Raw genomic sequence first — 72,089 nt, 5'->3', positions numbered from 1 at the left:
GTTCGTGGAGTCAAACCACGCGTTGTCGAGCTCCTTCACGGCTCGGCAGAGCCGCATGAAATGCTCCTCGGAACTTCGGTCCCCAGCAGGGTCTGGCAACGGCTGCCTGTCCTTGCCCACGCCGTGGGTCGCCCGGGTCATATCCGCGGCATTCCACTGCTGGGCATAGGGCAGCAGATGCCCTAGCTCCCGGCCCCCGCGCCGGAACTCAGTGATGCGGCCGAGCAGGCCGGTGGCCTTCTCGCTGGCAGCACTGGCAGCCTTGGAGACATGCAGCACCAAGGGCTGCTGTCCACCGGAAGGGGCCTTGGAGGCCGTCGCCTTCCCCTTGACTAGCTTGGAGAGCTTGGGCGGCGGCGCAGTTGGAGCAGCCCCGGCAGGTTTGGGGCGAGGCGCATCCGGTGGCGGCGTTGGAGTAGTTCTTGGAGAAGGGGGTGCGCTAGGGGCACCACCCAAGTTGGAACTTTCCAGCACGGAAGTTTCCGGCGCGGAAGTTGTCTTCTTTTCAAGGACGGGAGGAGCCGAAGGCTCCGCCCGCCCGGCAGCTTCTTCCTCGGCGCCGATGTTGCTGGCGCCGGTATCCTGGTTCTCTGGAGGGAAGGAAAGATCCTCCTCCGTGCGGTGTTCTGGCGGTGTAGGGGCCGCACGCCCCAAACTTGTTGTGCCCCCCAGAGGGGAGGCAGAGGTGTTGCCGGCACCAGATGGTGCCGGGCTTGAGCGAGGAGGAGGGGTTGAGGTCCTTGCGGAACCTTCAGAGCCCGCTGGCCTTGAGCCAAGCTTGAGCGCATGGCTGAGAAAAAGAAAGAAAAACAGTTGGAGAAAAGCAACCGGAAAAAGAACTTGGCAAAAAGAGGCAAGCAAGAAAACAAGAAACTTACCCGGAGGCAGTCGGCATCTGCTTGCGCCCGTAGCGACGCATGCCCACTTCCTTCTCCCCCAAGGGCTCGATCCGGAAGTGCTTGGAGGGAGGGGCCTGACTGGAACCGGCATCAGATGCCGGCATCTTGTTCTTTTGGCCCTGGGCCATGAGTTTGTCCACAAACTCGGAGCCGGCCTCGGCGCGCAAGGGCGGCGCGTGCTCATGGACCTATGAGTTAAAAATGGCTAAGAAGCGATTCGCGAAAAAGCAACAATGAAAGAAGAAGAAGAAACCGGAAAAGAAAAATACCTCAAGCATGGTCAGATCATCCGAAGAACCGGTTGGCTTCGGCGGAGACCTGCCAAGGCGCGAGGCTGGGGTCTTTCCCATCTTCAGATCCTTCCAAAAAATGTAAGGATCTAGGTCGACGGAGTCAAGGGCGCGCTTCACGCAGATCCCACGCCGCTCTGCTTGAATGAGGGGGAAGCGGTCCTTGGCCTGAAACACGAAAAAAGAGGGTTAACAAGAGCAAAAAGTTACCGGCAAAACCGACCCTAATTGCGTAATCTCTTACTTCTTGGGTCGGAGGGTTAGTAGTGCTAAGGGGAAGGAGGCCCCATTCCCAGTCAAACGGCATGGCAGTTTGGCAGATCTGCCTAGCCTTGCGGACGACGTCCTTCTTGCTAAGGGGACGGCCTGTGATCTTGGTGGGATCGCCAGGACCGTACATCTCGCTCATCCTATGCACCCGGCGCTTGAGAGGAAGCACCCGGCGCGAAATAAAAGTGCGGATGATATCATCCGAGCAGATGTTGGTCTCCTTCTTCAAAGTGGCCATGAAGCGTACCACCCAGTTGGTTTCGGTGTGATCCGTCTTTGGGTTATAGCTCCAGTTGGCTCTACTGGGAGGCCCCACTTTGAACGGCGGAAGATCAATGAGATTCGCGCGGCCGTTGTTCTTCACGTAGAAGAAAGTTCCTTGCCAGGCGCGACAGGACTCGAGGCCGGTGAACTTAAAGAAAGGGCTCCCCTGGCGGGAGCCAACGATGCAGGACCCGCACTCCACAGGCGGCTTGGGCTTAGGAATTTCCTTGCCCTGAACGGAATTAATCCGCAGAGAAAAGAAGCGGGCAAACGTCTCACGAGTGGGACGAATGCCGATGTAGGCCTCCATGAAGGTGTGGCATTGCCAGGAAGGTGATGAGGTTGGAGTTCATAGAAATCTAAGAACTCCCGGAAAAAAGGCGAGGCAGGAAGGCCGAAGCCACGCTAAAAATGAGCAAGAAAAACAACGTGTTCACCGGGCTGGAGCTCCGGTTCAATTTCGTCACCGGGAAGCTGGCAGGTTACTCCTTCCGGAATCCTGCGGGACCGGTATAGCCAATCGATCTCGTATTCGGTAACATTGGAGCCCATCCAGGCTCCACGAGTGATGGGGGAAGGCTCTACGCCGGAAGCTTGGCTAGAGCTACCGGATTCTAGGTGGCTACCGGATTCTTGGCGGCTACCGGATTCCTGCTGGCTGCCGGAATCGGTATCTGATGGCGTGTAACTCACACGTTCGTTGGGAACCCCAAGAGGAAGGTATGATGCGCACAGCAGCAAGTTTTCCCTCAGAAAGAAACCAAGGTTTATCGAACCAGGAGGAGCCAAGAAGCACGTTGAAGGTTGATGGTGGCAGGATGTAGTGCGGCGCAACACCAGAGATTCTGGCGCCAACGTGGAACCTGCACAACACAACCAAAGTACTTTGCCCCAACGAAACAGTGAGGTTGTCAATCTCACCGGCTTGCTGTAACAAAGGACTAACCGTATTGTGTGGAAGATGATTGTTTGCAGAAAACAGTAGAAACGATGTGCAGTAGATTGTATTTCAGTATAGAGAATTGGACCGGGGTCCACAGTTCACTAGAGGTGTCTCTCCCATAAGATAAACAGCATGTTGGGTGAACAAATTACAGTTGGGCAATTGACAAATAAAGAGGGCATGACCATGCACATACATATTATGATGAGTATAGTGAGATTTAATTGGGCATTACGACAAAGTACATAGACCGCTATCCAGCATGCATCTATGCCTAAAAAGTCCACCTTCAGGTTATCATCCGAACCCCCTCCAGTATTAAGTTGCTAACAACAGACAATTGCACTAAGTATTGCGCGTAATGTAACTAGTGACTACATCCTTGAACATAGCACCAATGTTTTATCCCTAGTGGCAACAGCACATCCATAACCTTAGAGGTTCTTGTCACCCCTCCAGATTCACGGAGACATGAACCCACTATCGAGCATAAATACTCCCTCTTGGAGTTATTAGCATCAACTTGGCCAGAGCATCTACTAATAACGGAGAGCATGCAAGATCATAAACAACACATAGACATAACTTTGATAATCAACATAACAAGTATTCTCTATTCATCGGATCCCAACAAACGCAACATATAGAATTATAGATAGATGATCTTGATCATGTTAGGCAGCTCACAAGATCCGACAATGAAGCACAATGGGGAGAAGACAACCATCTAGCTACTGCTATGGACCCATAGTCCAGGGGTAGACTACTCACACATCACTCCGGAGGCGACCATGGCGGCGTAGAGTCCTCCGGGAGATGATTCCCCTCTCCGGCAGGGTGCCGGAGGCGATCTCCTGAATCCCCCGAGATGGGATTGGCGGCGGCGGCGTCTCTGGAAGGTTTTCCGTATCGTGGCTCTCGGTACTGGGGGTTTCGCGACGGAGGCTTTAAGTAGGCGGAAGGGTAGGTCAGGAGGCGGCACGAGGGGCCCAAACCACAGGGCCGCGCGGCCAAGGGGGTGCCGCGCCGCCCTAGGGTGTGGCCACCTCGTGGCCCCACTTCGTCTCCTCTTCGGACTTCTGGAAGCTTCGTGGCAAAAAAGGACCCTGGGCGTTGATTTCGTCCAATTCCGAGAATATTTCCTTACTAGGATTTCTGAAACCAAAAACAGCAGAAAACAACAACTGGCACTTCGGCATCTTGTTAATAGGTTAGTTCCAGAAAATGCACGAATATGACATAAAGTGTGCATAAAACATGTAGATAACATCAATAATGTGGTATGGAACATAAGAAATTATCGATACGTTGGAGACGTATCAGCATCCCCAAGCTTAGTTCTGCTCGTCCCGAGCAGGTAAAACGATAACAAAGATAATTTCTGAAGTGACATGCCATCATAACCTTGATCATACTATTTGTAAAGTATATGTAGTGAATGCAGCGATCAAAACAATGTATATGACATGAGTAAACAAGTGAATCATATAGCAAAGACTTTTCATGAATAGTACTTCAAGACAAACATCAATAAGTCTTGCATAAGAGTTAACTCATAAAGCAATAATTCATAGTAAAAACATTGAAGCAACACAAAGGATAATTAAGTTTCAGCGGTTGCTTTCAACTTATAACATGTATATCTCATGGATATTGTCAACATAGAGTAATATAATAAGTGCAATAAGCAAGTATGTAGGAATCAATGCACAGTTCACACAAGTGTTTGCTTCTTGAGATGGAGAGAAATAGGTGAACTGACTCAACAATGAAAGTAAAAGAATGGTCCTCCATAGAGGAAAAGCATCGATTGCTATATTTGTGCTAGAGCTTTGATTTTGAAAACATGAAACAATTTTGTCAATGGTAGTAATAAAGCATATGTATCATGTAAATTATATCTTACAAGTTGCAAGCCTCATGCATAGTATACTAATAGTGCCCGCACCTTGTCCTAATTAGCTTGGACTACCGGATCATCACAATGCACATGTTTTAACCAAGTGTCACAAAGGGGTACCTCTATGCCGCCTGTACAAAGGTCTAAGGAGAAAGCTCGCATTGGATTTCTCGCTATTGATTATTCTCAACTTAGACATCCATACCGGGACAACATAGACAATAGATAATGGACTCCTCTTTTATGCATAAGCATGTAACAACAATTAATAATTTTCTCATATGAGATTGAGGATATATGTCCATAACTGAAACTTCCACCATGGGTCATGGCTTTAGTTAGCGGCCAATGTTCTTCTCTAACAATATGCATGCTTAACCATAAGGTGGTAGATCGCTCTTACTTCAGACAAGACGAACATGCATAGCAACTCACATGAAATTCAACAAAGAGTAGTTGATGGCGTCCCCAGTGAACATGGTTATCGCACAACAAGCAACTTAATCTATACCTACTAATAAAGGAAGGAAGGTTTCTCCCCAATTTTTCGTCCGTTTTAAAATTGCCCTCAAAGTTCACTTAAATTACCCACCATGCCACTAGCAAGTTGTAACGGTTGGGCCTTCTTTTCCCCCGAGCGGACTTTTTTTCCGTTCATCGCCTCCACTCTGCATCACGGCTGCCGAAAAAACTGGAAGAAGTCCGCATGCGGTGCTCATCAGCCCAGGTTCTCTGTTCCGGCCCTGAGGCGCCACCTTATTTTCCACGACGCGGCGGCCGTCGAGAGCCACCCTCTACGCTGCACCACCGCCCTTCAGGCTGTCGACGCCGACGCGAGAGCCACTTGCGCTCGAATTCAAGAGTAGCAACTTCACCTCACGGGAGAATAAATTGGCTCATGTAGCTAGCTACCCTGCAGAGTACACAAAGCCGCCCATCTATTTTGCTTCTCGCCGAATCGATCCGGTTCTAGCTAGAAATCCAACTTACGGTATATGATCAGTGGTGGATTTGGCCCGGGAGTGCCGCCTGATTGCGCTGCCAAGCCAAATACGGGCATCAATACAAAGCAAGTTACAATCTAGGAAGGCGATCTCTACCTCATGACACATGGTCGGCCACAATCATTCGTGTTGGGCAACCTCGACGCAAAGAGAAATAGCTCTCGGACAAGTCTAGCACGACCAAGAAAAGCTTCCAGCAGGCGCCCGCGCTCAGTTATTAGCGATTTGATCCAGGCGTGCCTCGCAGCCGGATGAAATCAATCATTAGCGATTTCCTCCAGGAGATTTGCGCCGCCGGGTGAATAGAGGTACTGCGAATCCAGGCCGTCCTGGATGGAGAGGGACCGTCGCCTGCAGGATACCCGCACCGCCGCTGGCAGGGGAAAAGTGATTAGGCGCATGAAGTGGGAGGGAGGGTCTGGAACGAGGTGCCTGGATGGGAACGAAAGAGAGCATTTCATGGATGCGAGATCTGCCAAAAAAAAAAGTGAGATGCAGAACCAAGCTAGCTGCTCGCTACTTTTTTTTTTGAAGTGCGCGCTGCAAATAGCCATCCGCTGGTTTCTCTTCTGATCTTTCTTTTTGCGGATGAACAAATCAGTTTGGTTGTATTCTTCGTGCTTATTTTTGGATGGTGTTCTAGAATGTGAAGAAATGGGCATGAACATTTTGTATATTCAAATTGTTTGTTTCCTACAAAGAAAAAACTAAGTCTGATGTAGCTAGATTTTTTATGTCCAGAATATATTAATGCTAAATTTGGTTACAATTCTTTTGTATGTCCCGATCTCCGAATAAAATTGAGAATTTTTTTTGTACTATAGGTCATCCATTGATCTGAACGTGAATATTGGGAGAGAGAAATATTTATACTAAGTAAATTGACAATAAATGTGACAGTATATACAAAAATATCGAAGAGACAGTGCCGGAAAAAAATCTCGATGACGGAGATGAGGTTGAGAAGTAGAAGGATCTTGCAATGAACATGTTATAGAGAGCGGGGTGATCCTCCTCCAAGACGCCAGTGTCTCCAAGTAGTGCCCTTCCTGTTGGCGCATGGCGAATATGGATGTTGGTGAGTGCAATGATTTATATTTGTATTTTTAATTGATATCATATTATAAATATTATTTGGAGAAGACGAACCCGTAGCAACGCACGGGCAAATTTACTAGTAAGAGATAAAGTGCATAAGTACATATTCAATACCACAATAGTTTTTAAGCTATCTGTCCCATGAGCTATATATTGCAAAGGTGAATGATGGAATTTTAAAGGTAGCATGTAACATCCCAAGAGTAATACCTAGATCCCTTTTACCTTTCTTGCATTGTCATCATCTCATCATGTTGCATTCATGCATATCACCACCTTTTGGCTTTGATAAAATTGCATTTGGTTTTGGCTTTGCTTTGTTTGCTTGTTATTCTTCCTCTCTTCCTCTCTCTTGGTTCATCCCCTCCCTCTTGTGATGTTCCAAGAAAAGCTAACAAGCCTAAACCCTTATCCCTCCACTTGATCTATATTTCAAATAGGTCATGCCAAAATTTTCTTTTATATGGTTGCTATAAACCTATCTCCCCTCTCTTTCTATTTTGCAATGCTAATAATAAGATGATGTTGAGTTGGGTTTCTTCCTTCTCCAATTATTTTGGTTTCTACTAAAATTCTCTTTATCTCCCTTTTATTATTTTTCCTCTTTTATTTCTCAAGCCTACCATGTTGGTATACAAAGCTTGAGTTCTTCTCTGAATTCTTTTTCAAATTGTCTCTTCTCAAATTTCCAGAAACAATTCAAAAATGAAAGAGTTTTATAAAAACAGAAAACTGAAAAGAAATAAAAAGAAAGCCTAAAGCTAAGCTAACGTAAAAGCCTATACTAACCTGCCCAGCAAACCCAGCTAGCACTCCAACCCGGTGGCCCAACCCACGTTTTGACCAAGCTAAGGAGCAACCTGGGCCAACCTTTCCTGGCCGATCCCCTGTACGTCGTATTCCTTGTGTACGACAACCTCCATCACCACATGATCTGCTCCTCGTTCCCGATGCTTGACACCTGCCTCCTTTCCCCTTAAGACACCAGCAGAGCTCCACAGAACCCTAGCTCGCTCCTCCCTCGCCCACGCCGCGCCGCGCCGCACCATCTCCTACCCTTTTTCTCCACCTCACTGTGAGCAGCTTGAGGGACAACGCTGCCGCTGCCGTCGACCGCCGTCGCCATGACCGTCCTCGAGCTCACCTGAGTAGCAGAAAAGAACCGCCGTGGTCTCCTCTTCGTCCTCGTCTACTTCACGGAGCAGGAGCCGCCAAGAACTGCTCGGTCTCTTCCCGACGCCGCCGTCTTCTTCACGGAGTCCGTCGTCGTCGCCTCGTCTCCGTCCGTCCCCGAGCCGCCTCGTTCTTCCGGCAGCCTCACGGTGAGCAGTCGCCACGCTCCAGCTTTTCCTTGCCTTCTTCATCATCTCAAACGTGCACCAGAACGACGCAGCCATCGCAATTCTCCTCCGTCGCGATACTGCTGATGCGTTATCCTCCAAGTGTCGAAATTCAGATAGCAAGTGTCGTTTTTCAGCAAGTTCAGTAACGGAGTCTACTCTGTTATTTTTCGCTGGAGTCTGAATTCTTTCACACTTGAACACATAGCACACTGGTATCGGCCACGATTTATGTCTGGGCGACCTAAGTTCAAATCCTTGATCGGGCGAATAGAACGCCCATTCTTTTCGTTTTGCATGTCTGTTTCATATCTGGTCGCAGTTTTTGCTGTTACACTGCCATGCCGCGGCCCCGACTTCCGACGGATCTCACAGCCGGTACAAGCCACTCCAGCAAGAGATCTTTGCACCGTTGTAAAGCCACGAGTTTGGGCTACAATTTTGGCTTTGGAATCACTCGATTTCATTGAGTATTCGCGACGCCATCTTCGTCACAAGTTGGTGCTGCGAGCTGTTCAGCCGAGCGCCGCCGTTCCTCGGTCCGTTTTCCGGCGAGCCTCGCCGTCGCCACGGTGCACCTAAACGTCCCAAATCTGTCCCATTCGAATCCTGGCATATCCAGCATGCTCAAACTGTCAAGAGCTTCGTCTAGAACTGCCCAGATCTCTCTCTTTCAACGCCTTAATATCCGTGCAGATTCGATGTCTACAGGAACACCTGCTGTCACGTTTTCAGTTCGTAGTGTTTAACATTCAGTTTTGTTCCCTGGTTCAAATCCAAATGATTTAAAACTACACCTAAACAATTCCATTTTTGACAAACTTGATATCTATGTTGCTCAGTTTTTCATGTACTTTCCAACTATGAAGTTTGTTTTAGTTTTTGGATAAATAAAATTTGGACATATTTAAAATCTGAAGTTAATTGGAGTAATATGGCATAATTCATATCTTCAATTCTACTTTTCCAAATTGTGCAAATGATATATCCTTTTTCATCAGAAAAGTGAGAGGATTTCAAATCTTGCATTCTCATGCATCATTGGCATCATCTCTGAATTGTCCAAATTAAAACTTGCAAAACCAATTAAGATATATGTGAGGGTGTTTATCATTTCATGCGAAATATGAGCACCCCACTTAATTTTGCCTTGCACCAACCATCTTGCCATGCCATCATGCATTATATTGCGCATTGCATTTACTTGTATTGATTTGTGCTATTATTTTCTTGTATGTGCTATTTGGTTCTTTTCGAGTAGACGCCGACGCAGAGCAGTACGACCAGGAGTACGAGTTCCCTCTGGAGGATCGTGTCGGTGCTTCTACCTCTGATCTGACAGGCGAGCCCACCCCTTCACCTATTTTACATTTACATGCTCTTTTGATCTACTGCTATCCTTATGTTGCGATTCTGTTGTGTCACGTGTCCTATCCACCTGTTACCTATATGTCCGAGATACACCTCCTCGCCCTACCTTTTGTTTGTTGTTTTCCAGCTTTGCGAGTCGTAGGCGAGTTTAGGGTTTTTGTTGATATCTCGAAATGTTCGGGATATCTTGTTGGGATGTTGACACATGTACTACCTTTTCAAAAATGAAGTGGATAACTTTTGCTACAACTAAAATTGCTAAGGGATAATAATATGCAGAGGCATCTGTGAGCCCCTTTGCGAAAGCATCGGAACTTTGACTTGCTAATGTCCCCTAGGACCCGAGTTCTTGTTATCTGTTTCTAAGACTGAGCGCGCTAACCACACGTGGGAGGATTTATCGGGACCCCCCATCACCCATTACCTTTTCTCAAGTCTGTTGAAAAGGGGGCCACAACCTTGGTTTTATTTGGTGCACGCATATTTATTACTGTTGCCTTCGGGTGTTTACTTCTTGTTGCCTTCGGGTGGTTTATTTCTGTACTGCACTGCATAATTGCTAGACGACTTATCTAGTGCTTGGCCGTTAGTGCCCGCCTAGACGCCTACGCAACCTCTGGGTCCGTCTCGGAGTACGGCCGAACTTCGTCACGGGTAGCTTAGTTGGGTGGCCCCCCTAGGCATTCTTGCAGATCTGGGAACGGTCTTGTTGTGAGACTCCGCACTTGACTATGCGGGTTCGAGCATGCGTGTATGGTAACATTGGTGCACCCCTGCAGGGTAAATCTTATCGATAAGCCGTGTCCGCGGTTATGGACGACTTGGAGCTGTTTAACTCGATCATAGAACAACTTACACCTAATGTTGTCGCTAATAAATTTGCTAATTACTTGTGTAGTAAATTAGCCCTATTATAATGGAATGATATAAAATTGTCAACTGTGTGAGTGCCTTGTTAGTACCTCTTGGCTAAGGGGGACCGCACTGGCTGGGTTGTTGTTTGCAGAGTATAGAACTGCTAGAATATGCGCTCTCTCACCTTCTCTATTAGACGGATGTTGTAGCGTGTCTCTATTGGTTAGTGCTTTGCTGCCGCTAAACTCCACATATAGCCGGGCGAAGTTTACACCGCCCACCAGCAAGCATAGCTGGTCTTGTCTCGCAAGTACGTGCCAACGGTACTTACCCTCGTTTTTCTCCCTCTTTTTCCGGAACACGCTTTTCGACAAACAGGTACGACAGATGATGAGCAGTACGCAGGTGGCTACTTTGTCGAGTTCACGGACGACGACTTCGTTGCGTAGCAGGATCGTTCCTAAGGCAGCAGCCTGTGGCTTGTTGGTTATGGGAACACCGCTTGATTATCTTCAGGACTCTTAGTCCAATTTGGATCTTGTCTGTACCCAGACTATTTGGCTATCTTATGTATGATGTACTGATGGGATATGTTTCCCTCCTGAGTGTCATTTGGATCTTGCTCATTAGAGCGTTGCTATATATATGAACCTTATTTCCATCTTTTGTGTCATACATAGTCATGTTGTGATATTCAAGTTGTATTCTACCCTTGTATCCTGTGCACAGTGTGTGTATGTGTGAAGTGCACAGGAAGGTGAAGCACTCAGGCCTGGAAAGCCTACCGTGAGCCTTTGATGTGGGTGTTGTGTGCATGGGCGTGTCGAGCTGTTGCTTGGCCTACCCATATGCTTGGGAATGCGAGGCGACCTCACGGTCCTTTGTAGTGACCTCATGCACATAAACCCCTCTTACATGCGCGCTCTGGGTTTTCCTACTCCTGGGGCTTACAGACTTGGTATCAGAGCAGGACTGCCTTTAGGAGCCCCTTGCAGCGGACGAAGTTGAGTCTAGAAACTAATATTTTAGTAGCTACATAGGAAAAATTGTGCGTGAGACTAGGAATTCTGCTTTTATTTCTTACCCCACCCACCCTCCCTCTGGTAAGGACGTGCAACGGTTTTACTCTATTCTTATCTTGTTTCATCTAGGCTTGGACGTGTTTGTGAGAAACCATAGTGCCATAGGGAAAAGTATTTTGAAAATTTTCTGTACTATGGTTGCTTCGTTATCATCCTTTGACATTCTCCACATATAATCTGTTCCTTTGACATGTTGGTATTTTCATACTAACATGTTATTCTCCTTTGATCCGATGCTATCTCGACCACTTCCTTGTTCCGGAGCCGGCTTCCTTATCGTTATTCTTATGGAACTACCGTATACTCCACTGTCCTGCATGTCAAGTGGATGTTTTAGTTTTTCTATCCTTGTTTGCGGTCGTATGGATCTCTTGTGTACTTGAACCTTGTATGGTGTACCTTGATGAATTCAATGGATCGATGTGTTATGTGATCTTAAACCCTTGTTCTAAGCTTTGTTCTTATCTGTTGTTTCAACCATCTTAATGTTTTCCCTCAACAGGATGGTTAGACCTCCGCCACCTCCTCCGCTGGGACCAGCCCTGTTGCAAATGACTCAATTGTTGAGCCAGATGCAGCAAACCCAGCACAACTTCGTTCAAGCTCGTCATGACAATGGTCGAGTGATGATCCGGGACTTCTTGCAGTTGAACCCGCGATCGTTCGACTCTACTCCTGAACCGCTGGATGCAGATGATTGGGTGCGCGATGTCAACCGCATGCTCAACACAGCGGGAGTCGCTCCAGAAGACAAAGTGCGTTTTGCGACTCACCTACTGAAAGGAGGGTCTGCAGCATGGTGGGAGAACTTTCTCGAGATGCGTCCCGCCAATGCTCCTGATGTCACTTGGGAAGAATTCAGGGAAGCTTTCAGAAGCCACCACATTCCTGAAGGGCTAATGGACAGGATGAAGGAGAGATTCCTCAGTCTTGTTCAGGGCAACAAAGACGTGATGGCATACAGCATCGAGTTCTCAAGGCTAGCTCGCTATGGTGGTGAAGAAGTGTCTACTGATGCCAAGAAGCAGAAGAGGTTCCGTAATGGCCTCAAGCCGGCACTCAAGTACGCGCTCACTCATGTCATGGCAGAAACCTTCGACAAGCTTGTCAACACTGCTATCAAGGAAGAGTCGGGTAGGATTGCGTTCGAGGAGTCACGCAAGCATACTCGAGAGGTTGGTGCTCCTTCATCAGCGCTGCCTCAGAAGCGCAGGCTGTGGGTTCCTTATCCCGCACCGACAGGACAAGCTACACAAGCTGGGTATGCTCCCCGCACAGCAAACGCTGGGTATGCTCCCCGCCCTCCCACCCCACAGCTTCAGCAGAGGACCTACCAACCTCCGCCAAGGCCTGCATATGGTGGATCAAGGCCGATGGGTCCACGTGCCGACCCCACATGCTACAAGTGTGGTCAGGTTGGGCACATCTCTACCTTCTGCCCTCAGAAGCTACCTCCACCACCACCTCGCTCTACTGCAACAAATGCGATGGTTCGTGCACCAGCTCAGGGCCGTGCCTTCAACAACAACAATAGGCAAGGTCCGAGGGCTGCTCGCGTCAACAACCTCAACGTTGAGCAAGCTGAACAAGCTACCGACGTCGTGCTTGGTACTTTGCTTGTTAACTCTATCCCTGCAAAAGTTCTGTTTGATACGGGAGCTTCACTTTCCTTTGTGTCGCTTCCGTTCTCTCAAAAGCATGAGTTACCGGTTGAGTACTTGTCCAAATCTTTCACGGTTGTTTCTCCCGGAGGAATGTTGGAAGCGCTAAGAATAAGTCATGGCAACCAAATTCAGATTGGAAACCATGTGTTCCTTGCGTCCCTCATCGAGCTAAGATCTTCCGGTATCGATGTCATCCTTGGCATGGATTGGTTGAAAGCCAACAAAGTTGTCATTGATTGCGCCAAGCATTCAGTTTCTCTTCCTACGGCGACAGGATCCTTGACCTATACACCTTCTCAAACACCTTCCGTTCAGCTCTTTTCTTTGAATCCTAGTTCTCTTCCGGAGCTTGAGTCTATACCGGTGGTTTGCGACTTTCCTGATGTCTTTCCTGAAGAACTTCCAGGTATGCCACCTGACAGGGCTGTTGAGTTCGTCATTGAACTAGAGCCTGGAACAGCTCCTATCTCAAAGAGGCCATACAAAATGGGTCCCAATGAGTTGGCTGAACTCAAGAAGCAGCTTGACGAGTTGCAAAAACTTGGTTTCATTCAGCCAAGCACTTCTCCATGGGGATGTCCTACCATCTTCGTGAAGAAAAAGGATAAAACTGATCGATTGGTGGTTGACTACCGTCCTCTCAATGAGAAAACGATCAAGAATACATATCCTCTTCCTCGCATCAATGAGCTCTTTGATCAGCTTGCGGGTGCAACTGTGTTCTCTAAGATGGATTTGAGAAGTGGTTATCACCAAATCAAAATCCGCAAGGAGGATGTACCCAAAACAGCCTTCAAAACTCGTTATGGTCTCTACGAATACACCGTCATGTCTTTTGGCCTCACTAATGCTCCTGCCACTTTCTCTCGGTTGATGAACTACATTTTCATGGAGTACCTCGACAAGTTTGTGGTAGTCTATCTTGATGATATCCTTGTCTACTCCAAGTCCAATGAGGAGCATGAAGAGCATCTTCGCCTCATCCTCATGAAGCTTCGTGAACACCGTCTCTATGCCAAGTTCTCCAAATGTGAATTTTGGCTTCCTCAAGTCGTCTATCTTGGTCATGTCATTTCGGGAAAAGGCATTGCTGTCAATCCTGAAACCGTCAAGGCGATCGTTGAATGGCTTCCTCCGAAGAATGTCAAGCAAGTGAGAAGTTTCCTCGGTTTGGCAAGTTACTGCCGCCGCTTCGTTGAGAATTTCTCCAAGATCGCCAAGCCTCTTACCGATCTCCTGAAGAAAGACAAGAAGTTCCTTTGGTCTCCTCAATGCCAAGAAAGCTTTGATCTCCTCAAGCAGAAGCTCACTTCCACACCTGTCCTTGTTCTTCCAGATACTTCTAAACCTTTCCAGATATTCTGTGATGCCTCTCTTCATGGTCTAGGTGTTGTCCTCATGCAAGAACGTCAAGTTGTGGCGTATGCTTCTCGTCAGTTGAAAAAGCATGAGCTCAACTATCCCACACATGATCTTGAGCTTGCAGCCGTGTTACATGCTTTAATAACATGGCGCCAATACTTGTTGGGCAACAAATGTGAGATCTTCACCGACCACAAGAGTCTCAAATACATCTTCACACAACCCAACTTGAACCTCCGTCAAACGAGATGGATGGAAACCATCAAGGACTTTGATCTGTCTATCAACTACACTCCAGGCAAAGCTAATGTCATGGCTGACGCCCTTAGTCGCAAGTCCTATTGCAACAACCTCATGATTCAAGAAAGTCAACCTGCTCTCTATGAAGAATTCAGGAAATTGAATCTTGAGCTTGTTCCCCAAGGTTACCTTGCAAACTTGGTGATCACGCAGACTCTTGAAGATAAGATCCGAAAAGGACAGTTGCGAGATATTTGCAGCAAGAACATCAAAGAGAATATGCACAAGCCCAAGTACAAGTCCTTCTCTCTCGATGATCAAGGAACTCTCTTCTTCCAAGGTCGTTTTGTCGTTCCGAATGATCCAGACCTGAGAAACCTCATTCTCAAAGAAGCTCACGACACTCCTCTTTCTATCCATCCTGGCAGCACAAAGATGTATCTCGACATCAAGTCTACCTATTGGTGGACTAGGATGAAAAGGGATGTTGCTCGCTATGTCTCAGAATGTGATGTCTGTCGCCGTGTCAAAGCAGAACATCAGAGACCTGCCGGTGTCCTCCAACCCCTGAAGATTCCTGAGTGGAAATGGGATAAGATTGAGATGGACTTTGTGACTGGTTTTCCAAAGTCTCGCAAAGGCAATGATGCTATCTTCGTGGTGATCGACCGTCTTTCTAAGGTTGCTCACTTCCTTCCTGTCAAAGAAACAATATCTGCTAGTCAGTTGGCTGAGCTCTACACTGCAAAGATTGTTTCTCTTCATGGTGTTCCCTTGGAAATAAGCTCTGATCGCGGAAGCATCTTCACTTCCAAGTTTTGGGCAAGCTTTCAGAAAGCTATGGGAACTAATCTGCTCTTCAGCACAGCTTATCATCCGCAGACGAGTGGGCAAGTCGAAAGAGTCAATCAGATTCTCGAGGACATGCTCCGTGCCTGTGTTATCTCCTTCGGCATGAAATGGGAAGAATGCCTTCCATTCGCTGAGTTCTCTTACAACAACAGCTACCAAGCCAGTTTGGGTATGGCACCCTTCGAAGCTCTCTATGGTCGCAAATGCAGAACACCTCTAAACTGGTCTGAAACTGGTGAAAGGCAAATCTTTGGCCCCGATGTCATCAACGAGGCTGAAGAAAAGGTGCGAATCATTCGTGACAATCTCAAGATAGCACAATCTCGGCAGAAGAGCTATTATGATAGCAAGCACCGTGATATGTTATATCATCCTGGTGATCAAGCCTACCTTCGTGTTACTCCTATGAGGGGCACTCATCGCTTCGGTATCAAAGGCAAGCTGGCGCCAAGATACATTGGTCCTTTCAAAGTTCTAGCAAAGCGTGGTGAAGTCGCTTACCTCCTTGAACTTCCTGAGAAGCTCTCCAAAGTGCACGATGTCTTCCACGTGTCACAGCTCAAGAAGTGCTTCAAAGATCCGGGCCGTGCAGTTGATCACGAGTCCATTGACCTCCAAGAAGACCTCTCATACAAAGAGCATCCCGTTCGGATTCTTGATGAAGCTGAACGCCGTACTCGCAACAACTCTGTCAAGTTCCTCAAGGTGCAGTGGTCGCACCATTCCGATAAAGAAGCAACTTGGGAGCGGGAAGATCAACTCCGTTCCGAGTACCCGGCCTTTTTCTCTTCTTCCTGAGAATCTCGGGGCGCGATTCCTTCAAGGGGGGGCGTTTGTAACATCCCAAGAGTAATACCTAGATCTCTTTTACCTTTCTTGCATTGTCATCATCTCATCATGTTGCATTCATGCATATCACCACCTTTTGGCTTTGATAAAATTGCATTTGGTTTTGGCTTTGCTTTGTTTGCTTGTTATTCTTCCTCTCTTCCTCTCTCTTGGTTCATCCCCTCCCTCTTGTGATGTTCCAAGAAAAGCTAACAAGCCTAAACCCTTATCCCTCCACTTGATCTATATTTCAAATAGGTCATGCCAAAATTTTCTTTTATATGGTTGCTATAAACCTATCTCCCCTCTCTTTCTATTTTGCAATGCTAATAATAAGATGATGTTGAGTTGGGTTTCTTCCTTCTCCAATTATTTTGGTTTCTACTAAAATTCTCTTTATCTCCCTTTTATTATTTTTCCTCTTTTATTTCTCAAGCCTACCATGTTGGTATACAAAGCTTGAGTTCTTCTCTGAATTCTTTTTCAAATTGTCTCTTCTCAAATTTCCAGAAACAATTCAAAAATGAAAGAGTTTTATAAAAACAGAAAACTGAAAAGAAATAAAAAGAAAGCCTAAAGCTAAGCTAACGTAAAAGCCTATACTAACCTGCCCAGCAAACCCAGCTAGCACTCCAACCCGGTGGCCCAACCCACGTTTTGACCAAGCTAAGGAGCAACCTGGGCCAACCTTTCCTGGCCGATCCCCTGTACGTCGTATTCCTTGTGTACGACAACCTCCATCACCACATGATCTGCTCCTCGTTCCCGATGCTTGACACCTGCCTCCTTTCCCCTTAAGACACCAGCAGAGCTCCACAGAACCCTAGCTCGCTCCTCCCTCGCCCACGCCGCGCCGCGCCGCACCATCTCCTACCCTTTTTCTCCACCTCACTGTGAGCAGCTTGAGGGACAACGCTGCCGCTGCCGTCGACCGCCGTCGCCATGACCGTCCTCGAGCTCACCTGAGTAGCAGAAAAGAACCGCCGTGGTCTCCTCTTCGTCCTCGTCTACTTCACGGAGCAGGAGCCGCCAAGAACTGCTCGGTCTCTTCCCGACGCCGCCGTCTTCTTCACGGAGTCCGTCGTCGTCGCCTCGTCTCCGTCCGTCCCCGAGCCGCCTCGTTCTTCCGGCAGCCTCACGGTGAGCAGTCGCCACGCTCCAGCTTTTCCTTGCCTTCTTCATCATCTCAAACGTGCACCAGAACGACGCAGCCATCGCAATTCTCCTCCGTCGCGATACTGCTGATGCGTTATCCTCCAAGTGTCGAAATTCAGATAGCAAGTGTCGTTTTTCAGCAAGTTCAGTAACGGAGTCTACTCTGTTATTTTTCGCTGGAGTCTGAATTCTTTCACACTTGAACACATAGCACACTGGTATCGGCCACGATTTATGTCTGGGCGACCTAAGTTCAAATCCTTGATCGGGCGAATAGAACGCCCATTCTTTTCGTTTTGCATGTCTGTTTCATATCTGGTCGCAGTTTTTGCTGTTACACTGCCATGCCGCGGCCCCGACTTCCGACGGATCTCACAGCCGGTACAAGCCACTCCAGCAAGAGATCTTTGCACCGTTGTAAAGCCACGAGTTTGGGCTACAATTTTGGCTTTGGAATCACTCGATTTCATTGAGTATTCGCGACGCCATCTTCGTCACAAGTTGGTGCTGCGAGCTGTTCAGCCGAGCGCCGCCGTTCCTCGGTCCGTTTTCCGGCGAGCCTCGCCGTCGCCACGGTGCACCTAAACGTCCCAAATCTGTCCCATTCGAATCCTGGCATATCCAGCATGCTCAAACTGTCAAGAGCTTCGTCTAGAACTGCCCAGATCTCTCTCTTTCAACGCCTTAATATCCGTGCAGATTCGATGTCTACAGGAACACCTGCTGTCACGTTTTCAGTTCGTAGTGTTTAACATTCAGTTTTGTTCCCTGGTTCAAATCCAAATGATTTAAAACTACACCTAAACAATTCCATTTTTGACAAACTTGATATCTATGTTGCTCAGTTTTTCATGTACTTTCCAACTATGAAGTTTGTTTTAGTTTTTGGATAAATAAAATTTGGACATATTTAAAATCTGAAGTTAATTGGAGTAATATGGCATAATTCATATCTTCAATTCTACTTTTCCAAATTGTGCAAATGATATATCCTTTTTCATCAGAAAAGTGAGAGGATTTCAAATCTTGCATTCTCATGCATCATTGGCATCATCTCTGAATTGTCCAAATTAAAACTTGCAAAACCAATTAAGATATATGTGAGGGTGTTTATCATTTCATGCGAAATATGAGCACCCCACTTAATTTTGCCTTGCACCAACCATCTTGCCATGCCATCATGCATTATATTGCGCATTGCATTTACTTGTATTGATTTGTGCTATTATTTTCTTGTATGTGCTATTTGGTTCTTTTCGAGTAGACGCCAAGCCTTGAGCGATACGACCCGGGAGTACGAGTTCCCTCTGGAGGATCGTGTCGGTGCTTCTACCTCTGATCTGACAGGCGAGCCCACCCCTTCACCTATTTTACATTTACATGCTCTTTTGATCTACTGCTATCCTTATGTTGCGATTCTGTTGTGTCACGTGTCCTATCCACCTGTTACCTATATGTCCGAGATACACCTCCTCGCCCTACCTTTTGTTTGTTGTTTTCCAGCTTTGCGAGTCGTAGGCGAGTTTAGGGTTTTTGTTGATATCTCGAAATGTTCGGGATATCTTGTTGGGATGTTGACACATGTACTACCTTTTCAAAAATGAAGTGGATAACTTTTGCTACAACTAAAATTGCTAAGGGATAATAATATGCAGAGGCATCTGTGAGCCCCTTTGCGAAAGCATCGGAACTTTGACTTGCTAATGTCCCCTAGGACCCGAGTTCTTGTTATCTGTTTCTAAGACTGAGCGCGCTAACCACACGTGGGAGGATTTATCGGGACCCCCCATCACCCATTACCTTTTCTCAAGTCTGTTGAAAAGGGGGCCACAACCTTGGTTTTATTTGGTGCACGCATATTTATTACTGTTGCCTTCGGGTGTTTACTTCTTGTTGCCTTCGGGTGGTTTATTTCTGTACTGCACTGCATAATTGCTAGACGACTTATCTAGTGCTTGGCCGTTAGTGCCCGCCTAGACGCCTACGCAACCTCTGGGTCCGTCTCGGAGTACGGCCGAACTTCGTCACGGGTAGCTTAGTTGGGTGGCCCCCCTAGGCATTCTTGCAGATCTGGGAACGGTCTTGTTGTGAGACTCCGCACTTGACTATGCGGGTTCGAGCATGCGTGTATGGTAACATTGGTGCACCCCTGCAGGGTAAATCTTATCGATAAGCCGTGTCCGCGGTTATGGACGACTTGGAGCTGTTTAACTCGATCATAGAACAACTTACACCTAATGTTGTCGCTAATAAATTTGCTAATTACTTGTGTAGTAAATTAGCCCTATTATAATGGAATGATATAAAATTGTCAACTGTGTGAGTGCCTTGTTAGTACCTCTTGGCTAAGGGGGACCGCACTGGCTGGGTTGTTGTTTGCAGAGTATAGAACTGCTAGAATATGCGCTCTCTCACCTTCTCTATTAGACGGATGTTGTAGCGTGTCTCTATTGGTTAGTGCTTTGCTGCCGCTAAACTCCACATATAGCCGGGCGAAGTTTACACCGCCCACCAGCAAGCATAGCTGGTCTTGTCTCGCAAGTACGTGCCAACGGTACTTACCCTCGTTTTTCTCCCTCTTTTTCCGGAACACGCTTTTCGACAAACAGGTACGACAGATGATGAGCAGTACGCAGGTGGCTACTTTGTCGAGTTCACGGACGACGACTTCGTTGCGTAGCAGGATCGTTCCTAAGGCAGCAGCCTGTGGCTTGTTGGTTATGGGAACACCGCTTGATTATCTTCAGGACTCTTAGTCCAATTTGGATCTTGTCTGTACCCAGACTATTTGGCTATCTTATGTATGATGTACTGATGGGATATGTTTCCCTCCTGAGTGTCATTTGGATCTTGCTCATTAGAGCGTTGCTATATATATGAACCTTATTTCCATCTTTTGTGTCATACATAGTCATGTTGTGATATTCAAGTTGTATTCTACCCTTGTATCCTGTGCACAGTGTGTGTATGTGTGAAGTGCACAGGAAGGTGAAGCACTCAGGCCTGGAAAGCCTACCGTGAGCCTTTGATGTGGGTGTTGTGTGCATGGGCGTGTCGAGCTGTTGCTTGGCCTACCCATATGCTTGGGAATGCGAGGCGACCTCACGGTCCTTTGTAGTGACCTCATGCACATAAACCCCTCTTACATGCGCGCTCTGGGTTTTCCTACTCCTGGGGCTTACATAGCACTCAAGCAATTTACTTTGGAATGGCGGAAAATACCATGTAGTAGGTAGGTATGGTGGACACAAATGGCATAATGGTTGGCTCAAGTATTTTGGATGCATGAGAGGTAATCCCTCTCGATACAAGGTTTAGGCTAGCAAGGCTTATTTGAAACAAACACAAGGATGAACCGGTGCAGCAAAACTCACATAAAAGACATATTGTAAACATTATAAGACTCTACACCGTCTTCCTTGTTGTTCAAACTCAATACTAGAAATTATCTAGACCTTAGAGAGACCAAATATGCAAACCAAATTTTAGCATGCTCTATGTATTTCTTCATTAATGGGTGCAAAGTATATGATGCAAGAGCTTAAACATGAGCACAACAATTGCCAAGTATCACATTACCCAAGACATTTATAGCAATTACTACATGTATCATTTTCCAATTCCAACCATATAACAATTTAACGAAGAAGAAACTTCGCCATGAATACTATGAGTAGAAACTAAGGACATACTTGTCCATATGCTACAGCGGAGCGTGTCTCTCTCCCATAAAGTGAATGCTAGGATCCATTTTATTCAAACAAAACAAAAAACAAAAACAAACCGATGCTCCAAGCAAAGCACATAAGATGTGATGGAATAAAAATATAGTTTCAGGGGAGGAACCTGATAATGTTGTCGATGAAGAAGGGGATGCCTTGGGCATCCCCAAGCTTAGACGCTTGAGTCTTCTTAGAATATGCAGGGGTGAACCACCGGGGCATCCCCAAGCTTAGAGCTTTCACTCTCCTTGATCATGTTGCATCATACTCCTCTCTTGATCCTTGAAAATTTCCTCCACACCAAACTTAGAACAACTCATTAGAGGGTTAGCGACAATAAAAATTAACATGTTCAGAGGTGACACAATCATTCTTAACACTTCTGGACATTGCATAAAGCTACTGGACATTAATGGATCAAAGAAATTCATCCAACATAGCAAAAGAGGCAATGCGAAATAAAATGCAGAATCTGTCAAAACAGAACAGTTCGTATTGACGAATTTTATCGAGGCACCAGACTTGCTCAAATGAAAATTCTCAAATTGAATGAAAGTTGCGTACATATCTGAGGATCACTCACGTAAATTGGCATAATTTTCTGAGTTACCTACAGAGAAAACAGCCCAGATTCGTGACAGCAAAGAAATCTGTTTCTGCGCAGTAATCCAAATCTAGTATGAACTTTTCTATCAACGACTTTACTTGGCACAACAAAACACTAAACTAAGATAAGGAGAGGTTGCTACAGTAGTAAACAACTTCCAAGACACAAAATAAAAACTAAGTACTGTAGGTAAAAACCATGGGTTGTCTCCCATAAGCGCTTTTCTTTAACGCCTTTCAGCTAGGCGCAGAAAGTGTGTATCAAGTATTATCGAAGGGTGGTACTTCTACAGCGGGATGTGGAGTTTTCTCAACCAGGCATAGTATATTAGATACATAAGTTTTAGCATCTCCCTTTTCATTAGTCTTAGGCGTGCTACTCTCATCAAACAAATTTTCAGGAACAAGCCAAGCATAGTTATTTTCTAGTGCATCATTCATAGCTAGGAGTTTACATGGTATTGGTGCTTTGATCTCCCCACCATCATCAATATTATTAGTGTATCTTATTCTATCCATGTCCATCTTTTCAAGGAGACTAACAAAATTGGTATAAGAACCAAGCATATTAAATTTAGCAAAGACCTTTCTAGCCTCTCTTGCTATACCACCAAATTCTCTAAGAAGGGTTTCTAAAACAAAATCTTTCTTTTCCCCTTCTTCCATATCACCAAGTGTGAGAAACATGTGTTGGATTATAGGATTGAGATTAACAAATTTAGTTTCCAACATGCGAACTAAAGCAGCAGCAGCAATTTCATAGGTAGGGGCAAGGTCTACCAAGTGTCTATCCTCAAAATCATCAACGGTACTGACATGATTGAAAAATTCTTCTATATTATTTCTCCCAATTATAGACCCACGTCCTACCGGTATGTTTTTCGTGGTAAAATTAAAAGGAAACATGATGAATCAAGTAAAGTGAATGCAAGTAACTAATTTTTTTTTGTATTTTTTTTTGATATAGCAAACAAGATAGCAAATAAAGTAAAACTAGCAACTAATTTTTTTGTATTTTGATTTAGTGCAGCAAACAAAGTAGTAAATAAAACTAAGCAAGACAAAAACAAAGTAAAGAGATTGGGAAGTGGAGACTCCCCTTGCAGCGTGTCTTGATCTCCCCGGCAACGGCGCCAGAAAAAGAGCTTGATGGCGTGTAACTCACACGTTCGTTGGGAACCCCAAGAGGAAGGTATGATGCGCACAGCAGCAAGTTTTCCCTCAGAAAGAAACCAAGGTTTATCGAACCAGGAGGAGCCAAGAAGCACGTTGAAGGTTGATGGCGGCGGGATGTAGTGCGGCGCAACACCAGAGATTCCGGCGCCAACGTGGAACCTGCACAACACAACCAAAGTACTTTGCCCCAACGAAACAGTGAGGTTGTCAATCTCACTGGCTTGCTGTAACAAAGGATTAACCGTATTGTGTGGAAGATGATTGTTTGCAGAAAATAGTAGAACAGTATTGCAGTAGATTGTATTTTAGTATAGAGAATTGGACCGGGGTCCACAGTTCACTAGAGGTGTCTCTCCCATAAGATAAACAGCATGTTGGGTGAACAAATTACAGTTGGGTAATTGACAAATAAAGAGGGCATGACCATGCACATACATATTATGATGAGTATAGTGAGATTTAATTGGGCATTACGACAAAGTACATAGACCGCTATCCAGCATGCATCTATGCCTAAAAAGTCCACCTTCTGGTTATCATCCGAACCCCCTCCAGTATTAAGTTGCTAACAACAGACAATTGCATTAAGTATTGCGCGTAATGTAACTAGTGACTACATCCTTGAACATAGCACCAATGTTTTATCCCTAGTGGCAACAGCACATCCATAACCTTAGAGGTTCTTGTCACCCCTCCAGATTCACGGAGACATGAACCCACTATCGAGCATAAATACTCCCTCTTGGAGTTACTAGCATCAACTTGGCCAGAGCATCTACTAATAACGGAGAGCATGCAAGATCATAAACAACACATAGACATAACTTTGATAATCAACATAACAAGTATTCTCTATTCATCGGATCCCAACAAACGCAACATATAGAATTACAGATAGATGATCTTGATCATGTTAGGCAGCTCACAAGATCCGATAATGAAGCACAATGGGGAGAAGACAACCATCTAGCTACTGCTATGGACCCATAGTCCAGGGGTAGACTACTCACACATCACTCCGGAGGCGACCATGGTGGCGTAGAGTCCTCCGGGAGATGATTCCCCTCTCCGGCAGGGTGCCGGAGGCGATCTCCTGAATCCCCCGTGATGGGATTGGCGGCGGCGGCGTCTCTGGAAGGTTTTCCGTATCGTGGCTCTCGGTACTGGGGGTTTCGCGACGGAGGCTTTAAGTAGGCGGAAGGGTAGGTCAGGAGGCGGCACGAGGGGCCCACACCACAGGGCCGCGCGGCCAAGGGGGGGGGGGCCGCGCCGCCCTAGGGTGTGGCCACCTCGTGGCCCCACTTCGTCTCCTCTTCGGACTTCTGGAAGCTTCGTGGCAAAATAGGACCCTGGGCGTTGATTTCGTCCAATTCCGAGAATATTTCCTTACTAGGATTTCTGAAACCAAAAACAGCAGAAACAAAGAATCGGCACTTCGGCATCTTGTTAATAGGTTAGTTCCAGAAAATGCACGAATATGACATAAAGTGTGCATAAAACATGTAGATAACATCAATAATGTGGCATGGAACATAAGAAATTATCGATACGTTGGAGACGTATCAGTATCCATCGGATCTGAAGCCGTAGATCCACCGGAAGATTGTCTACGCCGGCTACCGGTGGAGGAAGAAGAAGAAGCAGAGGAAGATTCCTTGCTAGACATTGGTTTGGAGGCGAAAAAACAGAAATCCCACAGTTGAACCCCGCACGAAGATCTACGAGTAAGAAGAAAATCAAAGAAAAAGAGGAAATAAGAACACTGTCGACCCAAGATCTAGAAAACAAGCAAATGGCAAGCAAAGTGAGATTGGCACTAACCTCGAGCGGCGCAGTCGCTGGGGAAGACGTTCGCCGGCGAAGGAGCGGGCCTACTGTCGCCGACGAGCACCGTCGACGGTGAAGCGGAGAAGGGCGCGAAGAAGAGAGAATGCGGCGGTCGCAACAGAGACGCAGCGAAGGATTTCCGCACGGCGAAGTCCGGCGAAGAAGCAGCGCGAGTTCGCCGGGCAGCAAAGCTCGAGCGGACGACGGCGGACGGAGAACGGCGGAGGCACAGCGAGCGAAGAACACTATGCGCGAAGGATGGAGAATGCAAGAAGAGGGAGAAGAAGGGGCAGTTCTCCTTATAAAGAAGAGGGAGCGTGGGCCGAAAACCGTCGGGCCGCGGCGGTTCGCTTCGCGGGCCGCGACGGTTCACACCACGGGCCGCCACGTGGCAAGGAGGTACACGCGAAAAAATAGGAGGACACACGGAGGCACACACAGATCCGAAGTGGCAAGTGGGATCCGCAGTGGTGCATTTAATGCATGCACGGGAGTCGAAGCGAAATGACCACTGACACTGGCGCGCCAGTTAACAGTGCGCATGTCACTGACAGGCGCGCGGCCCGAGATATTCTCGACTTCGCCGAGGAAAGAGTAAATGCGAATGATGCCGGAGAAAAGAGATGCCGGGGAATACCTTGCAAAGAGAGAGAAGACGAATAAGGGCAAAGATGCCGGATCCAAGTTCAAAGCCGGAGAGATTAAACCGGTATCCTAAAAACATGAAAACCTGGCATGGTCGGTAGGATAGAATCCTCCAGACTATACCAGCTTCGGGGACTAATGTTGGGGGGATAACCCCCGGTATGCCAAAGGCATGCCAAACCGGATGGTTTGAGCCATCGAGATACCGGTTTAATATTCTAACCGGAACACAAAGGTAAGAGTTTAGGCTAAGTGAAGCTAAGTCGGTATCCCCAAGAGGGGTATACCGGAACCTGGTAAAGAAGATACCGGAGAGAAGGGCCTGTCGGCAGGACTGGTCAAAGATTCTCTTCAGAGCAAGAAGACAAGGATGAGCTAAGCAAAGCGGCTTTAATCAGAACCCTGGCGCCAAAGAGAGAGATGACGCTGAAAGAAGCCGGAGGACATCAGCGTCCCTGATTAAAGAAGACTCCGGCGTCATCTATGATTAAAGTAGCTTTGTAAAGTAGTTTGTCCAGTCAAAGATGCCATTAGGGTTTCTTGTTCTGTAAGCCACCCTCTCCCCTATATAAGGAGAGGGGGCACTGCCTCATACGGGCGCGTGTCAACGGAGGAGATTAGACGATAGAACTTGTATCCAAGCACATGTAATCATGTTGAGATCAATGAAGCAAGCGATCTAGCAAAGAGTTCTTCCTCTTGTCTCTCTTCTTGCATACCGGCCTTTGGTTGTGTTCTTGAGGAAAGCATCCGGAAGTTCATCCCATCTAGTCCCAAACCCTCCCCCGAATCCTCTAGCGCCCATTCGGCCCCAACTTAAGCCATCCCATGGCATCTGCTCGTTCGCCACGACGACACAGAGAATGAACATAGTGAATTTTATATATCAACCAATTCTTGGCAGTAGGCATTGAAATGAAGAACCACTTTATCAACTAAACCTACTAATAAGCAGTGCTACATCAAACTCTGCTTAGTGCTCAGTGCAACAAAAGATATGAATGATACAGGAATAAGCAGCAGCATCAGCTACTATCATAAGACAGATTTCCCAAACACTAAAATAAAAATGGAAATGCTGACATACAAAATTTCATACAACATATAAATGGCAGAGAGCATTTTCTCTGGTTAAGGGAACATATAAATGTTGAGAATAACATGTATTTTACAATAGCATGGACCATTTTCTCTGGTTAAGGGGACCATTTTCTCTGCAATAGCATTTTCTTTTGTCCAGAGAATGAATTGAACCACCATACCACCATATCTCAAATTCTGAAACAAGCATAAATGAATTGAACCAGAGAATGAATTTAAAAGAATGAATTGAACCAGAATTTCAGCCAGCAAACATCTATAGAATTTATAGAATAGCATGAACATCTATAGAATTTAAATGTATACTAGTTCTCTGAGCATTTACCAACAAGTTAAATGAACCAAGCATTTGTGAGATGGCTCTGTAGATGAACTAGTTGCATTAGAAATACATGTTATTCTCCAACAGGTTATTCATTTTCATTTAAATGAAATGAAAAACTAACATACTGCATAGTGCCTAGTTCTTCTCCAACAATCATTTCATTTTCTTTTTTCACCATGTATTCTAGTCTGTACAAAAATGAGCATGCAAAAATGAACCAGAGCATGCAAAATCTCAACTTGAGATACCAAGCATTTTGATTAACCAACTAAATCAACCAGTAGGAGTAGCATGACCATTTTTTCATCATTTTTTTAAATGAACCAGAGAATGAATCCTCCAACTTGGCCAACATTTACAATTTTTAGGGAAGCATCAAATGAATCTGAACCAGGGAGGGTATTCATGCATTTTCCTTGTACTGCTACTCCAGAGACCATGAGCATTTTTGCATTTTTACATCAAATAAATTCAGCTTTTTTTGCATCAAATGAAACCAGAGGGTATTCAAATGAATCTAAACCAGGGAGGGTATTCATCAAATGAATTCAGCATTTTTGCATGACCATGAGCATGCAACACTGCCAGCAATTCATTTTATATATCAACCAATGAATTTTATATATCAAATTCTCTAGGTACTGCAAGGATAAAAAATTTATTTTCATTTTCTTTTTTGGCAGTGAGCATGAGCATGAACTCCAATGAACCCTAACTAGCAGGAACCCTAGCCGGGAGGGGGGGATGTGGAGGGAAGGGGAGAGGGGAGGGAAGAGGGGAGGGGGAAGGTGGAGGGAAGGAGAGAGGGAAGCTCACCAATGGTGACGGTAGCGACGACGGTAGCCTCTCCTCTTCCTCCTCGAGGTGCACGGCCTCCTCCTCCTCGATGTGCGGCGGCCTCCTTCTCGGGTCCTCCGCGGCGGCGTACAGGGAAGGTGGTGGGGGCTGGTGGAGGGGATGGTGGAGGACGGTGGCGGGGCAGAATGGCGGCGCTCGAGAGGGGGGAGTTGGGGTGGCGCGCGCGGCTCCTTCTTCTCCAACGACGGCGGCGCTCGATGTAGGCAGAGGGGGATTTGGCTGGGGAGAGGAAGAGAGAAAACGGTTAAGTCATTGTTACAGCTGTGCCACGCTTATTGCCGGCGCACCAGGTCCCTCGTTCGCCGGGGACACGTATACCCCCGGCGAACAATGGACGTGGTGCGCCGGCAATAAGCGTGGCACAGCTGTAACCTGGGACATGTGTAGCAGTACTATACATGCTATACAAAATCCTATACTTATTTATTTATTTCTTTCCTTTCTCTTTATTGTATGTTTATTTTCTTTTACCCAAAATGCTATACTATTTTATTTTTCTTATCTTTTCAAGATAATAACAAAGAAATATGCATGAGTTATGTAAAAAAACATGAAGAGTGTTTCACAAAATAATACATACACAAAATATTGACCAACACAATATTAATTAGTCATACATAAAATATTGGCCATGACCATATGAGTAGTTATGAATTACACAAAATATGAGTTATAGATTGCAAATAAAGTTTTACATCATCGATTGTGAAGAGTGTTTCGCTTTCTTCTTGCTTTTCTTGCTCGTCGTTGAATAATTTAGCCCCGTGTCGTGACTTCTTCTTTTGAAGGGTCGACCTGACCTCGGTAGCGTGGTCCTGCTTCTTCTTGTGGTGTATGTTGTGTCTTCGTCCTCGGATTCTTCCATCATTGGGTCTCCGACTTGTCCTTCGAAGTCTTCCTCATTGGCGACTCCATCCATTCCGACGATGGTCCTCTTGCCTCTCCTCACGATAACACGGCTAGGCCTGGATGGGTCGGTTATGAAGAAGCATTGGTGCACGTGTTCTGCCAGTACCCATGGCTCATTCTGCGCGGTGGCGTTCGTGGACTTTGATTTGTTGGCTTCGGGTAGAAACATGGTGGTGAAATACCGGTCTTCTTTTGTGACGCTCTTAGCCCATCTGATACGGAACATCGGCACTTTCTCCCAGCGTAGCTAAGCTCCCAGATTTCCTCGATTCTTCCGTAGTATCTAGTCTTTACGTCACCCGTCCAGGAATCCATCGTTACCCCTGAGTTCTGGTAAACACTGTTCTTGTCTTTTTCTTCCGTGTAGAATGTGTACCCGTTGATATCGTACGCTTGGTAAGTCATGATGTTGGGCGCGGGGCCATGTGACAAGGCCAATACTAGTTTATCCTTGTCAGAATCCATTGGTGGGGGATTAGCATCAATGTGGTCTTTGAACCAGCGCGCGAAAGAGGAGTTGTGCTCTCTGTATATTTTTGCTTCCGTCATCATCGGCTTGCCACTGTTCTCTATCATGGTTTTGTGCTCTTTCAACCAAGGATCGATCAAGTCAATGTGTTGTAGCGCTACTAAGTTGGCCCTGTCAAAGTCGGAAGTCCGACCAGACATGTGCACGTGCAGTTCCTTCCTTCCATTTTTGTGGCCTACTCCCTCGAACCTGCGGACGTGCTTGTTTTGAGGCAAACCAACAGGGTCCTCGATGTCTAGATAATTCGTGCAGAAAGAGATGCACTCTTCGGTGAGCCAGCCCTGGACGATGCTTCCATCCGGATGTGACCTGTTACGAACGTATCCTTTAATGACCCCATTCATTCTTTCAAACGGCATCATGTTGTGTAAGAATGCCGGCCCTAGACTGACGATATCATCCATGATATGGATCAACAGATGGACCATCACGTCAAAGAATGTAGGCGGGAAGTACATCTCCATCTCACATAGGATCACCACGATCTCTTCCTGGAGCCTTGCGAGTTTCTTCACGCTTATCGACTTCCGAGTTATGACGTCGAAGAAGTTACAGAGCCCAGTCAGCGTTGCACGGACATGGTCATCCATTATACCTCGGATTGCAACCGGAAGAATCTGCGTCATCATCACGTGACAGTCATGAGACTTCATGCCGCTGAAGTTTCGTTTCTTGGGGTCCATGTATCTTCTTATTAGCCCGGAGTAACCGAAGGGCACTCTAACTCCTAGAAGGCAATTGAAAAATTGATCGACCTCGGCCGGACTAAAAGTGAAGCAGGAGGGGGGACAGTAATAGTCTGGCTGCTTAATCCTTTTGCGCTTCTGACCGCCATCCGCCTCCTCCTCCGACTGTCCCTCTTGGGCCGGCGGGATCTGAAGCTCTTCCCTGATGCCCAAAACTTTCAGGTCGTGTCTTGCTTTCGGCCCATCTTTGGTCCGGTCCGGCATGTTGAGAAGAGTGCCAAGCAAGCTCTCGCACACGTTCTTTGTAATATGCATGACATCAAGGCAGTGAGGTGTATCGAGAATTTTCCAGTACGGCAAGTCCCAAAACACGGACCTCCTTTTCCATACACCAATGAGCGGCGTCGTTTCATTTTTCTTCTTCTTCTCTCCAGGCTTTTGACGAATCTTTCCCGGCGCAGGGCACTCCTTCCAACCTTTCAGTAATGTATCGATCTCTTCGCCGCTCTTCTTACGTGGAGGTCCTCGGGGTTCATTTGTACCATCGAACAGATCTCCACGCTTTCTCCACGGGTCAGTCTTCTGTAGCCACCTTCGATGCCCCATGTAAACTGTTTTCGAAGAGCCGGGATCCTTACCAAGCTGCAAAAACATCGTCTCTTCCATGCACCTGACACATGCCTTGTGTCCATGGCACACCTGGCACGAAATGTAACCGTATCCGAGGTAGTCCTGCACCGTCGTGATCAACGCGGCTCTCAAAGGGAAATATTCTTCCGCGACGGCGTCCCATGTATCTACCCCTTCCTCCGCCCACAACGTTTCAAGCTCCTCCTTTAATAGTTCGAGATACATGTTGATATCGTTTCCTGGCTGTGTCGGCCCTTGAATTAGCATACTCATCTGTATGTACTTCCTCTTCATGCACAGCCAGGGCGGGAGGTTGTAGATCCATACAAACACGGGCCATGTGCTATGTGTGCTGCTCTGGTTTCCGAACGGATTGAATCCGTCCGTGCTCGCACCCAACCTGATGTTTTTGGGATCTGCTCCAAAACTTCCGAATTCATTGTCTAATGCTTTCCACTGGCTTGCATCCGAAGGGTGCGTCAGCACTGGGTGCTCAATCCGCTCTTCATCATTCAACACTGCCTCCTTTCTTTCTGCGTGCCAGCGCATGAGCTTTGCTTCCTTGCGGTCCGCGTAGAACCGTTGAAGCCGGGGGGCGAGCGGGAAGTACCACACAACTTTCCGAGGAGCTTTCTTCTTCCCTTTCTTGTACCGTTCAGCTTCACACACAGGACATTTGGTCTTGTCCATGTGCTCATTGCGATACATGATACAATCGTTGATGCAGGCGTGATACTTTTCGTGGGGTAAGTCGAGAGGGCACGTGATTCTCTTGGGCTCGGCTAGACTACCAGGACACGTGTTCCCGGCAGGAAGGAGATCTTTCACGTATTCCAGGATGTCATCGACGCTTGTGTCCATCCATCCGTGTTTCGCCTTCATCTGCAGCACATCGAGAGCTACTCTCAAGCGAGACTCCCCCAACCCGCGACCTGAGTCGTACAACAGAGTATTCGAGTCTATCTCTAGTTGCTCAAGCTTTGATTTCCGCTTGGCGCCTTTCGTCTTTTCGAGAAGCAGATCTTGAAGATGAGGGTCCCGCACGACTGAAGCTAGCGGCACCTCTTCGTCGTCGTCAAGGTTATTGTCGTCGTCAAGGTTATCGTCCTGTGCGACAAACTCTTCATCGTCATCAATATCATGATGCCCTCCTTCTAGCCGGCCATTATTACCACCTGCTGCCGTCGCCCCATTGACCTCCGCGCCATCATCACTCATCCATTGAGTGTGTCCATGCATGAAACCATTAGTGAGCAGGTGCCCCTGCAATTTGCCTGAATACGGGTCAAACCATTTCCCTCGTTTGCATCTCCGGCACAGACACAATACCTCCGTGCGGTTATTTTCATACATGTCGATGATCGCGTGTTTCAGATATCTCATCACGACGCTTTCACTCATCTCGATAACCATTATCGCCTGCACAGTAAGATTATATAATTGATTAGAACCATCCATCCGTCGGTAGTTTTCACGGAAAATTTCGGCATGACCTTCCTACACGGTAGGACATAGGAGCGCCAGAAATGTGCCGAAACGGAAACTTAAAGAATCAACATTTCGGCGCAACGTTGGCAACTCATTTTCAACGCCAACACACACAAGCACAAACACAAACACAACATATATATATGCCACACACGAGCTTTTGCTTCAAATGTCCAATATATATCGATTTCATTCCTCAATTTGTTCATTAATCACCTATTTGTTTGATATATTCGTCAACGAGATCGAGACGACGCGCCGCGACCACGGCGTATGGAAGCCGACTTTCTAGATCTAGATCTAGATTGAGCGGTCAATGCGGGATAGTAGATCTAGATCTTGTTGGGGGGATGACCCCCGGTATGCCAAAGGCATGCCAAACCGGATGGTTTGAGCCATCAAGATACCAGTTTAATATTCTTACCGGAGCACAAAGATAAGAATTTGGCTAAGTGAAGCTAAGCCGGTATCCCCAAGAGGGGTATACCGGAACCGGATAAAGAAGATACCGGAAAGAAGGGCCTGTCGGCAAGACTGGTCAAAGATTCTCTTCAGAACTAGAAGACAAGGATGAGCTAAGCAAAGTGGCTTTAATCGGAGCCCTGGCGCCAAAGAGAGGGGTGACGCTGAAAGAAGCCGGAGGACGTCAGCGTCCCTGATTAAAGAAGACCCCGGCGTCATCCCTGATTAAAGTAGCTTTGTAAAGTAGTTTGTCCAGTCAAAGATGCCATTAGGGTTTCTTGCTCTGAAAGCCACCCTCTCCCCTATATAAGGAGAGGGGGCATAGCCTCTTACAGGCGCGTGTTGATAGAGGAGATTAGACGAGGAACCTTGTATCAAAGAACCTATAACCATGTTGAGATCAATGAAGCTAGCGATCTAGAGCAGAGTTCTTCCTCTTGTCTCTCTTCTTGCATACCGGCCTTCGGTTGTGTTCTTGAGGAAAGCATCCGGAAGTTCATCCCATCTAGTCGCAAACCCTCCCCCGAATCCTCTAGCGCCCATTCGGCCCCAACTTAAGCCATCCCATGGCATCTGCTCGTTCGCCACGACGACAGTTGGCGCCCACCGTGGGGCATGAAGTGGCGCTTGCTGGAGTTCACATTTGGGCGGGCATCCTCGACGTCGCCGGCCAGCGCACGGTCTCCGCGTTGGTGCAGCACATCTACGCCATGGACTTCATCAATGACAACGCGGGCTGCTTCGCCAACGGCAGCATCTTCCCCAAGAACGGCCGCATCATCGAGTTCGACAGCCACCGCATCTACTTCAGCACCGTCCCTGTGCGCCAGTGCCTCTCGCCGGTACTGGTGGTGCCGGATCCGCCAAGATGGCTACATGCAGGCCGCGCTCCTGGCAGCGTGGAGGTGATGATGGCAGGCGCGGTCGACGCCGGCAAAGAAGCTGCGGAAGAAGGCGCTGGGCGTGCGGTTTCGACCCGTGCGGCCAAGCCACCGCTGGAACGCGGCGCAGGCGCTGCGGGAGCATCGTCCGCGCCACCGGAAACACCACTCCAAGCGGCGATGAACGTTCTCGCCACCCCCATCGCGCAGAACATCGACCCGGCAGCGGCTCAGGCGGAGCTGGAGGCGCAACGCCAGAAGATGCTCGAGAGCGGCAAAGACATCGTCAGGGCGCAGCGCGAGCTGAACCTAACCGTACGTGAGTATAACGCTGCCCATGGCTTTGCTTCTGTTAGCGCTCATGCTGCTAGGATACCGGAAAACCGGCTTAAGGCTCGCAATCTAGACCAGGACCTGCGCAAAGAAATTGCTGCCGGTAAAAGCACATCTGCATCTGTGAGCATTGTAGAGAAACCTAAGTACAGTAGCCCGGATAAAACAATAAAAGCTGCTAAAGCTGCTGTAGCGCTATGTGACTCTCTTTCCGGGGACGCTCTGGCAAAACAACAAGAGCGTGTTCGGGAACTTCTAGAGACTATCGAGCAGCAAAATGCTGAACAGCTTGATAAGCTGAACAAGGCTGTGGCTTCAAAATCCGCGCGTTCAACAAGGAATGCCGCTAGCAAGTCCCATGGGCAGGCTTCGTCCCCCCATCCGGATAGAAGAAGAGAAAAGGAGGTGAATGCGCAGCAGGTGACTGTGTATGATCCGGTTCTTGCCGGAAAACAACAAGTCGGGCAATATGATGCCGGCAGAAAAGGCCAAGGGGCAAACAGAGGCTATGGCAGAGAGGGCTATGCCGGAAACAATCATGCCGGTAGACAAGAAACCGGGCAAAATTATCGAGCTGCAAGGGCGGCGTATAATGAGGAAGAAATAGATCCCCCAAGGTACCAGCAGGCAAGGGCCGCGGTACTGGAATGTTATGATGAGGCTGATTCCACAAGACCGGCAGCATACCGGAACCCGTTGGGAGAACGCTTGGGAGAAAGATACCTACCGGAACGGGATGCGAGGCACCGTCTGGATAGAGTATACTTGTCAGAAATGATCGAGGAAGAAGGTCCCCCAGGCCCAAAGTGTTTTGGTCCAAGGATCATGAAAGAAAAGCCACCAGTTCGCAACTTTACGTTGCCTCGTGACACAAAAACATATGATGGCACTACGAAGCCGAAAGACTGGCTCGCGGACTACGTGACCGCGGTATACGTTGCAGGCGGCGGAGGAACCGTAGCTGGAGGAGGAAACCGGTGATGGGCCGTGAGAATCATACCATCGTTTTTGGTTGGACCGGCAAGAATCTGGCTAAACAACTTGCCGGCAGGAAGCATAAATGGCTGGTTGGACTTTGAGGAAGCTTTCATGAGCAACTTCAGCAACACCTATCAAAGGCCAAACAGGCCGCAGCAGCTTGCTCTGTGCATACAGCGCCAGAACGAAATAGACCGGGATTATCTGGCCCGGTGGAACACTACAAGGAACTCCTGTGAAGGGGTAATCGAGGCACAAGCCATTGCTTGGTTTAGCAGTGGGTGCAGGAGAGGTTCACCGTTGTGGCAAAAGCTGCAGCGGAACATGCTGACAACGTTGGTAGAGATGATACATGTGGCGGATAGCTATGCGTTGGGAGACCCAACGCAGCCGGCAGTGCAACCTGAGCCGGAACAGCAACGCCAAGAGCAACACCGGGATAACCGGAACAACAAAAGAAGGGAAGGTTTTCCGGATCGAAGGTACGGTCCGCAGCAAGTTGCTGCAGTGCAAGAAAACTCTGAGGCCAGCGGCAGTCAGAGGCAGAGAACCGGATCGCAGCCATGGGCGGGTCCTAAAAAACAGTGGGTAGAAAAGAAGCCTTGGGTTCAGAAAAAGAACTGGCAAGAACCCGCGAAGTACACCATGGAAGCTGCCATGGACCAACCTTGCCGGTGGCACACACCGAATCCGGCACGCCCGTCAAACCATCTGACGAAGGATTGTACCTGGACCAAGTACTTGATGCAAAAGGGAACGGTAAAAGATGCACAACCGCCGCAAGACATGCCGCGGCAACAACAGCTACCACCACCACCGCTTACCGGGGCAAACGCCTTACCGGTGCAGCCAAACCCGCAATAATACCAGCAAGTTAACCAAGTGGGAGAAGGCAATGGCCAACCACCTCCACCGGCGCCTTTGGGCCGGAATGCTTACAAAGATCCAGATATGTGCTGCGTTGTGTTCGTAACTGAGCCAACCGACAGACAGAGCCTATATCGCCGTTCTATGGAAGTGAACGCGGTGATGCCTGATACGTCTCCAACGTATCGATAATTTCTTATGTTCCATGCCACATTATTGATGTTATCTACATGTTTTATGCACACTTTATGTCATATTCGTGCATTTTCTGGAACTAACCTATTAACAAGATGCCGAAGTGCCAGTTGCTGTTTTCTGCTGTTTTTGGTTTCAGAAATCCTAGTAACGAAATATTCTCGGAATTGGACGAAATCAACGCCCAGGGTCCTATTTTGCCACGAAGCTTCCAGAAGTCCGAAGAGGAGACGAAGTGGGGCCACGAGGTGGCCACACCCTAGGGCGGCGCGGCCCCCCCTTGGCCGCGCGGCCCTGTGGTGTGGGCCCCTCGTGCCGCCTCCTGACCTGCCCTTCAGCCTACTTAAAGCCTCCGTCGCGAAACCCCCAGTACCGAGAGCCACGATACGGAAAACCTTCCAGAGACGCCGCCGCCGCCAATCCCATCTCGGGGGAATCAGGAGATCGCCTCCGGCACCCTGCCGGAGAGGGGAATCATCTCCCGGAGGACTCTACGCCGCCATGGGCGCCTCCGGAGTGATGTGTGAGTAGTCTACCCCTGGACTATGGGTCCATAGCAGTAGCTAGATGGTTGTCTTCTCCCCATTGTGCTTCATTGTCGGATCTTGTGAGCTGCCTAACATGATCAAGATCATCTATCTGTAATTCTATATGTTGCGTTTGTTGGGATCCGATGAATAGAGAATACTTGTTATGTTGATTATCAAAGTTATGTCTATGTGTTGTTTATGATCTTGCATGCTCTCCGTTATTAGTAGATGCTCTGGCCAAGTTGATGCTAGTAACTCCAAGAGGGAGTATTTATGCTCGATAGTGGGTTCATGTCTCCGTGAATCTGGAGGGGTGACAAGAACCTCTAAGGTTATGGATGTGCTGTTGCCACTAGGGATAAAACATTGGTGCTATGTTCAAGGATGTAGTCACTAGTTACATTACGTGCAATATTTAATGCAATTGTCTGTTGTTAGCAACTTAATACTGGAGGGGGTTCGGATGATAACCTGAAGGTGGACTTTTTAGGCATAGATGCATGCTGGATAGCGGTCTATGTACTTTGTCGTAATGCCCAATTAAATCTCACTATACTCATCATAATATGTATGTGCATGGTCAGGCCCTCTGTATTTGGCATTAGCCCACCTGTAATTGGTTCCCCCAACATCTTGTTTATCTTATGGGAGAGACACCTCTAGTGAACTGTGGACCCGGTCCAATTCTCTATCTTGAAATACAATCTCTTGCAATCTTGTTCTACTGTTTTCTGCAAACAATCATCTTCCACACAATACGGTTAATCCTTTGTTACAGCAAGCCGGTGAGATTGACAACCTCACTGTTTCGTTGGGGCAAAGTACTTTGGTTGTGTTGTGCAGGTTCCACGTTGGCGCCGGAATCTCTGGTGTTGCGCCGCACTACATCCCGCCGCCATCAACCTTCAACGTGCTTCTTGGCTCCTCCTGGTTCGATAAACCTTGGTTTCTTTCTGAGGGAAAACTTGCTGCTGTGCGCATCATACCTTCCTCTTGGGGTTCCCAACGAACGTGTGAGTTACACGCCATCAAGCTCTTTTTCTGGCGCCGTTGCCGGGGAGATCAAGACACGCTGCAAGGGGAGTCTCCACTTCCCAATCTCTTTACTTTGTTTTTGTCTTGCTTAGTTTTATTTACTACTTTGTTTGCTGCACTAAATCAAAATACAAAAAAAAATTAGTTGCTAGTTTTACTTTATTTGCTATCTTGTTTGCTATATTAAAAACACAAAAAAAATTAGTTACTTGCATTTACTTTATCTAGTTTGCTTTATTTACTACTACTAAAATGAGTAATCCTGAAGTTGAAGTTCGTACGTTTAAGCAACGAGGGGGAGAATGTTTAAGAGATGCTTGGTATAGAATTAGTGATGCCCATAATAGGTGCATTAAGAAACACTCCACCACTATCTTACTTAGGAATTTTTATGTTGGTATCTCTAGCTGGAATAGGTATGTTCTTGATAGTCTTGCAAAAGGTAATTTCCTAAGTACTCCTGCATTAGAAGCTAGCTGCATTATTGAGAGTCTATTTGGAATACCTCCTGTCGATGAAGTTAAAACTGAAACCTCTCTTGAAGATGTTATGAAAAAATTAGAAACCATAGAGAAAAATTTTCCAAGTATTGAAGCTAAATTGAAAATGTTACTTGATAAAACTGATGAACTTGATAAATCCTTAGGAGGAATTGATGAAAGAATTAGTGTCCTAGGAACTTGTTTTGTCCATGATGATCAAATCAATAGGATTGATGAACTTGAAAAAGCTATGGGAACCTTGGGTTCAATATTTTCTTCTCTTAAATATAAGGAGAAAGCTTATGTGGGTAAGGAGCAAAAGTTTATGTATGTCTCTAAAGTGCCTAAACCAAAGAAGTATTATTATAGGCCTAAAATTGACAAAGCCCTTAGTACCACTGCAGATGGGGGAGCTCATAATAACGATGCACCACCCTTCGATAATACTTGATACACACTTTCTGCGCCTAGCTGAAAGGCGTTAAAGAAAAGCGCTTATGGGAGACAACCCATGTTTTTACCTACAGTACTTGGTTTTTATTTTGTGTCTTGAAAGTTGTTTACTACTGTAGCAACCTCTCCTTATCTTAGTTTAGTGTTTTGTTGTGCCAAGTAAAGTCGTTGATAGAAAAGTTCATACTAGATTTGGATTACTGCGCAGAAACAGATTTCTTTGCTGTCACAAATCTGGGCTGCTTTCTCTGTAGGTAACTCAGAAAATTATGCCAATTTACGTGAGTGATCCTCAGATATGTACGCAACTTTCATTCAATTTGAGCATTTTCATTTGAGCAAGTCTGGTGCCTCGATAAAATTCGTCAATACGAACTGTTCTGTTTTGACAGATTCTGCCTTTTATTTCGCATTGCCTCTTTTGCTATGTTGGATGAATTTCTTTGATCCATTAATGTTCAGTAGCTTTATGCAATGTCCAGAAGTGTTAAGAATGATTGTGTCACCTCTGAACATGTTAATTTTTATTGTCGCTAACCCTCTAATGAGTTGTTCTAAGTTTGGTGTGGAGGAAGTTTTCAAGGATCAAGAGAGGAGTATGATGCAACATGATCAAGGAGAGTGAAAGCTCTAAGCTTGGGGATGCCCCGGTGGTTCACCCCTGCATATTCTAAGAAGACTCAAGCGTCTAAGCTTGGGGATGCCCAAGGCATCCCCTTCTTCATCGACAACATTATCAGGTTCCTCCCCTGAAACTATATTTTTATTCCATCACATCATATGTGCTTTGCTTGGAGCGTCGGTTTGTTTTTGTTTTTTGTTTTGTTTGAATAAAATGGATCCTAGCATTCACTTTATGGGAGAGAGACACGCTCCGCTGTAGCATATGGACAAGTATGTCCTTAGTTTCTACTCATAGTATTCATGGCGAAGTTTCTTCTTCGTTAAATTGTTATATGGTTGGAATTGGAAAATGATACATGTAGTAATTGCTATAAATGTCTTGGGTAATGTGATACTTGGCAATTGTTGTGCTCATGTTTAAGCTCTTGCATCATATACTTTGCACCCATTAATGAAGAAATACATAGAGCATGCTAAAATTTGGTTTGCATATTTGGTCTCTCTAAGGTCTAGATAATTTCTAGTATTGAGTTTGAACAACAAGGAAGACGGTGTAGAGTCTTATAATGTTTACAATATGTCTTTTATGTGAGTTTTGCTGCACCGGTTCATCCTTGTGTTTGTTTCAAATAAGCCTTGCTAGCCTAAACCTTGTATCGAGAGGGATTACCTCTCATGCATCCAAAATACTTGAGCCAACCACTATGCCATTTGTGTCCACCATACCTACCTACTACATGGTATTTTCCGCCATTCCAAAGTAAATTGCTTGAGTGCTACCTTTAAAATTCCATCATTCACCTTTGCAATATATAGCTCATGGGACAGATAGCTTAAAAACTATTGTGGTATTGAATATGTACTTATGCACTTTATCTCTTATTAAGTTGCTTGTTGTGCGATAACCATGTTCACTGGGGACGCCATCAACTACTCTTTGTTGAATTTCATGTGAGTTGCTATGCATGTTCGTCTTGTCTGAAGTAAGAGCGATCTACCACCTTATGGTTAAGCATGCATATTGTTAGAGAAGAACATTGGGCCGCTAACTAAAGCCATGACCCATGGTGGAAGTTTCAGTTTTGGACATATATCCTCAATCTCATATGAGAAAATTATTAATTGTTGTTACATGCTTATGCATAAAAGAGGAGTCCATTATCTGTTGTCTATGTTGTCCCGGTATGGATGTCTAAGTTGAGAATAATCAATAGCGAGAAATCCAATGCGAGCTTTCTCCTTAGACCTTTGTACAGGCGGCATAGAGGTACCCCTTTGTGACACTTGGTTAAAACATGTGCATTGTGATGATCCAGTAGTCCAAGCTAATTAGGACAAGGTGCGGGCACTATTAGTATACTATGCATGAGGCTTGCAACTTGTAAGATATAATTTACATGATACATATGCTTTACTACTACCGTTGACAAAATTGTTTCATGTTTTCAAAATCAAAGCTCTAGCACAAATATAGCAATCGATGCTTTTCCTCTATGGAGGACCATTCTTTTACTTTCATTGTTGAGTCAGTTCACCTATTTCTCTCCATCTCAAGAAGCAAACACTTGTATGAACTGTGCATTGATTCCTACATACTTGCTTATTGCACTTATTATATTACTCTATGTCACTAGTAGGAAAAGCCTCATCAGTGGCGCACCAAAAACGGATTCTGTGGCGCATGGGAGGTGCGCCACAGAAACGTCGCCACAAAAATAAGGTTTCTGTGGCGCACCTGCCCATGCGCCACAGAACTAAGGTTTCTGTGGCGCACTTGTTCTTAGGTGCGCCACAGAAAAGGGTGCGCCACAGAATTGGTTCTAAGTGCGCCACAGAATTTGCTTGTATTATACACGATTTTGTGCTGCCTGCTATACATATGCAGTTTATACACAGCAATACAGATACACAATACAGATCACAGGTTATATACAGCAACATTCAGATATAATATAAATATCATGTACATTGCACAGATATAACATAGACATCATCATCACATTACTTAGAGCCCGATCGAGATACATATATAGTGGCAAGTGTCAAATGTTTTGAATACAACTCTTAATTCATACAAAATTCACAATTTCGAGATACAAAGTAGTCTTCATCCGGTTCCTCCTTTGCTCCGTCATCTCTACCCACCAGGCTCGCTTGCATCGGGGTCCTTCATCCAGTTCCTACTATGATGAAAATGGAAGAAAGTGAGACCAACAAGTCCGATGCACAAGAGAAATGGAATAAATGCCTCATACATTGTTGGTCAACACAAATATTAACATTCAGGGACGGTGTAAGTGAGACCAAGTCCGATGCACAAGAGATTGATATTTGTGCTATCTTACCAGACTCACTTACGCCGCCCCCGAGTGTACGGTGACCAAACATTTTAATCATCGGCATTTTGAAAATCTCAAAGCAAATGGAATGACAAAATGGAATAAGTGCCTCATACATTGTTGGTCAACACAAATATTAACATTTAGGGATGGCGTTAGTGAGGCCAAGTCTGATGCACAAGAGATTGATATTTGTGCTATCTTACCAGGCTCACTTACGCCACCCCCAAGTGTACGGTGACCAAACATTTTAATCATTGGCATTTTGAAAATCTCAAAGCAAATGGAATGACAAAATGGAATAAGTGCCTCATGCATTGTTGGTCAACACAAATATTAACATTTAGGGATGGTGTAAGCGAGGCCAGGTAGGATGCACAAGAGATTGATATTTGTGCTATCTTACCAGGCTCACTTACGCCACCCCCAAGTGTACGGTGACCAAACATTTTAATCATCGGCATTTTGAAAATCTCAAAGCAAATGGAATGACAAAATAGAATATGTGCCTCATACATTGTTGGTCAACACAAATACTATGGTCAGAAACCATAGTTGCAGTATACACCGCCGTATACTTTGCAGAAGGGCCCCCTTTCCCCGGTCGGCGTTCCGTCAATGGGTGCTTGACGACACAACAACGCCGATCTGCATCTCCGGCGCAGAACCACGCCAGTCCCTCGCTGTCCAGTGAACGAGTCCTTGATGCAAAGACCGTGCCGGCTTGCCCAGCATTATGCCGGGCCGTGTTGCCGCGCTTCAAGCCGTGTGTCCCGCACCCTGCAGGAGAGTGCAGGGCGCGTGATCGACACGGCCTGAAGCGCGACAACAGGGGTCGGCATGATGCTAGGGAGGCTGGCACCGTCTTGGCATTAAGGACTCGTTCACGTACTGGACGGCGAGAGAAGAAAAGTGGTGCTGCACCGGAGAGGCATGTCGGCGTTGTTGTCTCGTCAAGGACTCGTTCACGGAACGGTGGCCAGGGAAAGGGGGGCTCGTCTACAAAGTATATTGCGGCGTATAGGTGACCAAACATTCTAATCATCGGCACTAAAATGGAAGAAAGAGCCAAGTGGTATCTCAACTAGATATCATATGCCTCATACTTTGTTGGTCGAAACAAATATGAACATCCCGGGATGGCGTTAGTGAGGCCAGGTAGGATGCACAAGAGATTGATATTTGTGCCATCACACCAGGCTCACTAGCGACACCCCGGAGTGTACAGTTGACCGAACATTCTAATCATCGGCACTAAAATGGAAGAAAGAGCCAAGTGGTATCAACTAAATGGAATGCCTCATACTTTGTTGGTCGAAACAAATATTAACATCCAGGGATGGAGTAAGTGAGGCCAGGTAGGATGCACAAGATATTGATATTTGTGCCATCACACCAAGCCTCACTTGCTCCACCCCCGAGTGTACGAGTGATCGACCAACCATCTAATCATCGACAAGTAAATCACTTGGGGTAATGTTAAAATGTTTGTCTCCATATTTGGGAGACATTTTTAATATTGGAGTCTAGCTAATGGAAATCAAGAACTAGTCTTGATCTCCAAATGGTGATTAGAGGGAATTTATTCATCTTAAGCAACATTAGGGACAAATGGGATCATGCAAGGGACTTGGGTCATTTGGATCATAAGGCATCAATTAAGGAGGCAACCAGGGACAAAGGGAAACATTTGATGATCCATTATCATAGGCAACAAAGCAGCAACTTTTTCCCCTCTAATCTAGCTAGAGTCCTTAAAAGAAATCCATCATAAGCATGGTCAAATACACATATATAGCATGGGGCAGATGCTCCAAAGGGATTATATATTCATCACTTGGTAATTTGGAGAGCAAACAAGCAGTAGCCATATCACTCAATCCAATAATATAGTAATTTGGATCATAAGGCATCAATTAAGGAGGCAACCAGGGGACAAAGGGAAACATTTTATGATCCATTATCATAGGCAACAAAGCAGCAACTTTTTCCCCTCTAATCTAGCTAGAGTCCTTAAAAGAAATCCATCATAAGCATGGTCAAATACACATATATAGCATGGGGCAGATGCTCCAAAGGGATTATATATTCATCACTTGGTAATTTGAGAGCAAACAAGCAGTAGCCATATCACTCAATCCAATAATATAGTAATTTGGATCATAAGGCATCAATTAAGGAGGCAACCAGGGGACAAAGGGAAACATTTTATGATCCATTATCATAGGCAACAAAGCAGCAACTTTTTCCCCTCTAATCTAGCTAGAGTCCTTAAAAGAAATCCATCATAAGCATGGTCAAATACACATATATAGCATGGGGCAGATGCTCCAAAGGGATTATATATTCATCACTTGGTAATTTGGAGAGCAAACAAGCAGTAGCCATATCACTCAATCCAATAATATAGTAATTTGGATCATAAGGCATCAATTAAGGAGGCAACCAGGGGACAAAGGGAAACATTTTATGATCCATTATCATAGGCAACAAAGCAGCAACTTTTTCCCCTCTAATCTAGCTAGAGTCCTTAAAAGAAATCCATCATAAGCATGGTCAAATACACATATATAGCATGGGGCAGATGTGTAGCCAAACAGCTCACTGTGCAAAGGTGTGCATGCCCAACAAAGACACACGAGCAGGTTGAGTCACCACATGCTTGCCAGGCCAAAATGGGTAGAATACCCAGTTTGTATCATCATCTGGCTACTAAGCCATTTGGTGGAAGCAAACTGAAGATCAGCCAGAAGGAAATCACCAAGGGAACATTGGTATGTCAGTATGGTGACACTACCAGAGAAATCCAACATGGATTAATCCCTAACTAGCCATCCAAACTCACCTAGCACCACACAGCTAGTTATACCATCAGAATATAGACATTTAAATGTCTATTTTGTTTTCAACAGCAAAAGCTACTGGTAATCTAGTCATGGATCAACCAGATAGCATGAGAGAGTCACAACAACAGCCACAGTAAAGGGGAGCCACCCTTGGACAACATAAAGGCTGTCAGGGCTACCTCAAACCCATAGGAACATTCACTAAGCCACTGCATCATAACCCAATAGGGCTCAGCATGAGCTAGGGTACCCAATCAATGATTGGCAACCCTCTAGCTACATCCAGTCCATCCATGAGATCATTACTGCTCAGCAGTTCATCTCATTTATCTAATCAATCAAGTTAAACTAACCAGATAAATGAAATGCATAATTAACAGTGCACCAGACTATTGCAAATGATCCAGAGGATCACTGCAAGCAACAATAGTTGCTGGGGTAAGCAAGAGCATGCACCAGCACAGACTTGAATACCACACAGGCCAAGAAAGAGCATCAGTGGAACACAAGTCATAGGACAGCAGAAATTCACCAAGCACTGAAGATCATATGATCATCAGGGCCTAACAGAGCATGCAAAACATTGTGCCCGCACGGGAGAGCAAACAAGCAGTAGCCATATCACTCAATCCGACAAAGTAATTTCGTCGAGCACTTTGTGCCCGCACGGGAGAGGAAGAGGGAGGGGAGGGGAGAGGTGGAGCTCACCGACGATGCTGTTGGAGGAGCGGCCGGGTAGAGGAAGAGGGAGGGGCCGGGTAGGGGTGGACGAGGAGGTCGACGATGATGGCAGGGGCGGCGGCTCCTCCTCCTTGACGCGGAGCAAACCCCTCCTCCTCCATGCGGCGGCCGCCCCTCCTCCTCCACGCCGCAGCGGCTTGTGCTGCTGGTGGCGGGGATGGGTGGAGCGTGGCGGCATGCGGCCCTCGCGGAGGAAGGAGGCGGCGGCGGCGACGACGACAGCCACGCTCACCATGGAAGGCAGCGGCGCGCGAGGGAGAGGAAGAGGGGTGGACGAGGAAGAAGTACGGGCGGCGGCGCGCGAGGGAGAGGAAGAGGGGTGGACGAGGAAGAAGTACGGGCGGCGGCGCGCGAGGGAGAGGAAGAGGGGTGGAGGAGGAAGAAGTACGGGCGGCGGCGCGCGAGGGAGAGGAAGAGGGGTGGAGGAGGAAGAAGTACGGGCGGGGGGGAGGGGGTACGGGTGGTTATAGAAGGCGCTATTTCTGTGGCGCACCAGCACAAGTGCGCCACAGAAACAATTATTTCTGTGGCGCACCAGAGCAAGTGCGCCACAGAAACACTTACTTCTGTGGCGCACCAGAGCAAGTGCGCCACAGAAACACTTATTTCTGTGGCGCAGCAAGCCATGTGCGCCACAGAAATACCTACACTAATTATTGGTGGTGGCAGGATGTGGGCCCCACATAATTTCTGTGGCGCACGGTGCGGTAGTGCGCCACAAAAATAGCTTATTTTTGTGGCGCATTCTTCCTCGTGCGCCACAAAAAATCTTTCTGTGGCGCATTTATCTTGGTGCGCCACAGAACTAAGCTCTGCCTATAAGCATTTCCCTACTAGTGTGTTGACAATATCCATGAGATATACATGTTATGAGTTGAAAGCAACCGCTGAAACTTAATCTTCCTTTGTGTTGCTTCAATGCTTTTACTATGAATTATTGCTTTATGAGTTAACTCTTATGCAAGACTTATTGATGCTTGTCTTGAAGTACTATTCATGAAAAGTCTTTGCTTTATGATTCACTTGTTTACTCATGTCATATACATTGTTTTGATCACTGCATTCACTACATATGCTTTACAAATAGTATGATCAAGGTTATGATGGCATGTCACTCCAGAAATTATCTTTGTTATCGTTTTACCTGCTCGGGACGAGCAGAACTAAGCTTGGGGATGCTGATACGTCTCCAACGTATCGATAATTTCTTATGTTCCATGCCACATTATTGATGTTATCTACATGTTTTATGCACACTTTATGTCATATTCGTGCATTTTCTGGAACTAACCTATTAACAAGATGCCGAAGTGCCGATTCTTGTTTCTGCTGTTTTTGGTTTCAGAAATCCTAGTAACGAAATATTCTCGGAATTGGACGAAATCAACGCCCAGGGTCCTATTTTGCCACGAAGCTTCCAGAAGTCCGAAGAGGAGACGAAGTGGGGCCACGAGGTGGCCACACCCTAGGGCGGCGCGGCCCCCCCCTTGGCCGCGCGGCCCTGTGGTGTGGGCCCCTCGTGCCGCCTCCTGACCTGCCCTTCAGCCTACTTAAAGCCTCCGTCGCGAAACCCCCAGTACCGAGAGCCACCATATGGAAAACCTTCCAGAGACGCCGCCGCCGCCAATCCCATCTCGGGGGATTCAGGAGATCGCCTCCGGCACCCTGCCGGAGAGGGGAATCATCTCCCGGAGGACTCTACGCCGCCATGGTCGCCTCCGGAGTGATGTGTGAGTAGTCTACCCCTGGACTATGGGTCCATAGCAGTAGCTAGATGGTTGTCTGTAACGGCCCGGGTAGTAACCCTAATAGATTTGCTTGTTCTTTTTCTTTTGCGCATCATCATGGCATCATGCATCATATCATCCATGCTTTTAACAAATAAAATTTATTTTTATAAACCCTAATTATTTTCTTTCCCTCTCATATGGTTTATTTAATTAAACCTTCCTTGGTCTTTTCATTTAACAAATCCTCAATAGAAATATTTTAAAATATTGTTAAATTATTTAAAATAAATTGAAGTTTTCAAATTAATTTTTGGCAAAACCCCCTCTGCTCTTTTGTTCCTGCTTCTTCTCCTCTCCTTTTGTTTTTTTTTTCCGGCAAATGGAGAATTTTCCCCGTTGTTCGAAAAATGGCTGCAGCATTCCTTTTTCTTGTTCCATCTCCTCCTATCAGCCCATTCTCTATTTCTGGTATCTTGCTTTGAGCCTAGAGGCAGCCCACAACCCCACGTCCTCATCTTCCACTTGTTCTCTTCGTGCACATACACAGCATGAGACAGAGCGTGCCTCTCCTCGACGTCATACTCCACCATCGAGCCAACCACTCCACTTTCCCCTCTATAATTCCCTAATCCTCACCAGCGCTGCAGGAACCCTAGCCTCCTCCATCTTCCCTCCTCACGCCGCCACTAATTTCTGCCCCTCTCTCACGAAAGGATGCAGCGAAAAGTTCAGTAAAATTCAGTTTAGCACGACCGGAGCAAATCGCCAACTACTCCACCGTTCCTCGCCGTCATCCGCTGTACTGAGCGCGGGGATGGAGCCCCGGTGGCCTTGTCTTCCTCCTCGCTAAGTTCACGGAGCCGGAGCAGCTCCAGGCGTCTTCTTCGACCTCGTCTTCTTCCCGGAGCCAGCGCGTCTTCTTCGTCTTCCCGACGACTCCGTCGTCCCCGAGCTTGAGCGCCTCGCCATCTTCGTCCTGGGTGAGAACCGCTTCGCCTCCACTCTCTCCCTGTTCGTTCCGTCGCAGTAGTCTTCCCTGTCGAGAGGGGTGAGCGCATGGTCACCATGTTGGTTGTCCAGACCTGTGCGTATCGCTGCAAGTTTCAGTTTCTGTGTCTATATTCAGTTATCTCCACATGTTGTTTACCTTTCTGCTCCCTGAAAACAAATCCGTAGCTGCATCGTAGTGGTTGGTTTCTTGCAGCCCTTCATGACATGCGAGGTTCAATTCCAGGAAAAACGATGCCAAAGTTTTATCTTTTGTTTTCGTTGCAGTTCAGACACCTGTTCGTGTGCAGTTTCAGTAAACTGGCAAACCATGTCTGAACTTTCTAAATCTACACGCACCCAGATCATATCACCAACACATCTTAGCTCCACTGGCTGGAGCCCTGCTTTTTTACTTGAAGACTGAGGATCAAATTCCAGTGAAGGTGTTTACCCAGTTTTGATCTGCTATGTCTACGTTTTGTCTAGAACTTCAGAAATTATTTTGTTATCCTGTTGTAAAACTTCTGTGTCCCTTTTCTGTCAGTAAAACGACCAAGTTCCAGTGGCTGAAACCATACATTGTTTCCTGGAGACCAGGGATCAAATCTTGGTGCCCCTGGTTTAAGAACAAACTTTTTGCCAAACGTTTTACTATATGTTTAAAACTTGCATTTTGCATAACTTCACTTTTATAATGCCAAATGCAACAAATTTTATGTCAATTTGTATCAGAAAGATATGAGAAATCCAAATATTTAATTGTCATGCATCATTGACCATTCTATGTCCCGGCCAAATGAAAACTACTAATCAGATTAAATGTTATGTGAGGGTTTACTCTTATATCTTGCTTTTTAGATGCCCCACTTAATTTTGTCAAGCATGAACCCCTTGCATATCACATGCCATGCATCATATTGCGCATTGCACTTCTTGTATTGATTTGCGCACTTTATTTCCTTGTATGTGATTTGCTTCTTCGCGATAGACGCCGGTACCGAGGAGTGCCACGAGGAGTTTGCGTGCTACCCCAAGGAGGATATCGCTTGCTCTCTACCGCTGATCCTCCAGGCGAGCCCACCCCTTCACCTATTTTACTTTTACATGCTCTTTTGATCTATTGCTATCTTTATGTTGCGATTCTGTTATGTCACGTGTCCTATCCACCTGTTACCTATATGTCCGAGATACACCTCCTCGCCCTACCTATTGTTTGTTGTTTGCCAGCTTTGCGAGTCGTAGGCGAGTTTAGGGTCTTGTTGATATCTCGAGATGTTCGGGATATCTTGTTGGGAAGTTGACACATGTACCACCTGTTGAAAATGATGTTGATAACTTTTGCTACAACTAAAATTGCTAAGGGATAATAACATTGCAGAGGCATCTGTGAGCCCCTTTGCGAAAGCATCGGAACTTTGACTTGCTAATGTCCCCTAGGACCCGAGTTCTTGTTATCTGTTCCGAGATTGAGCGCTCTACCCGTACGTGGGGGAATGGGACCCCCATCACCCACTACCTTTCCTCGAGTCTGTTTATTGGGAGCCACAACCTTGGTTTTATTTGCCCATATGCACGATGCACGATTTACTTTCTGTTGCCTTCGGGTGTTTATTTCTGTACTGTACTTATAACGCGGATAGACTTATCCTGTGCCTGGTCGTTAGTGCCCGCCTGGACTATGTCGCAAACCTCTGGGTCCGTATCGGAGTACGGCCGAACTTCGTCACGGGTAGCTTAGTTGGGTGGCTCCCATTAAACTTTCTCTTGCATTGAGAACGGTCTTGATGTGAGACTCCACCTGTAGTAAGTGGGTTCGAGCATGCGTATGGTTACATTTGGGCAACCCCTGCAGGGTGTACATCTTATCGATAAGCCGTGTCCGCGGTTATGGACGACTTGGAATTGTATAGCTCGATCATAGAACAACTTACACCTTATTTCCTGTTGTTAATAATTTGCTAATAAAACTCTTTCAAAAGTGTGTGTGCCTTTGCAATACCTCTTGGCGAAGGGGGATCGCATTGGCTGGGTTATGTTTGTGTAGTATTTATCTGTTACCTTGTGCGCTCTCTTATCTTCTCTGAGTAGACGGATGTTGTAGCGTGTCTCTATTGGATAGTAGCTTTGCTGCCGCTAAACTCCACATATAGCCGGGTGAAGTTTATACCGCCCACCAGCGAGCATAGCTGGTCTTGTCTCGCAAGTACGTGCCAATGGTACTTACCCTCGCCTTCCTTTCTTTTTGTCCCCTCCCCCTTCTGTCGGCAACCGATGGCCCGACTTTGACAGGTACGAGATGATGACATTAGCAAGGTTACCCTTCCGGCTTGGCCTGGGCAGGGTTATGGACGCCACTGGTTATCTTCAGGACTCTTAGTCCAATTTGTATCTTGTCCGTACTCGGACGTATTTGGTCTTCTGTATGATTTGGATCTTTGTATTGTATATTTGTATCTTGACTCGTTGGAGTCGTTGTTGTAATATATATGTATCTTGTGGGCTCTATTGTAATCCTGTTGTAATGTTACCGCTCGTGTTAATTCCTCTGGCATCACGTGTGTGATTCGTCGCGCACGTCGTGTCGGAGGGCGTCTCAGAATCGATATCGTGCGGATTTCGGCGGGATCGCTGGAATCCTCAGGATACCGGTTCCGGGGCGTCACAAGTTGGTATCAGAGCCTCAGGTTGACGGTACCCCACTAGTCCAGCCTGTAGGATAACCTTGCCAACGGACGTTGTTGTGTCTAGTGTCAAAACTATTTTCTAAAATTCGTTGGATAGATCTGATTAGCTCTATTTTTGTTCTTATCTATATTCTTTCTCCTCTTACCTTTGCGAGTTTTGAGTCTTCTCTCTTATCTAAGTTCTCTGAGTCTTAGGTTTCTACGCGGGTTGAACGATCTATGCCTTTCACCTAATAGGACCGATCTCAGAAGAACATCACCGGCGGCTAACCTTTGTCTTCTCTATTGACTCCATCTCGGTTTATGTGGTCCATTCTCTATCCCTTGAGTTTTGACATGATGAACCTTCGCTATCGATGTTATCAAGATCGCCAATCTGTATTCCTGGAGTTGGTTGCACGATTCTCTTATTCATGTACAGAGTAATAATTTGAGTGTGGGATGGAGTCGCGACCATACCGACTACTCTTATTATTCGCTCTTGTTACTTGAATGGGTGGATCAATGTGATTCTTACTCCTTCCATCTTTTTGTACGGCGCCTGATCATCAACAACCGAGACTCTCGACAAAAGCGCATCATCATCGACGGAACACCGACTTCTGTTAGTGTTGTCAACCGATCAACATGGAGCAACAATTCTTGTTAGTGGTGTCGAGGAGATCGACACGCCGCCAGAAGACCCGATAGCTTCACCTCACTACCCCGTACCATGGCGTGGAACCTCGGGGCGAGGTTCCTTGTTAGTGGTGTCGATTGTAACGGCCCGGGTAGTAACCCTAATAGATTTGCTTGTTCTTTTTCTTTTGCGCATCATCATGGCATCATGCATCATATCATCCATGCTTTTAACAAATAAAATTTATTTTTATAAACCCTAATTATTTTCTTTCCCTCTCATATGGTTTATTTAATTAAACCTTCCTTGGTCTTTTCATTTAACAAATCCTCAATAGAAATATTTTAAAATATTGTTAAATTATTTAAAATAAATTGAAGTTTTCAAATTAATTTTTGGCAAAACCCCCTCTGCTCTTTTGTTCCTGCTTCTTCTCCTCTCCTTTTGTTTTTTTTCCGGCAAATGGAGAATTTTCCCCGTTGTTCGAAAAATGGCTGCAGCATTCCTTTTTCTTGTTCCATCTCCTCCTATCAGCCCATTCTCTATTTCTGGTATCTTGCTTTGAGCCTAGAGGCAGCCCACAACCCCACGTCCTCATCTTCCACTTGTTCTCTTCGTGCACATACACAGCATGAGACAGAGCGTGCCTCTCCTCGACGTCATACTCCACCATCGAGCCAACCACTCCACTTTCCCCTCTATAATTCCCTAATCCTCACCAGCGCTGCAGGAACCCTAGCCTCCTCCATCTTCCCTCCTCACGCCGCCACTAATTTCTGCCCCTCTCTCACGAAAGGATGCAGCGAAAAGTTCAGTAAAATTCAGTTTAGCACGACCGGAGCAAATCGCCAACTACTCCACCGTTCCTCGCCGTCATCCGCTGTACTGAGCGCGGGGATGGAGCCCCGGTGGCCTTGTCTTCCTCCTCGCTAAGTTCACGGAGCCGGAGCAGCTCCAGGCGTCTTCTTCGACCTCGTCTTCTTCCCGGAGCCAGCGCGTCTTCTTCCTCTTCCCGACGACTCCGTCGTCCCCGAGCTTGAGCGCCTCGCCATCTTCATCCTGGGTGAGAACCGCTTCGCCTCCACTCTCTCCCCCTGTTCGTTCTGCCGCAGTAGTCTTCCCTGTCGAGAGGGGTGAGCGCATGGTCACCATGTTGGTTGTCCAGACCTGTGCGTATCGCTGCAAGTTTCAGTTTCTGTGTCTATATTCAGTTATCTCCACATGTTGTTTACCTTTCTGCTCCCTGAAAACAAATCCGTAGCTGCATCGTAGTGGTTGGTTTCTTGCAGCCCTTCATGACATGCGAGGTTCAATTCCAGGAAAAACGATGCCAAAGTTTTATCTTTTGTTTTCGTTGCAGTTCAGACACCTGTTCGTGTGCAGTTTCAGTAAACTGGCAAACCATGTCTGAACTTTCTAAATCTACACGCACCCAGATCATATCACCAACACATCTTAGCTCCACTGGCTGGAGCCCTGCTTTTTTACTTGAAGACTGAGGATCAAATTCCAGTGAAGGTGTTTACCCAGTTTTGATCTGCTATGTCTACGTTTTGTCTAGAACTTCAGAAATTATTTTGTTATCCTGTTGTAAAACTTCTGTGTCCCTTTTCTGTCAGTAAAACGACCAAGTTCCAGTGGCTGAAACCATACATTGTTTCCTGGAGACCAGGGATCAAATCTTGGTGCCCCTGGTTTAAGAACAAACTTTTTGCCAAACGTTTTACTATATGTTTAAAACTTGCATTTTGCATAACTTCACTTTTATAATGCCAAATGCAACAAATTTTATGTCAATTTGTATCAGAAAGATATGAGAAATCCAAATATTTAATTGTCATGCATCATTGACCATTCTATGTCCCGGCCAAATGAAAACTACTAATCAGATTAAATGTTATGTGAGGGTTTACTCTTATATCTTGCTTTTTAGATGCCCCACTTAATTTTGTCAAGCATGAACCCCTTGCATCACATGCCATGCATCATATTGCGCATTGCACTTCTTGTATTGATTTGCGCACTTTATTTCCTTGTATGTGATTTGCTTCTTCGCGATAGACGCTGGTACCGAGGAGTGCCACGAGGAGTTTGCGTGCTACCCCAAGGAGGATATCGCTTGCTCTCTACCGCTGATCCTCCAGGCGAGCCCACCCCTTCACCTATTTTACTTTTACATGCTCTTTTGATCTATTGCTATCTTTATGTTGCGATTCTGTTATGTCACGTGTCCTATCCACCTGTTACCTATATGTCCGAGATACACCTCCTCGCCCTACCTATTGTTTGTTGTTTGCCAGCTTTGCGAGTCGTAGGCGAGTTTAGGGTCTTGTTGATATCTCGAGATGTTCGGGATATCTTGTTGGGAAGTTGACACATGTACCACCTGTTGAAAATGATGTTGATAACTTTTGCTACAACTAAAATTGCTAAGGGATAATAACATTGCAGAGGCATCTGTGAGCCCCTTTGCGAAAGCATCGGAACTTTGACTTGCTAATGTCCCCTAGGACCCGAGTTCTTGTTATCTGTTCCGAGATTGAGCGCTCTACCCGTACGTGGGGGAATGGGACCCCCATCACCCACTACCTTTCCTCGAGTCTGTTTATTGGGAGCCACAACCTTGGTTTTATTTGCCCATATGCACGATGCACGATTTACTTTCTGTTGCCTTTGGGTGTTTATTTCTGTCTTTGTACTTATAACGCGGATAGACTTATCCTGTGCCTAGTCGTTAGTGCCCGCCTGGACTATGTCGCAAACCTCTGGGTCCGTATCGGAGTACGGCCGAACTTCGTCACGGGTAGCTTAGTTGGGTGGCTCCCATTAAACTTTCTCTTGCATTGAGAACGGTCTTGATGTGAGACTCCACCTGTAGTAAGTGGGTTCGAGCATGCGTATGGTTACATTTGGGCAACCCCTGCAGGGTGTACATCTTATCGATAAGCCGTGTCCGCGGTTATGGACGACTTGGAATTGTATAGCTCGATCATAGAACAACTTACACCTTATTTCCTGTTGTTAATAATTTGCTAATAAAACTCTTTCAAAAGTGTGTGTGCCTTTGCAATACCTCTTGGCGAAGGGGGATCGCATTGGCTGGGTTATGTTTGTGTAGTATTTATCTGTTACCTTGTGCGCTCTCTTATCTTCTCTGAGTAGACGGATGTTGTAGCGTGTCTCTATTGGATAGTAGCTTTGCTGCCGCTAAACTCCACATATAGCCGGGTGAAGTTTATACCGCCCACCAGCGAGCATAGCTGGTCTTGTCTCGCAAGTACGTGCCAATGGTACTTACCCTCGCCTTCCTTTCTTTTTGTCCCCTCCCCCTTCTGTCGGCAACCGATGGCCCGACTTTGACAGGTACGAGATGATGACATTAGCAAGGTTAGCCTTCCGGCTTGGCCTCGGGCAGGGTTATGGACGCCATTGGTTATCTTCAGGACTCTTAGTCCAATTTGTATCTTGTCCGTACTCGGACGTATTTGGTCTTCTGTATGATTTAGATCTTTGTATTGTATATTTGTATCTTGACTCGTTGGAGTCGTTGTTGTAATATATATGTATCTTGTGGGCTCTATTGTAATCCTGTTGTAATGTTACCGCTCGTGTTAATTCCTCTGGCATCACGTGTGTGATTCGTCGCGCACGTCGTGTCGGAGGGCGTCTCAGAATCGATATCGTGCGGATTTCGGTGGGATCGCTGGAATCCTCAGGATACCGGTTCCGGGGCGTCACAAGTTGGTATCAGAGCCTCAGGTTGACGGTACCCCACTAGTCCAGCCTGTAGGATAACCTTGCCAACGGACGTTGTTGTGTCTAGTGTCAAAACTATTTTCTAAAATTCGTTGGATAGATCTGATTAGCTCTATTTTTGTTCTTATCTATATTCTTTCTCCTCTTACCTTTGCGAGTTTTGAGTCTTCTCTCTTATCTAAGTTCTCTGAGTCTTAGGTTTCTACGCGGGTTGAACGATCTATGCCTTTCACCTAATAGGACCGATCTCAGAAGAACATCACCAGCGGCTAACCTTTGTCTTCTCTATTGACTCCATCTCGGTTTATGTGGTCCATTCTCTATCCCTTGAGTTTTGACATGATGAACCTTCGCTATCGATGTTATCAAGATCGCCAATCTGTATTCCTGGAGTTGGTTGCACGATTCTCTTATTCATGTACAGAGTAATAATTTGAGTGCGGGATGGAGTCGCGACCATACCGACTACTCTTATTATTCGCTCTTGTTACTTGAATGGGTGGATCAATGTGATTCTTACTCCTTCCATCTTTTTGTACGGCGCCTGATCATCAACAACCGAGACTCTCGACAGAAGCGCATCATCATCGACGGAACACCGACTTCTGTTAGTGTTGTCAACCGATCAACATGGAGCAACAATTCTTGTTAGTGGTGTCGAGGAGATCGACACGCCGCCAGAAGACCCGATAGCTTCACCTCACTACCCCGTACCATGGCGTGGAACCTCGGGGCGAGGTTCCTTGTTAGTGGTGTCGATTGTAACGGCCCGGGTAGTAACCCTAATAGATTTGCTTGTTCTTTTTCTTTTGCGCATCATCATGGCATCATGCATCATATCATCCATGCTTTTAACAAATAAAATTTATTTTTATAAACCCTAATTATTTTCTTTCCCTCTCATATGGTTTATTTAATTAAACCTTCCTTGGTCTTTTCATTTAACAAATCCTCAATAGAAATATTTTAAAATATTGTTAAATTATTTAAAATAAATTGAAGTTTTCAAATTAATTTTTGGCAAAACCCCCTCTGCTCTTTTGTTCCTGCTTCTTCTCCTCTCCTTTTGTTTTTTTTCCGGCAAATGGAGAATTTTCCCCGTTGTTCGAAAAATGGCTGCAGCATTCCTTTTTCTTGTTCCATCTCCTCCTATCAGCCCATTCTCTATTTCTGGTATCTTGCTTTGAGCCTAGAGGCAGCCCACAACCCCACGTCCTCATCTTCCACTTGTTCTCTTCGTGCACATACACAGCATGAGACAGAGCGTGCCTCTCCTCGACGTCATACTCCACCATCGAGCCAACCACTCCACTTTCCCCTCTATAATTCCCTAATCCTCACCAGCGCTGCAGGAACCCTAGCCTCCTCCATCTTCCCTCCTCACGCCGCCACTAATTTCTGCCCCTCTCTCACGAAAGGATGCAGCGAAAAGTTCAGTAAAATTCAGTTTAGCACGACCGGAGCAAATCGCCAACTACTCCACCGTTCCTCGCCGTCATCCGCTGTACTGAGCGCGGGGATGGAGCCCCGGTGGCCTTGTCTTCCTCCTCGCTAAGTTCACGGAGCCGGAGCAGCTCCAGGCGTCTTCTTCGACCTCGTCTTCTTCCCGGAGCCAGCGCGTCTTCTTCCTCTTCCCGACGACTCCGTCGTCCCCGAGCTTGAGCGCCTCGCCATCTTCATCCTGGGTGAGAACCGCTTCGCCTCCACTCTCTCCCTGTTCGTTCCGTCGCAGTAGTCTTCCCTGTCGAGAGGGGTGAGCGCATGGTCACCATGTTGGTTGTCCAGACCTGTGCGTATCGCTGCAAGTTTCAGTTTCTGTGTCTATATTCAGTTATCTCCACATGTTGTTTACCTTTCTGCTCCCTGAAAACAAATCCGTAGCTGCATCGTAGTGGTTGGTTTCTTGCAGCCCTTCATGACATGCGAGGTTCAATTCCAGGAAAAACGATGCCAAAGTTTTATCTTTTGTTTTCGTTGCAGTTCAGACACCTGTTCGTGTGCAGTTTCAGTAAACTGGCAAACCATGTCTGAACTTTCTAAATCTACACGCACCCAGATCATATCACCAACACATCTTAGCTCCACTGGCTGGAGCCCTGCTTTTTTACTTGAAGACTGAGGATCAAATTCCAGTGAAGGTGTTTACCCAGTTTTGATCTGCTATGTCTACGTTTTGTCTAGAACTTCAGAAATTATTTTGTTATCCTGTTGTAAAACTTCTGTGTCCCTTTTCTGTCAGTAAAACGACCAAGTTCCAGTGGCTGAAACCATACATTGTTTCCTGGAGACCAGGGATCAAATCTTGGTGCCCCTGGTTTAAGAACAAACTTTTTGCCAAACGTTTTACTATATGTTTAAAACTTGCATTTTGCATAACTTCACTTTTATAATGCCAAATGCAACAAATTTTATGTCAATTTGTATCAGAAAGATATGAGAAATCCAAATATTTAATTGTCATGCATCATTGACCATTCTATGTCCCGGCCAAATGAAAACTACTAATCAGATTAAATGTTATGTGAGGGTTTACTCTTATATCTTGCTTTTTAGATGCCCCACTTAATTTTGTCAAGCATGAACCCCTTGCATATCACATGCCATGCATCATATTGCGCATTGCACTTCTTGTATTGATTTGCGCACTTTATTTCCTTGTATGTGATTTGCTTCTTCGCGATAGACGCCGGTACCGAGGAGTGCCACGAGGAGTTTGCGTGCTACCCCAAGGAGGATATCGCTTGCTCCCTACCGCTGATCGTCCAGGCGAGCCCACCCCTTCACCTATTTTACTTTTACATGCTCTTTTGATCTATTGCTATCTTTATGTTGCGATTCTGTTATGTCACGTGTCCTATCCACCTGTTACCTATATGTCCGAGATACACCTCCTCGCCCTACCTATTGTTTGTTGTTTGCCAGCTTTGCGAGTCGTAGGCGAGTTTAGGGTCTTGTTGATATCTCGAGATGTTCGGGATATCTTGTTGGGAAGTTGACACATGTACCACCTGTTGAAAATGATGTTGATAACTTTTGCTACAACTAAAATTGCTAAGGGATAATAACATTGCAGAGGCATCTGTGAGCCCCTTTGCGAAAGCATCGGAACTTTGACTTGCTAATGTCCCCTAGGACCCGAGTTCTTGTTATCTGTTCCGAGATTGAGCGCTCTACCCGTACGTGGGGGAATGGGACCCCCATCACCCACTACCTTTCCTCGAGTCTGTTTATTGGGAGCCACAACCTTGGTTTTATTTGCCCATATGCACGATGCACGATTTACTTCCTGTTGCCTTCGGGTGTTTATTTCTGTACTGTACTCATAACGCGGATAGACTTATCTTGTGCCTGGTCGTAAGTGCCCGCCTGGACTATGTCGCAAACCTCTGGGTCCGTATCGGAGTACGGCCGAACTTCGTCACGGGTAGCTTAGTTGGGTGGCTCCCATTAAACTTTCTCTTGCATTGAGAACGGTCTTGATGTGAGACTCCACCTGTAGTAAGTGGGTTCGAGCATGCGTATGGTTACATTTGGGCAACCCCTGCAGGGTGTACATCTTATCGATAAGCCGTGTCCGCGGTTATGGACGACTTGGAATTGTATAGCTCGATCATAGAACAACTTACACCTTATTTCCTGTTGTTAATAATTTGCTAATAAAACTCTTTCAAAAGTGTGTGTGCCTTTGCAATACCTCTTGGCGAAGGGGGATCGCATTGGCTGGGTTATGTTTGTGTAGTATTTATCTGTTACCTTGTGCGCTCTCTTATCTTCTCTGAGTAGACGGATGTTGTAGCGTGTCTCTATTGGATAGTAGCTTTGCTGCCGCTAAACTCCACATATAGCCGGGTGAAGTTTATACCGCCCACCAGCGAGCATAGCTGGTCTTGTCTCGCAAGTACGTGCCAATGGTACTTACCCTCGCCTTCCTTTCTTTTTGTCCCCTCCCCCTTCTGTCGGCAACCGATGGCCCGACTTTGACAGGTACGAGATGACGACGTTAGCAAGGTTACCCTTCCGGCTTGGCCTGGGCAGGGTTATGGACGCCACTGGTTATCTTCAGGACTCTTAGTCCAATTTGTATCTTGTCCGTACTCGGACGTATTTGGTCTTCTGTATGATTTGGATCTTTGTATTGTATATTTGTATCTTGACTCGTTGGAGTCGTTGTTGTAATATATATGTATCTTGTGGGCTCTATTGTAATCCTGTTGTAATGTTACCGCTCGTGTTAATTCCTCTGGCATCACGTGTGTGATTCGTCGCGCACGTCGTGTCGGAGGGCGTCTCAGAATCGATATCGTGCGGATTTCGGCGGGATCGCTGGAATCCTCAGGATACCGGTTCCGGGGCGTCACAAGTTGGTATCAGAGCCTCAGGTTGACGGTACCCCACTAGTCCAGCCTGTAGGATAACCTTGCCAACGGACGTTGTTGTGTCTAGTGTCAAAACTATTTTCTAAAATTCGTTGGATAGATCTGATTAGCTCTATTTTTGTTCTTATCTATATTCTTTCTCCTCTTACCTTTGCGAGTTTTGAGTCTTCTCTCTTATCTAAGTTCTCTGAGTCTTAGGTTTCTACGCGGGTTGAACGATCTATGCCTTTCACCTAATAGGACCGATCTCAGAAGAACATCACCGGCGGCTAACCTTTGTCTTCTCTATTGACTCCATCTTGGTTTATGTGGTCCATTCTCTATCCCTTGAGTTTTGACATGATGAACCTTCGCTATCGATGTTATCAAGATCGCCAATCTGTATTCCTGGAGTTGGTTGCACGATTCTCTTATTCATGTACAGAGTAATAATTTGAGTGCGGGATGGAGTCGCGACCATACCGACTACTCTTATTATTCGCTCTTGTTACTTGAATGGGTGGATCAATGTGATTCTTACTCCTTCCATCTTTTGTACGGCGCCTGATCATCAACAACCGAGACTCTCGACAGAAGCGCATCATCATCGACGGAACACCGACTTCTGTTAGTGTTGTCAACCGATCAACATGGAGCAACAATTCTTGTTAGTGGTGTCGAGGAGATCGACACGCCGCCAGAAGACCCGATAGCTTCACCTCACTACCCCGTACCATGGCGTGGAACCTCGGGGCGAGGTTCCTTGTTAGTGGTGTCGATTGTAACGGCCCGGGTAGTAACCCTAATAGATTTGCTTGTTCTTTTTCTTTTGCGCATCATCATGGCATCATGCATCATATCATCCATGCTTTTAACAAATAAAATTTATTTTTATAAACCCTAATTATTTTCTTTCCCTCTCATATGGTTTATTTAATTAAACCTTCCTTGGTCTTTTCATTTAACAAATCCTCAATAGAAATATTTTAAAATATTGTTAAATTATTTAAAATAAATTGAAGTTTTCAAATTAATTTTTGGCAAAACCCCCTCTGCTCTTTTGTTCCTGCTTCTTCTCCTCTCCTTTTGTTTTTTTTCCGGCAAATGGAGAATTTTCCCCGTTGTTCGAAAAATGGCTGCAGCATTCCTTTTTCTTGTTCCATCTCCTCCTATCAGCCCATTCTCTATTTCTGGTATCTTGCTTTGAGCCTAGAGGCAGCCCACAACCCCACGTCCTCATCTTCCACTTGTTCTCTTCGTGCACATACACAGCATGAGACAGAGCGTGCCTCTCCTCGACGTCATACTCCACCATCGAGCCAACCACTCCACTTTCCCCTCTATAATTCCCTAATCCTCACCAGCGCTGCAGGAACCCTAGCCTCCTCCATCTTCCCTCCTCACGCCGCCACTAATTTCTGCCCCTCTCTCACGAAAGGATGCAGCGAAAAGTTCAGTAAAATTCAGTTTAGCACGACCGGAGCAAATCGCCAACTACTCCACCGTTCCTCGCCGTCATCCGCTGTACTGAGCGCGGGGATGGAGCCCCGGTGGCCTTGTCTTCCTCCTCGCTAAGTTCACGGAGCCGGAGCAGCTCCAGGCGTCTTCTTCGACCTCGTCTTCTTCCCGGAGCCAGCGCGTCTTCTTCCTCTTCCCGACGACTCCGTCGTCCCCGAGCTTGAGCGCCTCGCCATCTTCATCCTGGGTGAGAACCGCTTCGCCTCCACTCTCTCCCTGTTCGTTCCGTCGCAGTAGTCTTCCCTGTCGAGAGGGGTGAGCGCATGGTCACCATGTTGGTTGTCCAGACCTGTGCGTATCGCTGCAAGTTTCAGTTTCTGTGTCTATATTCAGTTATCTCCACATGTTGTTTACCTTTCTGCTCCCTGAAAACAAATCCGTAGCTGCATCGTAGTGGTTGGTTTCTTGCAGCCCTTCATGACATGCGAGGTTCAATTCCAGGAAAAACGATGCCAAAGTTTTATCTTTTGTTTTCGTTGCAGTTCAGACACCTGTTCGTGTGCAGTTTCAGTAAACTGGCAAACCATGTCTGAACTTTCTAAATCTACACGCACCCAGATCATATCACCAACACATCTTAGCTCCACTGGCTGGAGCCCTGCTTTTTTACTTGAAGACTGAGGATCAAATTCCAGTGAAGGTGTTTACCCAGTTTTGATCTGCTATGTCTACGTTTTGTCTAGAACTTCAGAAATTATTTTGTTATCCTGTTGTAAAACTTCTGTGTCCCTTTTCTGTCAGTAAAACGACCAAGTTCCAGTGGCTGAAACCATACATTGTTTCCTGGAGACCAGGGATCAAATCTTGGTGCCCCTGGTTTAAGAACAAACTTTTTGCCAAACGTTTTACTATATGTTTAAAACTTGCATTTTGCATAACTTCACTTTTATAATGCCAAATGCAACAAATTTTATGTCAATTTGTATCAGAAAGATATGAGAAATCCAAATATTTAATTGTCATGCATCATTGACCATTCTATGTCCCGGCCAAATGAAAACTACTAATCAGATTAAATGTTATGTGAGGGTTTACTCTTATATCTTGCTTTTTAGATGCCCCACTTAATTTTGTCAAGCATGAACCCCTTGCATATCACATGCCATGCATCATATTGCGCATTGCACTTCTTGTATTGATTTGCGCACTTTATTTCCTTGTATGTGATTTGCTTCTTCGCGATAGACGCCGGTACCGAGGAGTGCCACGAGGAGTTTGCGTGCTACCCCAAGGAGGATATCGCTTGCTCTCTACCGCTGATCCTCCAGGCGAGCCCACCCCTTCACCTATTTTACTTTTACATGCTCTTTTGATCTATTGCTATCTTTATGTTGCGATTCTGTTGTGTCACGTGTCCTATCCACCTATTACCTATATGTCCGAGATACACCTCCTCGCTCTACCTATTGTTTGTTGTTTGCCAGCTTTGCGAGTCGTAGGCGAGTTTAGGGTCTTGTTGATATCTCGAGATGTTCGGGATATCTTGTTGGGAAGTTGACACATGTACCACCTGTTGAAAATGATGTTGATAACTTTTGCTACAACTAAAATTGCTAAGGGATAATAACATTGCAGAGGCATCTGTGAGCCCCTTTGCGAAAGCATCGGAACTTTGACTTGCTAATGTCCCCTAGGACCCGAGTTCTTGTTATCTGTTCCGAGATTGAGCGCTCTACCCGTACGTGGGGGAATGGGACCCCCATCACCCACTACCTTTCCTCGAGTCTGTTTATTGGGAGCCACAACCTTGGTTTTATTTGCCCATATGCACGATGCACGATTTACTTTCTGTTGCCTTCGGGTGTTTATTTCTGTACTGTACTTATAACGCGGATAGACTTATCCTGTGCCTGGTCGTTAGTGCCCGCCTGGACTATGTCGCAAACCTCTGGGTCCGTATCGGAGTACGGCCGAACTTCGTCACGGGTAGCTTAGTTGGGTGGCTCCCATTAAACTTTCTCTTGCATTGAGAACGGTCTTGATGTGAGACTCCACCTGTAGTAAGTGGGTTCGAGCATGCGTATGGTTACATTTGGGCAACCCCTGCAGGGTGTACATCTTATCGATAAGCCGTGTCCGCGGTTATGGACGACTTGGAATTGTATAGCTCGATCATAGAACAACTTACACCTTATTTCCTGTTGTTAATAATTTGCTAATAAAACTCTTTCAAAAGTGTGTGTGCCTTTGCAATACCTCTTGGCGAAGGGGGATCGCATTGGCTGGGTTATGTTTGTGTAGTATTTATCTGTTACCTTGTGCGCTCTCTTATCTTCTCTGAGTAGACGGATGTTGTAGCGTGTCTCTATTGGATAGTAGCTTTGCTGCCGCTAAACTCCACATATAGCCGGGTGAAGTTTATACCGCCCACCAGCGAGCATAGCTGGTCTTGTCTCGCAAGTACGTGCCAATGGTACTTACCCTCGCCTTCCTTTCTTTTTGTCCCCTCCCCCTTCTGTCGGCAACCGATGGCCCGACTTTGACAGGTACGAGATGATGACATTAGCAAGGTTACCCTTCCGGCTTGGCCTGGGCAGGGTTATGGACGCCACTGGTTATCTTCAGGACTCTTAGTCCAATTTGTATCTTGTCCGTACTCGGACGTATTTGGTCTTCTGTATGATTTGGATCTTTGTATTGTATATTTGTATCTTGACTCGTTGGAGTCGTTGTTGTAATATATATGTATCTTGTGGGCTCTATTGTAATCCTGTTGTAATGTTACCGCTCGTGTTAATTCCTCTGGCATCACGTGTGTGATTCGTCGCGCACGTCGTGTCGGAGGGCGTCTCAGAATCGATATCGTGCGGATTTCGGCGGGATCGCTGGAATCCTCAGGATACCGGTTCCGGGACGTCACATTGTCTTCTCCCCATTGTGCTTCATTGTCGGATCTTGTGAGCTGCCTAACATGATCAAGATCATCTATCTGTAATTCTATATGTTGCGTTTGTTGGGATCCGATGAATAGAGAATACTTGTTATGTTGATTATCAAAGTTATGTCTATGTGTTGTTTATGATCTTGCATGCTCTCCGTTATTAGTAGATGCTCTGGCCAAGTTGATGCTAGTAACTCCAAGAGGGAGTATTTATGCTCGATAGTGGGTTCATGTCTCCGTGAATCTGGAGGGGTGACAAGAACCTCTAAGGTTATGGATGTGCTGTTGCCACTAGGGATAAAACATTGGTGCTATGTTCAAGGATGTAGTCACTAGTTACATTACGCGCAATACTTAATGCAATTGTCTGTTGTTAGCAACTTAATACTGGAGGGGGTTCGGATGATAACCTGAAGGTGGACTTTTTAGGCATAGATGCATGCTGGATAGCGGTCTATGTACTTTGTCGTAATGCCCAATTAAATCTCACTATACTCATCATAATATGTATGTGCATGGTCATGCCCTCTTTATTTGTCAATTGCCCAACTGTAATTTGTTCACCCAACATGCTGTTTATCTTATGGGAGAGACACCTCTAGTGAACTGTGGACCCCGGTCCAATTCTCTATACTGAAATACAATCTCTTGTAACATCTGTTCTCTTGTTTTCTGCAAACAATCATCTTCCACACAATACGGTTAATCCTTTGTTACAGCAAGCCGGTGAGATTGACAACCTCACTGTTTCGTTGGGGCAAAGTACTTTGGTTGTGTTGTGTAGGTTCCACGTTGGCGCCGGAATCTCTGGTGTTGCGCCGCACTACATCCCGCCGCCATCAACCTTCAACGTGCTTCTTGGCTCCTCCTGGTTCGATAAACCATGGTTTCTTTCTGAGGGAAAACTTGCTGCTGTGTGCATCATACCTTCCTCTTGGGGTTCCCAACGAACGTGTGAGTTACACGCCATCAATGCCGGCAGTACCAAAATACATGCTGTGGTCTGATCAAGAGATCTCGTGGTCGTTCAAGGATCACCCCAAGATCATGCCTAACCCGGGTGGATATGCGCTTGTCTTGGACCCAATCATGCAAGGGCCAAACGCTCGGGTCAAGTTCAGCAAGGTGCTGATAGACAATGGGAGCAGCATAAACATCATGTACCGGCACACCATGAACATGCTGGGCATAACAGAAAACATGCTTCAGCCAACGCGCACAACGTTCCATGGAATTGTTCCGGGGCTGTCCTGCGCACCGGTTGGAAAAGTCCGGGTGGATGTGTCGTTTGGAGGACGTGACAATTGCCGGGTTGAAAACCTTGAGTTTGAGGTGGTGGACTTAGATAGTCCTTACCACGCTTTGCTGGGGAGACCAGCGTTGGCTGCTTTCATGGCCTCAACTCACACGGCGTATCTCAAGATGAAGATGCCGACACCTCGTGGACCCTTGACTGTGGTGGGAAACTACAAAGTCTCACTGGAAATAGCTTCCGCCGGATCAAACCTGGCAGAATCGCTGGTGATTGCTGAAGAAAAGAGGAGGATGCAAACTGCGGTTGCGCTGGCTCAGTCCTCACAGCTGAGCTTAGCGGCAATGAGTGCAAACCTGGGCACACCGGCATTCAAGCCGACAAAAGAAACAATGGACATTGTGCTGGATCCGGCTTACCCTGAGTGCACCGTTCGTATCGGTGCCGGTATGAATGAAGCATAGGAAAGCGCGCTCGTCAGCTTCCTCCGTGAGAATCGGAATATCTTTGCCTGGTCTACTAATGACTTGGTAGGTGTTCCGAGGGAGCTGGCTGAGCACTCATTAAATGTCCGAAAAGATGCAAAGCCTGTAAGGCAGCCGCTGCGCCGGTTTGCTGAAGACAGGAGAAAGATCATTGGAGAAGAGGTGACAAAGTTGCTGGTTGCCGGTTTTATTGTGGAAGTACTGCACACTGAGTGGCTAGCCAATCCGGTGCTGGTCGAGAAGAAAAAAGAAGAGAACATGGAAGCAAAAGCTCCAAAGGTGTGGCGCATGTGCATCGACTACACCAACTTGAACAAAGCTTGCCCGAAAGACCCTTTTCCTTTACCTAGGATCGATCAAGTGATTGATTCCACTGCAGGATGTGAGCTGTTGTCTTTCTTGGATGCTTATTCCGGTTTCCACCAAATCCCCTTGAAAAAGGAAGATCAAATAAAAACTGCGTTCATTACCCCGCACGGGGCTTATTGCTATGTCACTATGCCTTTTGGTTTGCGCAACGCTGGTGCAACGTACCAGCGCTGTATGCAAAAATGCTTGTTTGATCAAATTGGAAAAAATGTGCATGTCTATGTGGATGATGTCGTGGTAAAAACCAAGGTAAAAGAAACCTTAATCGATGACCTCCGGCAAACATTTGATAACTTGAGAAGATTCCAGATGAAACTCAATCCGGCAAAATGTACCTTTGGTGTCCCTGCCGGTAAGTTGCTTGGCTTTCTCGTATCAAGCCGGGGCATTGAGGTCAATCCGGTAAAAATCCGGGCAATTGAAAGAATGACCATACCGCGCGATCTAAAAGACGTGCAGAAGTTTACCGGAAGCTTGGCATCGCTAAGCCGGTTCATAAGCAGGTTGGGAGAAAAAGCTCTACCGCTCTATGCTCTCATGAAAAAATCTGACACGTTCGTCTGGACCCCTCAGGCAGACGCAGCGTTTAAAGAGCTGAAAACAATGTTGGCCACATCGCCTATACTGGCTTCACCTCTAGAAAGGGAGCCTATGCTATTATACATAGCAGCAACAAACCGGGTTGTGAGCGTAGCGGTTGTAGTTGAAAGAGAAGAGGAAGGAAAAACCGTCCAGAGGCCGGTATACTACCTGAGCGAGGTGCTCTCCCTCTCAAAACAAAACTACCCTCACTTCCAAAAGATGACTTATGGCGTGTACATGGCCGCCACCAAGCTCAAGCACTACTTTGAAGAGCATCCCATGAAAGTGGTGAGCGAGGCACCCATTTCCGATATCATGTGCAACAAGGATGCTAGTGGAAGGATTGCAAAGTGGGCAATCCAGATATCACCATATGTACCGGTGTACGAAAGGAGAGATGCCATAAAGTCACAAGCTTTGGCTGATTTCCTCGTTGATTGGGCGGAAATGCAATACAAGCCGCCAGATCAAAGAATAGAGTACTGGAAGATGCACTTCGACGGATCCAAACTAAAAGAGGGTCTAGGTGCTGGTGTGGTGCTTACCTCACCTAAGGGAGATCATCTCCGGTATGTTCTGCAAGTGCATTTCAGGGCATCAAATAACGTCGCTGAGTATGAGGCTCTGATCCATGGGCTCAAGGTAGCAAAAGAAATCGGTGTGCACCGGATCATTTGCTATGGAGATTCAGATCTTGTCGTGCAACAATGTTCCGGAGATTGGGACGCAAAGGATGCCAACATGGCTCTGTACCGGTTTCACGTGCAAAAGATTGCCGGCTTCTTTGAGGGCTGTGAGTTTCACCATGTACCTCGAGCGGAAAACGAAGCCGCGGATGCGTTGTCCAAACTAGGCTCATCTAGGCAGGAAATTCCTCCCGGAATAGCCTTGGAACACTTAAGAGTACCATCAATCAAACCAAGCCCGGAATCGGAATCAATTTTCGTACCGGAATCGCACATAGTACCCATGGACATCGATGAAGGGAACCCGGGGACTGCTCCGGTAAACTCGGGGACTGTTCCGGCAAGCTCGGGGACTGTTGCAGTTGTACCGGAAGAAACAATGCTGGTGGATAACATGGAGATAGATGCACCGGTGTTTCTAGTTCGAGAGACACCGTCGTGGGTTAAACCTATTAAGGAATTCCTGATCAACGGCACCTTGCCGGTTGACGAAAATGAATCAAGAAGAATCCAAAGAAGGTCCAAGGCATACACATTCATCAATGGCGAGGTGTACAAGAGAAGCGTCACCGGTGTCCTTCAAAGATGTGTGGAGCCGGAAGAAGGAAATGAAATGCTTGAGGAGATTCACCAAGTAGAATGTGGGCACCACGCTTCATCAAGGGCGCTGGTAGCAAAAGTATTCCGCCATGGCTTCTACTGGCCTACAGCTTTGGAAAACGCTGAGGATTTGGTAAGAAAATGCAATGGGTGCCAGAGGTACGCCAAGCAAAATCATACCCCAGCGTCCGGTTTAAAAACAATACCACTAACCTAGCCATTTGCTGTTTGGTGCCTTGATATGGTTGGCCCATTCAAAACTGCAAGGAGCAGCACGACTCACATCTTGGTTATGGTGGATAAATTCACCAAGTGGCTAGAAGTGAAACCTATCGCAAAGTGTGATGGGCACACATCGGTAAAGTTCTTAAAGGATGTCATTTTGCGGTATGGATACCCACATAGTATCATCACTGACAATAATGGAACCAACTTTGCTCAAGGTGAGTTCAAAAGGTTTTGTGAGGACAACAACATCCGGTTGGATTTGTGCTCGGTAGCACACCCACAAGGCAATGGCCAAGTGGAAAGAATGAATGCTTTGGTACTTTCCGGTATCAAACCAAGGCTCATTGAAGCGGTAGAAAAGTCACCAGGGTGTTGGCTTGATGAGCTACCATCAGTGTTGTGGAGCATAAGAACAACTCCAAACCGGTCCACCGGATACACTCCATTCTTCATGGTATACGGAGCAGAAGCGGTCATACCAACCGACATCATTCATGATTCACCAAGGGTACAGCTCTATACCGAGCAAGAGGTCAAAGAGGCCAGAGAAAATGATGTGGACTTGCTAGAAGAAGCAAGAGAGTTGGCTTTGGCAAGAACAGCCATTTACCAGCAAAACCTCAGACGCTATCATAGCCGGAAGGTTAACCCGAGAGTATTCCGGGAAGGAGATCTGGTGCTACGCCTAGTGCAGCGCACTGAAGGCCGGCACAAGCTTTCACCACCATGGGAAGGTCCCTTCATTGTGAGCAAAGCTCTTCGTAATGACTCCTATTACTTGATCGATGCACAGGAGTGAAAAAAAGGAAAGGCGGACAAATCCGGAGAGGAGAGCAAGCGTCAATGGAACGTAGCTCTGTTGCGTCCTTTCTACTCTTGAAGTTGTGGAGTAAGAAGTTCCTTTTTTGTACCTTCTATGCTATGAATAAAAAGATGTCGGAACCTCGAATGAATCTCGGGGACTACCCCTAAAGTTGCATGCAATATGTTTATTTTTTGAGTTCACCGGTTGCTTAGTGAACATTTTTTCTTTCCGGTTTAGTATCGTGCTAAACCTACCGGAGTCTTCGACTCTGCTGCTGTCCGCAAACCGGCTTCATGGCAAGCAAGATAAACCGGTAGCAACTAAGCACGCGAACTGCGAAAAGAGAGAGTGGGAACAAGCAATCCGGAAAAATTTAACTAACCCCGGTTAAACCGGTTTTTTGCAAAATTTCGAAGTTATTTCTAAGTTCAAGAAAATGCTTGTTTGGTGAAAGAACCTTGTGCTCATACGCCAAAGAACGCCCAGAGAAGGCAGGCAAAGCCAAGGCAAAAGAACCAAGTGTGCATCGAATTGGATGCGGAAACAATTTGGAAATCTTTGCAGTACAGGATAAAAGCAAAACCATGAGCAAATATGCTAAGGCAAACATAAGATAATTAATACCGGTATAACATACCGGCATAAACTGTTGTGCCACAACCAAAAGCAACCTTAAAGTTTTACATCATAAACCCCGGCATACCGGGGTAGAATTTAACGGGCATAGTTTTGAGACAACCAGGACAAACGAACATATCACAGGCAAACACTTAATAGAAGATCATCAGGCAGCAGGGGCTTCCGGAGGAGCATCGCCAGCACCAGCATCGTCCAGAGGCTCCTCATTGGCTTCATCCTCCTCCTCGTCGAGATAGTCCTTGACATCAGGAGGGGGAGGGATGAAGGTGCGCATATCGGCGTACTCCGCGATGTGGTACGCGCGATCTTGCCGCTTAGCGGTGAGGATCGGGTCCAGATCGGTTTCCGCGCCTTCGCGCACTCCGGTGAGGGCGTCCAGGTTCAGCTCCGGATACCAAGAGCAGGCGACGCGGAGTGCGGAGTCTGCCCCAGCGCAGGCAGCAGAGCACTGCCATTCGCGGATCCTCCTGCCGGCACCCTTGAGGCGGTCGCTGATCAAGGTGAAGGTATCTGGCACCACTTCGCCAGGCCACAGAGTCCTGAAGAGCTGGGTGGCTACATCAGGAATATCAGAGAGATTCCGATCAATGGAGCGCATGTGAGACACCCGCGCGTTCAGCGCAACCAGATGGTCATAGGGGGTCCATGGCACGCCAAGATTCTCCTGGGCCTGGCCAACGCGATGCTCCTCAACCCTCTTTATGGCAAACGCCTGGGAGTCCGGGAAGAGGCCTGTGCAAAGAAAGAAAGAGGCTAAGAAAAGGCAGCAGGAAGAAAATGCAACCGGAAGGAAAGACAACCGAAAGAAAATGCAACGGGAAGAAAAAAGCTTATAAGCAGAAATCGGAAAAGGAAAAAAAAAGAAGGAACTTACGGAAGGCATGTGCATCAGTCTGCATAATTAGCCGGTCATATTCCTTCCGCTCCACCTCCAGCCGCGCGGCCTTGTCCTCGACACCTTTCAGCGCCTTGGCGGCCTCCTCCAACTCGGCCTGCAACACCATATTGGAGTTGCCGGCATCCTCAAGAGCTTCATGCATCTTGGCCGCCGCGTCGGCTTCAGCAGCCTTTAGCGCCTTGGCATGGTCAAGGCCCAGCTGGATGAGCTGAGCCTTGAGCTCCTGATAGCTGGTCTTCTAGGCGCTCAGCTCCTCCTGGTACTGCCGGATAAGCTGCTCCTTTTCCCTTGAAACCCGGAAAAGAAGATGTTAACAAAGTTGTACTATTAAGATAAAAAGAAAAGCAAGCCAACCGGAAAACAGGAAAGTCATACGTTGGGCGGCGGCGAGCTGCTCCTTGAGGGCCTCAATGGAAGCTTCCGGGATGACTGTTAAACAAAAATCATAAGTGATAAGAAAAAGAAAGTTTACCGGTAAAAAGATGCCGGAAGTGCAAAAAACTTACCTTGGCACTTGTCATGTGCCTCAGCAAGATTCCGATGCTCCCATAGAAGCTCCTCAAAGAGGACCTTCCGAGCGTCAGCCGTGAGTTGTTCAAGAAAAAGAGATTAGTTAAAGTTTTGCGCTAAGAACGAAGTTCTTAACCCGAAACTCAGGGACTGGCAGTGCTAGTTTCGCGCGTTTTTAGTTAATGTTTTGCGCTAAGAACAAAGTTCTTAACCCGAAACTCGGGGACTGGCAATGCCGGTTTTGCGCGTTTTTAAGTTGAGTTTCGTGCTAAGAGCTACGCTCTCACCACAAAACTCGGGGACTGGCAATGCCGGTTTTGCGCGTTTTTAAGTTAAGTTTCGTGCTAAGAGCTACGCTCTCACCACAAAACTCGGGGACTGGGAAGATATACAAGATTCAATAAGAAAGAGAGAAACCGGCATGAAATTAAGGGAAAGATAGAAAAATTTCTGGAAGTAGGAAAACCGGTAAAAGTTGAAAAGAGTTGCTGGAAACTTACCATCAAGTTGTTCGTGGCATCATACCACGCACTGTCGAGCTCCTTCACGGCGCGGCGAAGCCGCATGAAGTGCTCCTCGGAAGACCGATCCCCAACAGGATCAGGTGCCGGCAGCCTGTCCTTGCCGATGCCGCAGGTTGCCGGAGTCATACCCGCGGCGTTCCACTTCTCTGCGTAGGGCAGAAGATGCCCCAGCTCCCGGCCCTCGCGCTGAAACTTGGTGATCCGGCCGAGCAGGCCGGTGGCCTTCTCGCTGGCAGCGCTGGCGGCCTTGGAGACGTGCAGCACCAGGGGCTGCTGGCCGCCGGAAGGGGCGTTGGAGGCCGTCGCCTTCCCCTTGATAAGCTTGGAGATCTTGGGCGGCAGCGCAGTTGGAGCAGCCCCGGAGGGCTTGATGCGAGGAGCATCTGGCGGTGGCGTTGGAGCAGTTCGTGGAGAAGGGGGAGCGCTAGGCGCGTCACCCAGGTTGGAACTTTCTGGCGCGGAAGTTCCCGGCGCGGAAGTTTTCTTCTTCTCAAGGACGGGAGGAACCAAAGGTTCCACCCGCCCGGCAGCTTCTTCCTCGGCGCCGATGTTGCTGGCGCCGGTATCTTGGTTTTCTGGAGGGGAGACAAAATCCTCCTCCATGCGGTGTTCTGGCGGTGTAGGGGCCGCACGCCCCGAACTTGTAGTGCCCCCCAGAGGGGAGGCAGAGATGTTGCCGGCACCAGAAGGTGCCGGGCTTGAGTGAGGAGGAGGGGTTGAGGTCCTCGCGGAACCCTCAGAGCCCGCTGGCCTTGAGCCAAGCTTCAACGCAGGGCAAAACAAGAGAAAAAGCAAAGAGTTGGAAAAAGCCACCGGAAAAAGAACTTGGTAAAAAGAAACAAGCAAGAAAACGAGAAGCTTACCCAGAGGCGGTCGGCATCTGCTTGCGCTTGTAGCGCCGCATGCCCACTTCCTTCTTCCCCAGAGGCTCCGTCCGGAAGCGCTTAGAGGGGGGGGGGGGGCCTGGCTAGAACCGGCATCAGATGCCGGCGCCTTGTTCTTCTGGCCCTGGGCCATGAGCTTGTCCACAAACTCATGACCGGCCTCGGCTCGCAAGGGCGGCGCGTGCTCGTGGATCTACGAGTTCAAGATAGCTGAGAAAAGATCCGCAAAGGAACAATAATGAAAGAAGTAAAAGAAACCGGAAAAGAAAGGTACCTCGAGCAAGGTCAGGTCATCGGAGGAACCGGTTGGTTTCGGCACGGATCTGCCGAGGCGCGAGGCTTGGGTCTTGCCCATCTTCAGATCCTTCCAACGGATGTATGGATCCAGATCGACAGAATCAAGCGCACG

The 72,089-nt window shown here is 46.7% G+C and overlaps 2 long non-coding RNA genes across 3 annotated transcripts; both read left to right on the top strand.

Annotated features, from left to right (window-relative positions):
- The first annotated feature begins 18,701 nt into the window (after positions 1 to 18,701).
- LOC139832774 (uncharacterized) lies at positions 18,702 to 20,309 on the top strand. Its single transcript, XR_011747190.1, has 2 exons — positions 18,702 to 18,764; positions 20,027 to 20,309. It is a non-coding gene; the product is annotated as an uncharacterized lncRNA (long non-coding RNA).
- Positions 20,310 to 46,775: 26,466 nt separating this feature from the next.
- Positions 46,776 to 63,061, top strand: LOC139832773 (uncharacterized). 2 transcript variants are annotated; one of them, XR_011747188.1, is made up of 8 exons: positions 46,776 to 47,395; positions 48,394 to 48,476; positions 49,695 to 51,771; positions 52,770 to 52,852; positions 54,072 to 54,095; positions 58,473 to 60,524; positions 61,523 to 61,605; positions 62,824 to 63,061. It is a non-coding gene; the product is annotated as an uncharacterized lncRNA (long non-coding RNA). The 2 variants fall into 2 exon arrangements; XR_011747189.1 differs by lacking the exons at positions 54,072 to 54,095; positions 58,473 to 60,524 and adding an exon at positions 57,148 to 57,230 and having other exon boundaries at positions 46,778 to 47,395.
- The last annotated feature ends 9,028 nt before the right edge of the window (positions 63,062 to 72,089 follow it).

Source organism: Lolium perenne, chromosome 6 (assembly GCF_019359855.2).
Source record: "Lolium perenne isolate Kyuss_39 chromosome 6, Kyuss_2.0, whole genome shotgun sequence".
Lineage (NCBI taxonomy): Eukaryota > Viridiplantae > Streptophyta > Magnoliopsida > Poales > Poaceae > Lolium > Lolium perenne.
Note: the sequence above shows the minus strand (reverse complement) of the source record. Positions and strands in the feature narration are given on the sequence as shown.